At 45.7% G+C, this 71159-nt stretch overlaps 1 protein-coding gene across 2 annotated transcripts; it reads left to right on the forward strand.

Moving 5' to 3' along the window:
- Window positions 1–18702: 18702 nt before the first annotated feature.
- Window positions 18703–58035, forward strand: ELOVL5 (ELOVL fatty acid elongase 5). 2 transcript variants are annotated; one of them, XM_054195858.1, is made up of 8 exons: window positions 18703–18798; window positions 41533–41601; window positions 44096–44283; window positions 51629–51706; window positions 52348–52519; window positions 54044–54168; window positions 56138–56272; window positions 57743–58035. In XM_054195858.1, exons 2-8 carry the CDS (start codon window positions 41544–41546, stop codon window positions 57872–57874), a joined length of 888 nt encoding a protein of 295 aa, XP_054051833.1. In that variant the 5' UTR covers window positions 18703–18798; window positions 41533–41543; the 3' UTR covers window positions 57875–58035. The 2 variants fall into 2 exon arrangements, with proteins under 2 accessions (XP_054051833.1, XP_054051834.1); XM_054195859.1 differs by having other exon boundaries at window positions 18736–18798; window positions 41536–41601.
- Window positions 58036–71159: the final 13124 nt, after the last annotated feature.

Raw genomic sequence — 71159 nt, forward strand, 5'->3', positions numbered from 1 at the left:
TCACATGTGCTGTTTTCATAGCAAAACCAAAATCACCTCCTGCTGCAAGCTAAATTTCTTGTGGATCCTGGAAGAAAGAGTAAGAAATCACACAAAGGAGCACGCAGACATTAGAGCTCACCCTTGTGCTTTCCGTGAAGCCCTCTGTGGACCACGAAAACACGTTTGTAGCCGTTATCATACGCTTGGCTTCTGCAGTTGCTGCCTGGCAAGAAATAATTGCACTAGCATATCTTTGGTGGGATTGTAAAAAAAAATCACAAGATCAGCGTAGGGATATTTCAATGTGAATGACACCTTGTGCTTGTCTAACGGACTTATTCAGGGACCTTGGAGCAAACGCTGAACTGGGCAGCAGCTGGGAAGGGGAAAGGGGGAAACATGGCTTTTGGGAGAAAAGGCTTCAATAAACTGTTCGGTGACAAAGATGGGAAGTGCTGATGCCATTTTTCCCCAGCAAGGCATTGAAACTGTTTCTTCTTGCTATTGATGTCACCATTTTCGAACATGAATTGAAAACAAAGGGTATTTTCTTCTTATGGGTTTAAAAACATGTAGGTTGCTTTATATATAGCGGGTATAAGTCTATTTAATTTTTCTTCTTTGTCAGATATGGTTCTCTTTGGGCTTATGGCCATTCATGTTCAAACCCCAGTTGTTTTCCCTTGTGTATCCAGAAGTGTTTGTTGTTCGGTTTTTTTTTTTAAAGCAGTTGTTCCTCTCTAACTGGATGGCAGCAGAAGTAAATCTGCTTCCACATGTTCAGAAACAAAGGAACAATGAAACATTCAGCCAAGCTGGCCTCAACAGATTATTTTTTTTTTTATATATTTCCAGGGCAATTTGCAGCACGAAAACTGCCCGAGAGCTCAGAGGATTTGGGAGGAGCAGCTCCGAGTAGCAACTGTGACTCCCCTGGAAGATTAAGGGCCAGATCCTCCCCTCGCATAAGCTCCTGGAAGTCGTGCAACTGCCCGGACAGAGCCGGGAGAAGAATTTGATCCATTTTCTCGCAGTGGTATGCTGAGGGTAAATTACCATGATTAATCAGTTACTGTTTGTCAACTGAAGCGCGGTAACTGGGCGCGTGACAGACAGCTCCAGGTTTCTCAGCGGAGTAAGCAAAATCCAAGCGTGTGGCCACTCTGCTTACAGTCCTGGGAAGCAGTGAGAGAGCAAAGTGGGAGCAGGGGGGGCAGGTGCCAAGATTTTGGGAATGCGTGCAGCCGAGGCTGGCATCCCAGGGCTCCCCCGGCTCGATCCCGCAAGCGGCCGCCCGCCCTGCCTGGAGCATTGGCAAGTCCTGCCTTGTCTCCTCAACCTGTGGCAGTTGTGAGAGAAGACTTACTATTTAAAATCCCTGCAGCTGACAGCCTTCCTGCAATCACACAGCAGACGGTCAGGTAACGGAGGCCAACGGTTACCTGGGAAGCTGTCAAGGCACTTATGGAGGTATTTAAAAGACAGGTACGTATGCTTAGGGACATGGCTTAGTGGTGGTTTTGGCAGTGTTAGGTTGATGGTTGGACTCAATAATCTTAAAGTTCTCTTCCAACCTAGGCAATTCTATGATTCTATGTCCAATTGCCGGCACATACGCTTCCTTAAATACTAGGTGGCACTTAGATGCAGGGGTCTCTTCTGACAGGAAGCACACAGTCCCTAAAAAAGGCTGGGGGCCATATTTTGGACCTTAAGAGCAATTTCCAGTCATGTGACCCAAAACCACTGCAAAATTATTAACCGCCTTGCCCTAAGACACAAACCATTGCAAAATTATTAACCGCCTTGCCCTAAGACACGAAAGAAATGTCAGATGCAGAGGGAAGAGGCCTCTCCTACACCCCGTCAGTCAGGAGCTGCAGTCGCAACGTGGCACAAACACGTCTCCCGCCCTCTAGCAGTTTAGTCAGGGACACGCAAAAAGATACCAAATTCAGTTCAAACTAATGAAGGTAATTATTTCAGCAGGTGGAATGCAATCACGCGGGCTGGAAAACACCCAAGCTGCTGATTAGCACCCTACAAAAAAGCTGCTGGGGATCAGTAACGATGAGAGCTATTTGATAAGCTGCTGCTGGGCTCTGAGTGTAGGGTGTTGTGTTTCTTGCCGTGCTCAGGGGCTCTCCCACCATTTGCCCTTTGCACCCTGAGCAGCCGGAGAGCTGAGCAGAAGCGGTGACAGGCCCCGGCAGCTTTTGCTTCTGGTCTTTTCCCTTCCTTTGGCAGGAAGAGGATTCAGGTATTTAGTGAAGCCGGAGAGACCGTTTGCTTTCAGCTGGCTGGACTGCCGATGCTAGCAAATGTCTCCAAGAAAGCTAAGCTTACAGCTTCTATTGCTGTTTTAAAATATGTTTTAAAATAAAAGATGTTTATGGTTCTGGATTTTGCCACTGGTACTTTGAAAATAGAAATTTAAAACAGATTTGAAATGAATGGCTGTATTTTCTTTACAGTTTAGTTAGCCTGTATTCAAAATGTCACCTTGTTTTCCAGGCAGCGTTTCCTTGTTACCATCTCTTCAAAGGTTATCCGTCTGCTTTCTTTCTGCTCCTCAGCTTTGTCCTTTAGATAACTTAACTTACCTTTGTTTTCTTTCCAATGTTCTGCATCACTTCCACCAGCTTTCAGTTTCACACTCTGAGCTGCTTTTTTGATCCTTTTTCTCACCTAACTAAAGTGAACGGGCAAGACCATAAACATTTGTGATTTTAGTGGTACTATGTAATGTAAAAAGGAGGGAGGCACAGGAAGGAAGCACATATTTTTAGAAGAAAAAGAGGATGTTCTGAAAGTACCTGCAGAGAGAGGCGAGCAATGCCAGTAATGGTGTTGAAAAAATTGTGTATGCAATGGATGAATGCTTTTATGATCTGGACTTATCTGAGGGATGAACCTTGGTCTGATGGATGGTCCTAACCACAGGGATCAGTCTGTTATTAATTTAAGATGACAACATGACCACTCAAATTTAGTGTGAAGAAAGAGACTTCTGCGTTCCTCCAGTGAGCGAGGCCCAAACACCCCCGTGCTGGGCTGTAAGGTTGCTCTCAACAGCCATGGTTAGAAGAGTACAGACAGGCAATCTGGAAGAGACATTAGTCCGTGGGGCAGTTGGTGGGGGTTGAAAATCCTGCCCTGCAAATGGGCTAGACCAACAGATTAGATACTAGACAAGGATGGAGGCGATCTGGGTCCCAAACTTCTGGTTAGCTCATGCCCATTCAGCCTCAGCCTGCTACCCTTCCTGAGAGGTAACAGCAAGTCTCCGTAAAGACGTGGGCCGCGGTGCTGCGCCAGGGGACATCCTCAAGTGTGGCATCAGGACTGTCATGTCTGGCTCTGGCTGCTAGAATTTAAATAATTGAATATAATTTTTAATAAAAATCTGGACTGTTTAGACACAAGATGAGACTTGTAGCTCTCCCACCAACCAAAGCTTCTGCTAATGATGCTCACCAGAGGGGTGGGCTCTGAATAATGCCAATTGATTTCCTTCCTTGAGGTTGCATGGTTTGCACCAGAAGCCTCACAAGATACTTTCTTTCCAGTCCTTATTTTCCTTTGGAAAAGCTGTGGTCAGGTCCTCACCCCTCCCGTTGGTTACGGGAACCCTGCACTTCCTTCCCACACTCCGTCTCAGCTGTGCACCCCAGAGACACATCTGGTACCTGGGACCTCTTGCCCTGAGGCATGGCAGGGCACATTAGCCTCAGATAAGGCTAAAGCAACATAAAGAGGACATGACACAAATAATTAGTCCCTACAGATCTGCTCTAACCTCCATCTGGGATGTTATCAGCAAGTCCAGCTGCCCCTGAGGCACCTCCCTGGGCACTCCCAGGAGAGGAGAGAGCTTGAACCAAGCCAAGCCCAGCTTATCTCTGGATTTAACCAAAACCTCTTGGCCTCAAGGGCAAAAAACATGCCTTGAAGTACCTCAGGGAGTGGCCTGCAACAGCACATCCTGAGGCACGAGGCCAAGAGGCAACGCTGACTAAGGCCATGGAAAACAAAACATGAGCTTCCCGGCAAGGGCTGGGCGGAACGCCCACACCTGAGATGCCGTGGCCACCCTCCAAGCGGACACCGCCATGGGAACACCGCTCCCTCAGCCCACATCCAGCTGGTGGGCACTGGCCTACAAAGCCAGGCTGACCCTGCTCTCCAACCATCATTCCTGGTATCGGCTATTTCACTACTCTATGTACGGTTTTTACGGAATGCAGAAGTGTTGTCCAGTAGATAAAACTGAACTGAATACAGATTTTGGTTTTTTCCCTTCACAAGAGATGTTTTTCAGACAAAATGGCATTAAAAAGGGGAACATGATAAATATAGGGTTTTTTATAGCTTTTACCTGAAGTGGTGTAATTAGTCATGATCCAAGAACGGTTTGCCATGTGAAATCCAATTTTTAGTTGTTTAAATCAATGCGAGGCTCATTCCTTCTCCTGTTAGAATCAATGGAAATTTAAGTTAAAAGGAGTTGGGCCCTGGTTCTGTGAAAATGTAGACCAGATCTTTCCCTCTTGGCCTTGTTCTTTTTTAAAAAAGAAACCCAGCAAACCTACACCATGTTAAGTTTCCTTCTTTTCTAAATATATGTTTCTAAAGAGGATTCAAAAAACCATTTTGCTCTTCTGACTCAAATGCCTCCTTTATATCATGTTACCTATAGAGCTGGATCTGTGGCATTTTGGCAACTGTATGTGAATTTCCCGAAGTACGTAGGACTGGACAGCTTTCATGTAGGTGATGCTTCTTCGTAGCCGTGTGACTTTGGGGGCTCTTACCCTGCGCATCCTAACAAACCTCAGGGACATTCCTGAGGCCCTGGGAAGCGGAGCCATCACTCCCACCACCTGTGGACATGCTGCAATTTGCAGGGGCCAGTCAGGGCGCTAATTTGCTCTAAGGCTTCACTGACAAATAGAAAAAATGATTGAACTGAGAGAGATCCAGTGAATACACAGTATTGTAGAGCTGCTTTCTTTCAGTTCTAGTTGTATGAGATCTGACAGCATGGTTTTCTTCCTCCTTGCAAATTCATCCAAAGAAAGAGGAGGTAATGCAGGGAAAAGAGGAGGTAATGCAGGGAAATAAACATTTTTGGGTAAAGAAATAAATAATACAAAAGAATAAAATCAGAAAATGGATTAAGTGTCTGTTTTCAAGAAATTGCAAGCAGTTAAAGCAGAAAAAGAAGTCAATAATTTCAAAAAGTCTGCGTGAAACAAGAGGTGGAAATGAGAGGTCTGGTCCTAGGTACCTTCTAGAAAAGGAGACCATCAGCAGGGCAAATTACAGTAAGCATGTAGCACCCACAGCTGTGTCTGCAGTGACGACTGACACCATCATTCTGTGATCCCTTAATCCAGTGCAAGGGCTCACTCAGGCAGGAAGGGGTGGTCCTGTCTTCCCCGGCTCCCAGCTCTCATTCCCGTCCTCTCCCTTGCAGCCACACCAGTGCCCATGCAGGCTGCCCGAGCCTAATGCCCTCCGAAGAGGTTCTCTGACATCCCGTATGAGCCGGGTTTAATGTTTTAATACTAAATTACTTATTTGAAGATATTTGACATTATACAGGACTTTGATTTAGCAGACCGATACAGCAATATACGGAAATCACAACACAAGCATAGTACAGCAATTGCAATACACAGCTGAACAACAATACAAACACAAATCCCATTCCCATTCTCTGTACGCTCACCGTCACGATGCTGGGCATCTCCAGTCACCAGGAAGAAATAGTTGGGTTGAAGTCAGCTCAAGGCCATTGTCCTTTTCACAGTTAATTTTGCTGGTTCTTCGATTTTTATATTCCATGTTGGGCTGAGACATAGATACACTTCCCCCATGCTGGTCTGTCTCGCTCAGGAAGATCATTTTTGCTGATTATTTTAGAGCAGGCCAATTACACAAGCCATTGACCCACTCAACTGACACAGTGCTCTATCTACAACAAAGGTCACCCTCTGGTCCCCTTGGTGTTAAGTTCAGCTTCCTTTATGACAGCTGTGGTCACTTCCTGTCTTCTTTCCTGAGCTTCATGACCACACCATGCTTGCCTACCTCTTCTGAGCTTTCTTCCACAGCAGGGCTTTGTTTGTTGGTCACACAGGCATATGGACCACACCTATTTATTTAATGAAGCATGCCAGGAAATGTTACCAGGCGTTGCAGCTCAGGCATCCATGCTTAAAGAAGAGGAGCAATGCCTTCTGGCCACCTCCCAGCCATGCTTCCGGGCATGATCCAGAGGTTAGTGCAAGGAGGCATCCCTCTCAACCGGGAGGCTGCACGTGGACACCCTGCTGTGGGTCATCACTCTACAGTGAGTCTGACAGCGTGGGCACAGGCATCCTCGGTGCCAGAGAACAGTCTGGGACAAGTTTGATTCCCTCATGTTGGTGTAGCTTTCTGCAAATCTTCCTTGCTTGTGCTGGGTTAGATTCCAGCCAGGGTTTAACCCCAAGATCAGGTGAACGGCAACAAGGGACACCTGGAACAAGCAGTTGCAGAAAGTGATGGGTGAAGTAGTGGGCCAGGCCTTTGATGGCAGCCAGACTAAGCCAACCATGGCACTACAGCCTGAAAAAAGATGTCACAGGCACTGTTGAGGGGCATAAGTGCAAGGCTCTCCAAAGAAGACCTCATCTTCTTGGGGAGAAAGGGCTCAGTGGAAAGTGGAAGAGAAATGCAGAGATAGGACAGGCCAAGGTATTGCAGGGAGCTACTCCACAGCTATAAGCCTACACTCACTTAATCCAGCCCCTCCTTAGTCTTTTGGTTACCAGGACATCCATGTTGTTAGTTTGTTAGTCCAAAGTTGTTAGTTTTCAAGAGAATGGATCCATCTTACTGACCTGTGGTCCGCTTGATGCATTATGGGCTTACTAGGAATAAAAATTGTACACATACAGTCCACCAGGGGAAAACTGAGTTTAAATAGCCAAGCTTCATTTTCCCAGAAGCCTTTACCCCCCGTTTAAGCTAAAACGGGATCTGGACTATGAAGGTCTTTACTGTGCCCTACCCAGGCAGGTTGCTGGCACAGTTCTGCATGGGTGCTATCAGGCGCGGGATGCCAGACTGCCATCATGAGCTAGGGATGCATATTTTATAAAGTTAACATTATGCACATAATTCATTTGGGGAGAGTAAGCTTGCCCTGCTGATTCATGGCAAAATACACACTATGGATTGTGGAGTATAATGGTGACTTAAGAAAACACTGGTTAATGTACGTATTTAACCCAGGAACTAGTTTGTGGTGCTAATACACACAGAGCAGAGTTCAAAGCCTTTCAGTGCCCGTGTGGCCCATCCTGCCACCCCTGGGGACAGTCATCCATTAAAGCCCGGGCGCTGGGAACGCTAAGTCTCCTCGTCAGAGCGATGCTCCAGATGAAACCAGATGACTGTGGCTTTTGAGCCGGTCTGGCAGAAGCTAGGGTTGAGGAAAGGGCAGGGGAAAGGCAAGTACCGTATCTTGAAATAAAATGTGGGATCCAAGCGTACCAAAGCTATGGGCTGGAAGCAGGAGGGGCAGTGAATAATCCTGCCCCCAGGTCACAGCCCGTGGGAGCTCCTGGCCGATGGGACAGGACCTGGCTGCAGCAGGCACAGTGTAAACACGGCTGAGGAGGAGACATCATCCCGCCTTGGCGTTCCGGCACTCGCAGGGCCAACACACATTCCCGCTTCCATGTCAGAAACTGTCCAGCTATTATTAACTGAAACCCACTTCCCCGCTTTCCTTTCAAGATGATGACTCTCCACTATCAGAAGGGGGAGTCAGGCTCAGTGAGTCTGCAGTTCTGATCTTAATGGGCTTCACGCTGCTGCCGTTATTAGACAAGCCTTTACCATGTGGGTGGAAGCAGAAAGCCTGCCAAGAGCGAGGAGACCAATAAGAAACTATGTGAAGAACGGGGATTTCTGCTGAGAGCCTCTGATGATGAATCCCCTGCTACTACACTCGTGAGAACGGGGCCAGAAGTCTCTGTTCCGAGCTGCCTTTCCTCTGCCGTCGGCGCTCGCGCTGCAGGGCTGGAGCAAAAAATGCGATGCTTATAAAAAGCGACACGATCAAATGATCCATACAAGGGATGTAACAAGGCAACTACCTTGTCAAAATGGTATAAGGAGGAGCAGTTAGAGCAAAAAGAAAATAGGCCCCAGCGACACTTCCCCCCACCCACCCCCATAAAAGTAGGTTGAAGAAACCAAGAGACATCGAAGATGAAGGTTTATTGACTCTGGCAGCAGTTCAAAGCTGGAACCTCTTGTCCGTGCTGTGCAGAGCTCGCACCTGCTATCTGCAAGAGGTAAGGGACGAGGAGCACAGATGCCTCCCACGGAATAACAGAGTGAATAGATTATTCCTCCCGGATTTCAAAGGATGCCCTACACAGCCCCCAATACAGAAAATAAACATTTTCAGTGAGAAACTGCCGTAATAAAATTACAAACCCCTGACACTTAAGGCTGGTGGGTGGCACAAAGGAATTATTTTAAAAAATGCACTCCATTGAACCTCTAATGCTTCTTCTGGTGTATAACAAAAATGCAAGCAGAGCTGTTTACAAAGACCATCCGTGCGTGTTAAGTCCACACAAAAGGCTCCGTTGAAGTGAAAGGTGAGGAGGGTGTGAGGATACCACCTATGCCGGAGCTGAAGCTTCAAAGCAGTTTTTCTCAGTGACAACTGCATCCGGAATTTAGCGCATTTCAGCAAGAAGGTGGAGCTCAGACAATTTTTAACTTCTCTAATTATAGCATGTTGGTAGCGATACTATCATTATGAGAACAGAGGCACTCTTATACGTATGCCTAGAAGAGCTTCTGGTGCCAAGGAGAGCCGTTAGCAACACGAAGTGCCCCTGGTATACACTGAGCTAATTTAGTTCTTGTTAAAATATATGTAAGGGCTCAGACACCTAAGCGGTCCCTGCAGCTGAAGAAGTCCCTGTGCAGGAGCAGTAGCTAAAAGCTCTCAGTCCCCACCAAAAGCAGAGCGTACCAGCTTTGATCTGCAAAGATTTAGGCTGATGCACTTCGTTTCTCATTTCCAACAGGCAGTAAGAGCACAAACAACTTCATTCCGTGGCTGAAGTGATGTGGTAACCCATTAAAGAGAAGCAACTTGGCATCTCTGAGTTCCAGCTGTTTCGTCCTGACGCAGAGAAGCCATCCCGGAGATGAAAGGGTCTGGGGACATCCCACAGCAGCTGTTCCCACACGGAGGCTGGAGGCAGCAGTGAAGGAACCACAGCGACTGCTCAGAATTTTTTGGTCCTTACTGTGTTTCAACGAAATATGTGATGCCAAGGGGGCCTTAAGACAGGAGCTTTACAGGCTGGCATGAGCCGAAGGTTCAGAAAGTCTGGGATCACCCAGCTGAAGTGCAGTAGACCTCGAGATACTTAATATCCTTCTTATTTTAATAGACAACCTGAAAGGGGAGAGAAAGAAACTCCTGCGAGCCTTCAGCTTTGTCACATTGCAGGAGACAGTGACACTAAATACAAGCTATTTGCCTTGCACTGCTGCAAAATTCAAATAAATTGCCCATTTTTATATATATTCAGGGTTCTCTGGTCAATTTTTCTGAGCACAAAAACCACACTTCTGGTTTCTGTTTGAAAACACAAGAAAAACCTGAGGTTGGATATATGTTGCTACTGCTTTCCATTTTAGAAAAATTCAATGCATAAAACTACTCCAACAATAAAATAAAAACAGGCACTAGTCCAACCATACTAAGTCTCTTTCTTTGAAATGAGAGAAGGACAGTTACATAAAAACTTGGTATTTAAAATTATAAAAGAAATAACACTACAGCTATTAGACATTGATACAACCAAACCAGAAAATGAGATCAAGTTCAGAAACAGAATCTTTTATCACAGAAATCACTGAAAAGATTAACTTAAATCCAAGAGATAAAACTGTAAGAGGACTCAAAAAGAGGAACTTGCCTCATTCAAAATGGAGTTACATGAGAGAAATTAGGACAGACAAAAAACCAAGGACTGAGGCTCAGAATTCTGATATTTTCATAAAAGTGGCTACTCACAGGTGTAGATGTACTAGCCTTCTACTCAGGAAAGCAGCCAGCACAACCCACATCATGTCATCAGCCCACTGCAGCTATGTCGGAAGGCAATCGATGTGGGAGACTAGTACATAGTTTCTGATGATAGTGTGATCATGCCAGCCTCCTACAGCCTTTTAAATAAACCGATCAATGCAAGAAACCCTAATAATTGTTAGTGAGACTGTTCAAGTACCAAAGTGAAAATTTGTGTCAAAGGACTGGAAACAAAGAGCGCCGCACATTTTAGCAGACTACAGCTTGGAAATGATATAAATGCAAAAGAATTATGTAAGCAGGAAGTTGGAATGAAGATTATAGACCAAATTCTGTACCAGAGGCACAGGAGAAATGTTAGGTATCATCAAAGTAAGTGTAAGGCTTAATGAAAAAATGTAAAGCTAAAAGACAGGACTGTAAACTCAAATGCATTTGTTCATAAAAGAAGAGTCTTTGGAGAAATGTCACCTCAGCAGCATGAAAAAAAATACTTTTGGAAGCGAACCCAAGTATATTAAAATATTGCTTTGATGACGAAGTCATAAGTAGTCACTTGTTATTTTAATTGTTGATATTATTGGTATTTCTTTGGTTAAAACACTTCTGAGGGAGGCAATAGGTTCAAGAAGAAATTAATGAGACAGACCAGGGCATTGTTTTTAATATAATTTATTTTCAAAAGTGTACATCAGGCTTGCTTCTTTGAACAACAGCAGCACCGTGTCCCCAGAGACAGCAGCCTCCGCTCCAAGCGAGAACTCTTCTTCTTTCCCAGGACCCCACCACGACCTCCTGTGAACTTTAACAGAAGATCTTGGTTGGCAATTGCAACCTATACACTTGGGACATGGTCATCTATGTGGCTGGGGATGTTCATTTTGGCTGCTAACCCTCCCCAGCAGGAATAGTTTAGCATCTTTGGCTATGCTTAGGAAAATCTCACTGTGCCTAAGGGTGAAGGAATGGATTCAATCACCTTTAAGACTTTTGCTTACTTATGACATCATGATGAGACTGTGGGGCCTCTTTGGAGAGCTACCAGGACTCCACTCACTCTTCCCTTAGAGCTCCTTGGGTTATTACGAAAATTACTCCAGTGAGGTGCAACATTTCTGTGTGGTGTATGAAGGCACGGACGCTGGCTGTGATGAGCACAAAATCGTTTATTGCTTCTCAAGCCCCAGCTTTTATACCCAAGCTCTAAAATTTTCCATGCACCTGCTAGGCAAGTAAACATATATTTCAGATCACTAACCCAGTCGCCTTATTCAGCTCCCACCAAGATAAGCACGCGAAGCTGTTTTCTTGTTCCATGTTTATATTGAACCAGTTCCTCTTCGTTCCATCCATATCGATATCTGCGTTCCTGTTTCTGTGTGCTCTGCTCACTGTGTCCTTGGCCGTACGCAGGCCTCTGCTCGTAGGTCTGCCACATTTCTATACCCGTCTCTCTACCCGTCTGTGCCTGTGATTTCTACACCCTTCTCCTGTCTCCTAAATATTTGGGGTCCATCTGCGCACACAGAGTAGGAAAGAGTCCCTGCCCTGAGGAGTTTACAGTGTAAGTGGTCAAAACAAGCAGAGAGTGACGGAGAAAAAGATGAATATCCACCATTATTTATCTCAATGTCAACCCGTATCACAGCTGGGGGGAAAAAAAATGCATTCCTAAGAGAGTAAAAGCCAAACCAGCTTTCCTTCCCACAGAAATCCAAACTACATTTCATCTAACAAGAAGCAAGCTTATGCTAAAATATCTCCCACACAAAAACTGACCTGGATTGATGGCTGTGTCCCTCACCAGAGAGTATTCCCAATAGCTGGCAGGGTGCTGGTGGTAGGCTGCAGGCAGGGAACCCACCCAGGGTCCTCTCGCGGTCCTCCTGAGGTCAGCAGCAGGGCTGGAACCACCAACAGCAGCCGCTGGTTTGGGTGGCTCACTTTTCAGCTGCACATCTTCAGAGGGTCCTCTGAAGATGGTCAGTGAGAAGGCAAAAAACCCTAAAACCCTGTTATTTTGAATGTTTAATCTTTAACTTGGCATTTTTTCCCAATTGCCAGTAAAATACATTGCCAGCCTTCCTTCTTCCCAGGCTGTACAAGCAGAGGTCCCAAGAAGGCTGCAGAGACCACGGGGCAGGTTCTGCCTTCCCAGGTGAGAGCTGGGACAATCCTTAGAAGTGGGACAGGATATCTGAACACTTTATATGTGCACAAAAAGGTAACGCTTACCTTGAGACGTGGGCTGAGCAAGCAACAGAGACAGCACACTGGATTTTCAGTGAACTGATCTCCCGGGAAGAAGACATACAGGAGATAACAGACAGCGATCCCACAATAAAACAGACTATTAAAATCGTATGCAATAGTTTTAACTCAGGACAAATGTCCAGGTATAATGGTTTTCTCAAAATGCAGAAAAGATCTTCTGTGAACACTGAAGACTGAAAGAGGAAGGGAGCTATGGCAGGATCTGAGTGCTCCGTAGGGAAACAGCCTCCTCAAAAACATGACTGCAGTAATGACCTGATAACCGTACTGACTATTCAGGTAAGGGCTGGTGCCACAATCAGCAACGTGGCAACTTGAATGTATTCAATACTTGAAAAACTCCAATGAGGAATGACAACCATTCAGATTCATGTACATCTTCTCAGATCAATCAGAGCACTTACAAAAATATTTTCCCCATCTCTTCTTTGTATTAAGACAGAACGATTTACTGCAGTGCTCTAAGCAGTGAGACATTGTTTTCTTTCAACAACGGGATTTTCTTTCAACAACGGGATTATCTCAAGCAGTTTACGCTGGCTGTGATTAAAGAGAAAGGGATAGGGAGCGTGGCATATGAAGAGGGATCGCAAATGCTGCCATTAACTGCTCCTCCAAACCAGAACATCTAATACTCTTAATGGAAATACAGTGTTGTACTCCCACCAGCTCCATTACACTGAGTAAAGTGCCAGGTCCGAATCCCAGCCCCACTAGTTTTGAAATAAAGCAGTAAATTGGTGACAGGCTGCAGTGGATAATGATGGGTTTATGATGCTGTTTTGGAAGATCGAACGTTGTTTTGAAGGATTAGATGTTGTAATCCGTACAGTAAGTCAACAAAAAGGCACCATAAAAGGAACAGGCAAGGAGCAGGCAGTTAATTAATAATGCAAAATAATACAGTTTGTACTTTATTCACCCTACCGTGATTGCCATTAGCTCTTATAAAATCACTCTACGGCAGCAGAGGCTGCTTGCTAGATGAAGTGACAGTACACTTTCCCCCTTGAAGTGCTTCTAATCTTCACTGCAGATGTGCCCAAATCGTGCAGGGAATACCCAAAGGCAGGCAGGGAAAGAGAGCGGGGCCGGGCTCCCGGGGCTCTCTGGGGTCGCAGCAGAGCCAGCGGGACAGAGGAGCACCAGGGTGAGATCCAGACGAGGTCCTCGCCTCTGGGTGAGACGATCCTTACCTCCTGCTGCCTCCCTTGCACCCTGCAACCATCACCAAAACCCCCGCGTGAGCTAAGGTGAGCCCTGCCTTACCAGAGGCTGGGTTTGCCCCAGAGAGCGAGGCACGGTGTGAGCACAGGGCTGTGGACGAGATGCTCCTGATCACCACTTCTGCTGTAGACGCTGACAGAGAGGAGACAGACAGAGGAGGACCCACAGGCACCACCCACGTGGGTTAGCTGAGTGTCTGTGCCTCTGGGTTAAGCCACCACTTTCTTCATGCCCATTTTGAAACTACCTGCGCCTTTATCACTTGCTCATCAGGAAGACCTTTTAATTCTCCACGTGTGTCCTATTAGCAGCCCCAGCAGCTGCCAGTGACAGCTGTCTAGCACTGCCACAGGGGCAAACCAGCTAGGATATAGCGGCAAGATTCCTGGGGCTTGTTATTTTCTCAGCTCGGGGCAATCAAAGCTTTAGCAGCCAATTGACGACACCAAATAAAAATGCACATATCCCGAGTAACGAAGGTAAGCAGCACCCATAAGAGTTGATTTCAATCAAATTTTCTCTCTGAGATGACAAGCGGCATGGTGAGAGAGAAAAACATACCGATGCCACTGGCAGAGAAAACTTACTAATTATTTCACCTGGATTCTATTTGGCAAGAAACAAAATATTTTGCTGTCGTGGGACACCATCTGTTCTGCCTTTGGGGTGAACCTGGCTCTCAAAGTACACTGCAAGTTTGGGAAGTCAGTGCAGGTCTTCGGTCTCAGAAAGGAATCATTTGCTTAGAACACTGCACGCTGCAGGGAGATGTAAGAAGAGGAAGAGGAAATGCAGAAAAGTAACTGCTGTTAATGTAAAACGCGTGAAATTGGATTAGAAATGTAGTCAGGGCCAAAAAACTGCCTCCACGCCAGCTTGTGAGGATTTTACCCTCGATGGCAGAGAGCAAAAAGCACCCTCAAAAGCTAACGAGTTTGTAACGTGATCATGCCTCCAAACAGAGAGGCAGTGTGTGCACACCAGCTTTGTGCTGGAATCTCAAAATAGCAGCTTCATCCAGGCACTCGCTCATGAGACCTGCCAAGTATGAAATTGGGAAGAAAACCCCAGTTGGAAGCTTTTTCTACAAAGATCAAGTACTTACAAGTTAGACAGAGTTGTACAAACAGCACGAAGCATTTGTGGTTTGCACAACAGAAGAAAATGCCGTATTCAGAAGAGGCAGATGCTGAAAATTCAAGGCTGGTACTTCTGTCCAGTGTTTGATTTAAAGGGGACAGTAATCGCATCCCACTTATCTCGCTGATAAAAGAACACGGAGCTGCTGCAGTCAGCCTGGAGGGAAGCCAAGGCAAACCCGGGCAGAACTGAAAATTCCCGTTAAGATGACTGAGTGGCAAACGATGGTTATTTATTCTAATCAATTTGTTAATTTATTTCTGGAAAAACTGGATTAATTTGTTTCTAATCAAAACAAGGACCTATTCATTACAGTGTGTATGATGAGCCACTATTAAATAGGCACAGCTAGGATTTCTAAATAGATTTTTAAAAAGAAGACAGATTTCTTAGCTGACACCCCCCCTCCCCCCAAAAAAAGGAGACCATTCAGGCTCATTTCCCTGCAATGCACACTCCATCACTTTATCCCGCTAATTTCAAACACCACATTGATGGACCTTCTACTCCAAACTCCTTTGTCTCCCCAGTGCTGCAGCTCCCGCCGACTCCTCACTCTACTTTCCATTGTTCCAGCTGTTCTCCTCCAACATGTACTCTCAAACGCTGGCATCTATTTAACCTCTTCCCTTTGCTTAATTGATTTAGTGAGGATAACTGTATCTGCTGAGGCCTCTTGTCACCTCTGCTGCTGCTGCTGAGGCTGGGTCACTTCGGACTTGGCTTTCCGCAGCGCTCAGATTCTGCCACTTTTCTCTCAAAAAGCGGGAATTACAATAATCACGAGTAATGGGTGAAAATTAAATGCAAGGTATAACTTATTTTAAGCCTGTCCTAGCAATCTTTCCATCTAACCCCCTAATAATGTTTAATTGGCCCTTCTCTGAACTCCAGCCTCATCGATCCCACTCTGATAACGAGGTCTCTGAAGCCCATCCTGAGCAAATATACCAGCGGCAATTTCATCAGTGCTCAGTGGAGAGGTCAATGGCAATGTCTTCACTCCTGACAAACTTGCAGACGCTCCAAGAGGACAGGTACAACACCGGGACTCGGTACATCTGAGAGGCGGCTGGCAGAACGACACTGGCCAGCCCCTACCCCTCATGAAAGGCAAATGTTTAGCGCCAAAACGTTTAGCATTGTTTGCTTAGTTGTCCCAAATGGGTATTTCTGAAATTACATTTCCCACACCGTGACCTTGCTCTTGTTCCCTGACTGATAACAGCAGGAGCACTTCGGAGAGGCCAGGAGAGGGAAGAAACGTCAGCTCAGCAGGCGGGCAGGGAGTCCCACGCTGCAGCCAGGCTGGCAAAGCCAAAGTCCCTGCCCCCAGCTTCATCCTTCCCCCCATCACCAGCTGTGTCCCCCCTCTCCAGTGCCAACTACCCGACACCCCGGGGACACAGAGCCTCATTAAAACCCCACCATCAAGAGAGAAGAGCAAGCTCGGGGGCAGAGGGAGCCAGCGCAGGTGCATGCCAGGCTCTGGTGGGCTTGTGGCACGGTCATAGAATCATCAAATGGTTTGGGTTGGAAGGGACCTTAAAGATCATCTAGTTCCCAACCCCCTGACATAGGCAGGGACACCTCCCACTAGACCAGGCTGCTCAAAGCCCCATCCAGCCTAGTCTTGAGCGCTTTCGGGGATGGGGCATCCATAACTTCCCTGGGACACCTCCCAGGTCCCCTGTCTGTGGGCACGGCACAGGTGGGGGGACACAGCCCGGGTACAGGCAGCATCCCTCTCCTGCACGGGGTGTTACTCGCTTCCCAGCCACCACCCTCTGCCTACACTCCCTACTCCCCCCTCCCTCCTTTTTTGCATCTGAAGTTGCAAACGGTCCTTACTTTTTATTTTTAAACCGCCAGATTGAGTCTTAGTTATTTAAGCACCTTCCAGATTTAGAAAGCTGTTTTGGCTGTGAAAAGTAACACTCGGCGCAATCATCTCTCATCAATAAACCATGGAAACAAATGTGTACACCCGTTGGGAAGCAACTTTATTTAAAGCACGTTGAAAAGCCAAGTTCAGATTTACAGATGTGAAAATACATAATGCTGGTCACGTTTCAATGAGCTCAGGACATTTTAGCTTAAGTGAGAAAAAAACGGGACTTGTGCCTTACTCCATTAATTTTGCTAGGAGCAAAATTAAGCTTGACTCCCCTCAAATGAGAAGGGATGCCTCGGAAACATCCCAAACACAAACTTGGGCTAAGGGCCTTCAGAAGGGCCTGCTCGCTGGAGACTTGTGCTGGCTTTTGGGATTTTTTCCAAAGGCAAGGAGAGTTCCACATAGGCAAGGAGAGTTGTTGAGTGCTCATGCCTTATTGCAAAGTGCCACAAAGCCTCAAATCACACACGCAAAAATCATACAGGGGTTTGGACCTCCAAAGAGAAAGGGAAATGGAGACTTGGGCTTCAAAACAAAAAGAAAAGAAGAAAAAAAACCCAACCCAACCCAAACCAAACCAAAAAGCATTCCTATTAACTCTTACTCTAATAAAGAAATAAGATTAAATAAAAAACTATGGTATAGCCTCAATGTTAACTTTGGAGAGGGATTTTTTTCTTGTCCCAGCAGAATCACAGAATGGTTTTGGTTGGAAGGGACCTTAAAGATCACCTAGTTCCAACCCCCTGCCATGGGCAGGGACACCTCCCAATAGACCACGTTGCTCAAAGCCCCATCCAGCCTGGCCTTGAAGCTTCAGGAAGATGGTTCCTGACCCGACTGGGCAAACACACCCTGTTATCGCATTGCCCGTTTACAACCCAGCATCACCTCTGGGGACTGTTTGCCCGCTGAGCTTCCACCAGGGTAGGGGAGGTTGCAACACACTGCTCCAGCTGAATGACCATGGACATGGGACTAGGGTGGCACCACCCAGGAGAAGCTACTGGAGGTTGGGTTGGCATGGTTGGCCTTGATGGCTTCACCTGAACGCTGCCTTCTACAGCCACCGAGGAAGCTCCAGGAGACCCTTTTTCCCTCCAGCTTTCCAAAACTGCTTCTCGTTGAGTACATATACCCGATCTTGAATAAAACCCATGCAAATTACTGCTCGAGTCCCCTCCTTTGCAAAACAAAGCTGATCTTTATTTATGTAACATTTAAATTTAATTAGCAAAGAGATGGAACAAACTCTTGGGGGGGAGGGGGGGAAGGAAATTAAAAGGTCATCTTCCAGCACAAGAAAGTACTTGAGAGAGGGAAAGAAGCAAAGTGCTTTCTTCCCGTTGGCCATACAAACGCCAAGGCTCCCTCGCTGCTGCCTCGTGAGGACCTCGTGGAGGTAACGAAGCGGCTGGAGCGGACAGAGGGGACTTCTCTTCCTCTGCTGGGCGTCTCGGCCGCTGGAGAGGAGCCCAGAAGGATGCTTTGAGAGTCCTTCCTCGGACATCCGACACCGCGAGGATGGGCTCGGTATGTGCATCTGAATTACACCCCAAAACCAGGGGTTTTGTTGTATGGCCGAGTTAAAATACTACGTATTTACTGCCCCCAGAGCTTATCTTCAGAAACACTGTGACATCACAAAGCCCATTAATCCAAACACAGCAAACGGACCAACTTCGTCTGCCCGTGACCTTTAATGTGGGCCTGCGGCTCAGCTCATTATCGTACGTCTTTAATTACACGATCCCATATTGTTTTTCGCTGGGGCCGCCCCCGCCCGCGCCGCGCACCCCTCCCTCCACGGAGCCCTTAACCCTCCACCCGTGGGACGGGGCCCAGACCCCCCCCCCCCCCCTCCCCGCGCTCCCGAACCTTCCCCCGCCGCCGGATTGGCCCTCGCCGGCCGTGACATCATAACGCCCCCCCCCCCCGCGCCACCCGTGAGCCCCCCGCACCACTCTTACGTCACGGTCAGCCCACGGCCGCCCGCGGAAGGAGCGGGGGGGGGGGGGCGGGACAGGCCCCCCCCCCCCCCCCCCCCCCAACGCCCCGCGCCCGCCCACGGCCCCGCCCCCGCGGCGCCGCCGCAGCGTGACAGAGCCGGCCGGTGCCCGCCCGCTGCCGCCGCCGACCTCAGCGCTGCCACCGCCAGGTAGGGCCGCGTCCCCCGGGCGGGAGAGAGGGCAGCGCCGGGGCTCCCCGCCCGGCGACGGGATGCGGCGCGGGGGCCCGGCGGCGGAAGGGCGGGGGGCGGCGGGTACCGGTACTGGATGGGGGCCGCCGCTCCGCCGGGCGCGCAACAAGTGCGACGTTGGGGCGGTCGGGCGGGCCGGGGGAAAGAGGGTAGGGAAGGGGATGGGTCGGGACGGGACGGGACGGGACGGGACGAGGCGGCGGAAGGGCCGGGGTTGTCGCCGGGAGCGTCTTTTCCCCGGTGCGGTTGGTCGGGAGCATGATGCAATCTCGCATTGCCATGGCTACTGCATCCCCCCGCCGCGGCGGCGGCGCCTTCCGCCGTGGCGGGAGAAATAACACGGCAGGAAGGGAGGGACCCCCCCCGCGCCGCCCCCCCCGCCCCCCCCCCAGTCCTCCCCCCATCCCCCGGCTGCGTTTAGCGGCGCCGCCTCGCCGGGGAGTTCGGGAGGGCTGAGCGCTGCTGCTACGGCTCCAAATACACAAAAAACACCCCCGACCCGTTGTTTTGCCCCCCGCCCCGCGGTGTGGATGAGCCGAGCCCCCGCCGCCGCCGGGGATGCGGGGCCCGGAGAGCGGGGCCGGGACCAGCGAGAGGCTCGGTCGGGCCGGGAAGGGAAGACTTCTCTCTTCTTCTTCTTCTTCTTTCTTCTTCCCGGAGCCCGTAATCTCGCTCACCGCCCCCGGCCGCCCTACTGGCTCCGAAATGGAGCCGCTGGGAGGGTGATTCCCGGGTCCGTCTGCGGGACGGGGCGGGCGCCCCATGAAAGGAGCGCCGTGGAGATGCGCGGTGGCTTCTAAAACATGCCTGCCCGCCGTAAAACCCAAGTGTTTGTGGAGTACAAGCATTAGGAAATACGTAGGAATCTGCCGCGCGATGGAAATGTGTCAGTATGTCAGTTGCGTGTGCAGGGGCTTTCTGAAAAACTTTATGGCTTTGCTTTTATCTCCTCCATCTCCTGGAAGCCCTCGGGCATCAGCAGCATTAGAAGCTGGCAGCGCTCCGGGTTATGCGGAGTATGGTCCTGGGCGATTTAAGTGTTTTCTCCTTCCCTGCCAGCGCTGGCTGCTTCTCTGCCCTCATCCCCCCCCCTCCCCTCCCCCCCCATTTCCCAGGGATGCAGCAGGTGAGGATCCGACTCCGGAGAGCTTTCCGTGCTCCGGACCTGGCAGACAAAGGGCCAGTTTTGCAGACCTGGGCAGGAAGAGGAGCACCTTGGCTTGTTAAGCAAGAAGGGCTCCTGGCAGATGACAAGAGGCGTTTCTCCCTCAGGCAGCTGGCTCTTCTGCCTGCTCGGCAGTGCCCCGTACGGCTAATTTGTATTCCCGGTGCTTTGGGGTGACCTCTGGTGCTGTGGGATTCAGCAAAAAACACCAGCAAAGGGCTCGGTCGGCCGCTAGCGATGGCGAGGGGAAAACAAGGCAGGGGCATGGCTGCAGTTCGGATGCTTCCGATCAGGAAGTCTCCAAAACCGCTCTGTGTAAATGGAAACACGCCCTGCAGCTGACAACGGAGGAAGACAAGCGTGCTGGCGGCTCCGGCAGCGGCACGGCCTCTTGCTGGAGTTTTGATCGCTTCCAGGGAGAGGTTGTCTCTGCAAGAGCAGCTCTCCGCCGGGACCTGGCTGCTGCCGGCCTGACATTAGCGTTCGGCTTAAATTATGGCTGGTGGCCCCAGCTGGATGGAGGGATTTGCAGCTGTGAGGTTTTTGTAGATGCGCGGGCTCATGGTGTTGCTGCGTCAGAATTAAGCTGCCAGCGTAGAGGGCGGTGGTTTACTTATTTTTAATGTGAACTTGTGAATAGCGCTGAAGAGTTTGGCGACGTAACCCTGGTATTTCAGTCTAAGCCCTCCTCGTTCTTTCGGTGCAGTCGCAGCCTGAGGTTTTTCCCTGCTGTTAGAAAACTCCGTAGCTAGAGATGAATCCTGGTGTATCCTCACCGGGAGTGGAAGCTGCATTGGGGAGAGTAAGTCTGTGGCACAGATTATCATCTGATGCTGTTTAGCAACGAAAGCTGGAGTTTCTTATAAAAGTATTCATGTATTTGGGGTGCACTAGACATCTTCTGTTTTCAGAGCAGCCAAGATATGTGGTCTGCCCGGGGGGGAGCTATAGTGGCACACACAGGGTGAGGATTTCCCTGGAAAACTTGTGGTGCTGGGGTCAGCTGGGTGGAGATCCCTTTCCAGCTTTGCATCGACTAAGGAGCAGATGAAAGGCACCGCCGTGCTGAGTTTGCTGAAGTTAAGGGTGGGTTTGCCCTTGAAGACGCTGTTGCCAGCTGACGTGGGTCAAGGACGCTAAAAGGCGTGCCAGACTTTTACTGGATTTCACTGAATTTCTTACCAAGGTACACGTTACATATGTAATGCGTGCTGGAAGCCCTTAGGGACTTCTTTGTGTTTTTTATCCATAAGTAGCTAAGTGAATTTATCGTAAGTGATCTAAAACTTAAGTCTCCTGTACTTCAGCGTTCAAATGCAACCAGAGAGAGCAGCAGTGAAATTAATACGCCACGGAGCTTTGTCTTCCAAGCTGGAGAAGAGTCTGGCTGCCGGTCTGTTTGCCTCACTCTGCTTTTTAAAAAGCAGTTGCACTTTGTGTGGTTTAGTATCTCTTACGTCCCAGCAGCTGATCAAATGAAGTGTCTTTGACTAGAACTCGTGCATGTTTGGTACATAAATACAGCATCGTTAAGGATACTTAGTTTATGTGCTGACGGACCAGTCTCTAATTGCAGTATTTTTAGTAAGTTGATGTTGTCTTTACATTTCTCAGCAAGAATTCCTCTTGTTGCATTCCTTGCTTTTAGAACAGCCGGAGTTGAAATAAAATATTTTGAATTCTCTGGTCTAATCTCTTCTTTCCATGCTGACCTTAATTTTGTGTTGTTTTACAAGAGGAATTAACTTAGAGAAGATGAACAGAACAAAAAAAATATGTAAATTGGAAATAATACTGTAAATCCATCGGGCCTCTGGGCAGCACCTGTAATTGCTCATTCTTTTGCGACTTGCTAGGAGCAGATTTTTGGAAATACGTTTGATGATTCTGATTTTCGGACCGACAGTGGAACTGACAATGTTGCAGGATTTCAGGCTGACCTGGTGCTCGGGTCTGGCAGCTGCAGGTGGAAAGCCCGGCGCTGAGAGCCATCCAGAGCTGCCCCTTGGGAAGCATATTCCTTGGAAGTGAAAGTTTGTAATTGGTTAAATACTCTTAAGTACTGAGCTGACCTCATTCGTTTACCTTCCTCATTTTTGGGGCAGCAAACATTGCGACATCAAAAGCTCAGTATGAGCTCAGAAAAAACCCCACCCATATGGAGCAAGCTGGTGGTGCTTACAAGGCTAAAATCCTCGTCTTCTGCCTGTCTTCTAGTGGTCTCAGCAATCCTTGCCCCGTGGTGATGAAGCGAGTCTCCTAGTTAACACCATCTGCATCCCACCTGAGACAAATTTTGGGGAAAGAAACAGCAATTGCATATGGTCTCATGTTAAAATAGCATCAAGCCTGCGTGTCCTGCTGTCCCCTCCGTCCCTCTCGGAGCTAGAGCTAAAAGGAGGTCACTGATGGAGTGTTCATCCTTGCTCCTGCTGCCTGTGGGGCAGCGGTGTGGTGGTGCGGGGCAGTGATCGGGCAGGAGAGTGGGCTCAGTGGCATTTTGGGTGTCACCTTCCTGCTGGCACAGGAGACGGCTTAGGCAGCGCTTGGCTTACTGCCTGGCCAGGGCTCCTACCAGGGGGGCAAGAAGTCAGAGCTCCCATCCCAGGAGGCTCCATCACCGGGGGGACCCTGTAGCAGCATTCCAGTATCTGAAGGGGGCCTACAAGAAAACTGGAGATGGGCTTTTTACAAAGGCATGTAGTGATAGGATGAGGGGTAATGGCTTCAAACTGGAGGAGGGTAGATTTAGATTAGGTATCGGGAAGAAATTTTTCACCGTGAGGGTGGTGAGGCACTGGAACAGGTTGCCCAGGGAAGTTGTGGATGCCCCATCCCTGGAAGTGTTCAAGGCCAGGCTGGATGGGGCTTTGAGCAGCCTGGTCTAGTGGGAGGTGTCCCTGCCCATGGCAAGGGGGTTGGAACTAGATGATCTTTAAGGTCCCTTCCAACCCAAACCATTCTGTGATTCTATGACCCCTGCGCAGAGTTGTCTCCCGGGACAGGTTGTGCTGGAGAGGCTCCTTTGGACTGGGAAAGCCTTTTGGATCAAACGGGCTCTTGGTGGCGTGTTGTTTTTTTTTATTCCAGAGATTGAGGGTTTGTTCTCTAACTTTGAACAAACAGAGGCAGGGATGCTCTTTCACTGCTGAGGAGCAGAGCCACAAGTACCTCTACCTATTATTTCTTGGTGTTTTTTTTTTTTACTTCCGTGAGTGGCCTGCTGTCTTGAGATGGGTCACCAGCAAACCCTGTTGGTGTTCAAAGCTACTAAAGCTCCACTTAGATTTGGCAGCTCATCATATAAGTCACGAAGGCATGTATAGGTGATGGTGCTGTTTCCTATAACCTCCCCTGCATAACTGAACAACTTGCTCATTTTATCCTTTTAATCTCAATCCTCTTTCTTTACCTTCTTTCATTGCCATGTCTGAAATTAGTCGTAGAGGAGTGAGATCTATAAAACTGTTTAAACACAGGAGTGCTTTTGGGGCTCAGCTCTTTGCCATTATGCTTTTGTTTTCCCCTTTTTACAGTTTACAAAATGATGTTCTTCCAGGGTGCAACATATGCTTTTGAAAGCCATTTGACTATGTAATAGACTTAAGAAATTGATGCTCGCTGCATGCCAGTCAGAGCACACTGCTCTGTGTGCATCCAAACGCCTCACGAAACTGACAATAATCCTTGTAATATCTAGCTGTTTTGTCATATGCAATATAGTCGCTGATTTGTTTTGTGATTCTTAAATGTGTTAAAAATGCCGAAGATTCCTGCAATGCAGACGGTTTATGCACGCTAGCACTGGAAACGCTTTTTCCCTTAGATCACGCACAAGGAGAAATGAAAAGGATAATCAGTGAATTACATAGAAATTAGTTTGTTTAAAAACTTATTTCCAGTTCAGATTGCTTTGCTATGGCCTTTCCTAAGGCTGTTTAAATTCGGTATTGCAGCAATACAGTTAAGAGGGCACTGCTCAGGCTGACATCCCTGGAGTCCCTAAGCGCTGATTTGGTAAAAGCGGTTTATATCTGGGTTCCTGAGGGCACCAAAGGCTGTTGCCTGCATCCAACAGAACAGCAGTTATATCTCTGTTTGATAAAGGTACTGCAAACAGTGACCTGGATTGATTTTTTTTTTTTTTTTTTTTTTTTTTGGTTGACAAGTCAAATAAGTGCTGCCTCCAGTCTTACTATGGAGATAACTCAGAGTTGCTGTGGACTGTGTACGCAGTGGCTCTCCCTAGATCTGTTTAATCACGGAATCACGGAATCTTCAGAGTTGGAAGGGACCTCTAGAGATCATCTAGTCCAACTCCCCTGCTAGAGCAGGGTTGCCTAAAGCACATCCCTCAGGGCTGCATCCAGGCGGGTCTTGAAAATCTCCAGAGAAGGGGACTCCACAACCTCCCTGGGCAGCCTGTTCCAGTGCTCTGTCACCCTCACCGTGAAGAAGTTTTTCCGTGTATTTGAACGGAACTTCCTATGTTCTAGCTTGTGCCCATTGCCCCTTGTCCTGTCGCTGGGAACCATTGAAAAGAGCCTGGCTCCGTCCTCCTTAAACCCACCCTTTAGGTACTTGTAAACATTAATCAGGTCCCCCCTCAACCTTCTCTTCTCCAGGCTAAAGAGCCCCAGCTCTTTCAGCCTTTCCTCATAAGGGAGGTGCTCCAGTCCCATAATCATCTTGGTTGCCCTACGCTGGACTCGCTCCAGTAGTTCCCTGTCCCTCTTGAACTGGGGAGCCCAAAACTGGACACAGTACTCCAGTTGTGGCCTCACCAGTGCAGAGTAGAGGGGGAGAATGACCTCCCTCGACCTACTGGCCACAGTCTTCCCTATGCAGCCCAGGATGCCATTGGCCTTCTTGGCGACAAGGGCACACTGCTGGCTCATGGATAATTTGCTGTCTACCAGGACCCCCAGGTCCTTCTCCTCAGAGCTGCTTCCCAGCATGTCCGCCCCTAACCTATAATTATGAATTAATGAAATTAATCTCCTAAAATGTATTGCCTCGGTTTCTCTATTTGTATTTTGGCATTTAGGACACATTATCTTAAAGGGTAAATAAGAGCACAAGAGCAAACTTGTCCAGAGTATGTGGTCGGTAAATGCTTTCCCGCTGTGTTCGATGCGTTGGAGAATTATTTAATTTCCTTGATGAAATGATTGACTCATATGAAACACAAAGCATCAAGCATTTAGAAAGCAGAATGGCAGTCTAATAAATTCCCTTACCAGGTGTAGAGATTTTACAGATGCGTGCTGCTAAGTGTAATTGTCACTTCTCTTGGCACAAATGAATCATGCTACTTATGCTGAACTCAGTGCCGTGAATTAAGAGTTGGTCTCAGCATCCCATTGCATCTGGGCATTTTGCATGCCTTTATTAAAGCATTATTAGCTGTAGAGGTTGTGCTTCATTTACCGTAGGTTTGGTGATGACCAACAGCGTACCGAGCAGGTAGGAATATAAAAACCTTCCATGAACTTGTATTTATGTTGACGTTGTCTGGATTTAATTGACCTCCATGTCAAAGCTTCGTAACAAACGTTTCCCTGCCAAGTGAGATGCTTTGAGCGATGACTAAATACGCTGAGTTGCACTAACGTTTACAGGAGGCAGAGCTTGCTTGTGCAAAGCTACAACGAATGTGGAATAAACCTTTTTTTCGTGCATTTTCAAATTCTGCCCTGCTCTTTGATGCCTACATAACCCTACCGTCTGTGAGACATCGGGTCAGCGATTCGGACAAAGTGACTGTTCCTCTTCTGCTATCACTTGGAAGCGCTCCTCTCCCGCTATGACCTTGAGAAAACCGCTGCTGTGACTGGAGGGTAATTGCTTTCTTCCAATGCGCAGGTTCGGGCTCCCTGCTGTAAAATGTAGACTTGATTTCAAAAAGGACGTAGTCTTGATTTCAGGTAACACTCCAGCTTTTAAGGCACGTGCGTGCTGATGGACCTTTCTGTTGGTGTCACAGTTCTGAAGGATGTTACCAGTGTTAGATGAAAACTAACAAGTATTAATTTGCAGAATAATGTGGTTTAGCTTGTTAAACTGAATACACCTCAAAGTATCTTACGGTTTTAGGCCATATGTTTACTAATTAATTCATAAGCATGCAGCATTTGCATTGCTGCCTGGTTTTCTCTTTTTTTTCTTTTTTTTTCTTCCCTTACTTGATGCTGTTACAAACTTGCTGGGAAGTGTTTTGGATTAAGGCAGTGTTTCAGCTGTGTGCTTGTTGGTTAAGGAGTCCCTAGCAAGTGCTAACTACAGGAAAATGCCTTCTTCCCTTAGATGCTGTATGGTTGCGGGTTTGGAGCAAACTGCAGCTTGGTGGAGGAGCTCCTTTGCCCCTGCTAAGTTAAAACCATAGTATCTGTATGCAGATAGACGTCTTGAAGCTCAAATAGGGTCTTGAAGCTCTTAGACATCAGCAAAAGAAATCTACTTGTACGTTTGCCACTACTTTATCAATTGTCAACAAAGAGGTCTAGTTCTTCAGCTGGTCCTGTGTCCTCAGGTTGGGTTTCACTCAAGATGATGAAGACTTGGGAACCTATAGACCTTTATACCTTAATCTTTATTAAGGTGCTCTTAGATTTGCTCTGTCTATGCACGTAATTTAATCAGAAAGCTTCTGTTAACCTTTTCCTGAAGGATTATCTCCTGCTTCCAGGTGGCCTTTAAAAATGCTGATGTTTTGAATCATCATTTTGAGAATCATCTCCTAGCCAAACAGTAGGGAGAACCTTTGACTTAAATAACAATAATTAAACCTTTAATCAGGTAAGAGGATGACATTCTCTAATGTTTAACATCGCCCTGCCCTTTAGAAAAAGAAATTTGAGAAACCCTTTTGCGTGCTGAAGTTCAAGTGGCATGCTAGTTTGGGTGCCCGGCACGTGCGCTTACCGAAAAGCATCTGTGTGTGCAGTTCATTCCCACGGCTGCTCGCCTGCTTTTGAGCAGGACCTCACATGGCAGCTGCAGGACGATGTTGGTAGAGGCACAGGAATCTGGATGCGGCTTGGAAGGACACAGTGATTGTTAGTTGTGCTTGCGTTTTTACGTGTGTGCCTGTGTGGACTGCAAGGTGGCAGGTTCTTATGGTGAATGTCTGATTCCGGGTTGGTGGTTCTTCTGCAGTACTGGCATGGCAAGTACTGCAAATACTCGATGACACCTAGCTGAGTGGTGCAATCGATGTGCCAGAGGGACAGGATGTCATCCAGAGGGACCTAGACGAGCTAGAGAGGTGGGCCCCAAGCAAACCTCGTGAAGTTCAACAAGGCCAAGTGCAAGCACTTGGGTCGGGACAGTCCTCATTATCAATACAGGCTGGGAGATGATGTGATAGAGAGCAGCCCTGTGGAAAAGGACTTGGGGGTACTGGTGGATGAAAAGCTGGACATGAGCCGACGATGTGTGCTTGCAGCCCAGAAGGCCAATCGCATCCTGGGCTGCATCAAAAGAAGCATGGCCAGCAGATCCAGAGAGGTGATTCTGCCCCTCTGCTCTGCTCTGGTGAGACCCCACCTGGAGTACTGCATCAGCTCTGGAGCCCTCAGCACAAGAAGGACATGGACCTGTTGGAGCAGATCCAGAGGAGGGCCACGAAGATGATCAGAGGGCTGGAGCACCTCTCCTATGAAGACAGGCTGAGAGAGTTGGGGTTGTTCAGCCTGGAGAAGAGAAGGTTCTGGGGAGACCTTATAGCGGCCTTCCAGTACCTGAAGGGGGCCTATAAGAAAGCTGGGGAGGGGCTGTTTGCAAGGGCATGTAGTGATAGGGTGAGGGGCAATGGTTTTAAACTAGAGCAGGGTAGGTTTAGATTAGACATTAGGGAGAAGTTCTTTACAATGAGGGTGGTGAGACACTGGAACAGGTTGCCCGGAGAGGTGGTGGAGGCCCCATCCCTGGAGACATTCAAGGCCAGGCTTGATGAGGCTCTGAGCAACCTGATCTAGTTGAAGATGTCCCTGCTTACTGCAGGGAGTTGGACTAGATGGTCTTTAAAGGTCCCTTCCAACCCAACACATTCTACGATTCTATGGCAAAGTGGCTCTTCGCTGGTCACAGCCCCTGTGAACTGGTGCAAGCTCCCAGCTGTTTGTCCTAAATTGGGGTCATGCATTTACCCATTGCATCATATGTTTGTCCCTCAGTTCACTTGTGTACAGTAGCCTTTTGGCATGTTGTTAAGCTTTACATTAGTCTTGTGAGCTTGATTTACTGCGTGCGTGAAAACTCATTCAAGGGAAAAATACCTGTGCTTGTAACGCAGTTCAGAATTTTTTTTTTTATTAACGCACCTGATACAGTGACAGAAAATAAGCTGCTAGTCCAGCAGGCCTGCAGATTTTTTCTCTGTCCCCTTAACAGGCCTACACAGAAAAGCCTCTTGCAAAAGATTTGAGCAATTTTTGTCATATTTTATTGAATTCTGACTTGTGTGCCACGCAGAAGGCGCAGCTTACACCACGGTCGCCTCTGCAGCCTCTCGTTTGCTCTGGCTACCCCAGAGGTGGCTGGGCTTGCCTGGCCCCAGGCACCGTACTTGACCATAGGCTGCGAAATTTTGGGTGGGTGTCCCCATCACCTTCTGCAAGAGGTTAAAAGGCAGTGTAAGGGTTAGAGGAAAACACAAATGCGAGAGAACCCCAGCAATATATCGGGTTGCGGACCCATTACGTAGAGATGGAGAGAGTCGGCGCTGAGCAAGTCAGTAAGGAGTACTGCATTTGGCAAGCCTTGTCTGCTCAGTTCAAAATGAGGAGAAAAAATAATAATAATGACAGGTAGTCACAGAAGGGCCACCATGTTTCGGTGTAGATCATTGCCCTGCTGATGTGTGAGCTGCTGCTGCTGTCTCTGCTTGCTTATAGGTAAAACCCATGCATGGCATAAGCCATTTTTAGAGCCAACGGTGGTGTCAGACCACTTGTCATGAGAGCTTAAATGGTGTAGCTCCATCCCCTTGTTTTGCAGCCTTTATCAGGTTTCCGGGTAATTCTGAAACCTCTGGAGGTCTTTGAGGCCATGCTCGGTTCTCCGTTCTTCCTTGGCAGGTTCCTGAAACCTCTAACTTCCCTGCCTTTCCTTCTGCCCTGTCAAAATCGTCGTCATCTGCCTTTGAAGCAAGCAGAAGCAGGCTGTGAGTCTGGCCATGCCTTGCAGAACAAAAATAACATCCTTTGGTACTTCTTTATATTGATTTCTTGTTCTATCTGCTAAGTGGTTGCATTAAGGTACAGGAAGGGACCGCTAATGTTGTTTTCAAAGGTTTTTCTCATTTTTTTCAAGTCTACTGCTTAATTGCCTCGTTCCTTCTGAATTCAGTACAGAGCTCATTTAGATAAGATACTCAGATCTTAAACTCTAGTCGAGCAATTGCAGAGCTATCACGAATTTCTAGTTGTGCAGGCTGAACGCTTCTTGGTTTCACAAAACTCATCAGGCTCAAACGATGCACCAACGCGGGGATCAGTTCAGTTTTCGAAGCATTTGGGGGGATTGACTTTGTGCCTTAAAATATACATTTAAGAAGCTGTTAAAACACAGATCTGAGTCCCGAAGGACGCACTTAGTGAGAACACGGGGATGTCGCCAGGTTTTAGCCACTGTGTACAGTGTATGAAAAATGATAGTCTTGGAGCGAGTGCTTTGCATCCTTTAGTACTGTGCTGCCTCCGAAGGACAGAGGTATGGCCTTGGGAGGAGCTCACCGTCTTTGAACCTACAGTGAGAGGGGCAGTAAGTGATTTCCAATTGCAGGTGTGAAGGAGCTTAGCAATGAAGTTAAGGGGTTTTCCACCCCTCTCCCCCCTTCTTTTTTCCTTGCTGCTCCTTCTCTCACTTTCTTATTTCTCTCTGAATTCTATTTTTCAGGCTTTGCCTATTAAAAGCTTATCCACCCGATGCCCTGGGGGGGTTATTTTGCGGAACAGAGGAGCAGGGCTGGGTTTTGGGCTGAGCTGATGAAGGAGTCCTAATCAGCCATTGGCGGCTCCGAAATGTCCCTCCTTACAGCAGCATCGCTCTGCCGAGACCCCTGCCAAATTCCCACCTAAGCTGTCAGGCATTAATGTGAGAGCAGGACGTTAACCAAATCTGGTTTATTTATTTTTTTTCCCCTTCCTCTGTTCCTCCACCACCTACCAGTTCCCGCGTGAGGCCATGAACTCCAGCATTAGGTTCCCTGGCCCAGAGTAACAGGTCTATTTAAATGAAGAGCCCCTTTGCTGCTGTTTACTTTAGAGACGACACATCTGTGTGGAGGACTTGCATTCCAGGGAGATAAAAACATTGTGGAAAAATAGCCTCCAACCACTGCAATTGTCTTTTGATATTTAAAAAACTGGTTCACGAAAGAGTTCTTTGCACAAAAGCGTGTTTTGCTTTTAGCATGCAGTAAAAATAGAGCTGTGGTGGTGGTGGCGAGATTCCGGAGGGGGAAACTTTCAGAGAGCTGCCAACATGAATAAGCAATTTCCTTGCCTGAAGCGTCATTCTGTATCCTACACGGTCTGTACAAAACATATATGAAATAGGTACACTCGGAATGTAAAGGTTTGGGTTTACGTGCTGAGCAACTTTTAATATATTGCCATCCGTATAATAGATACGCACAGAGTTTTACGATCGAGGCTAAAGAGCTTGTCTTTTGCCCAGAGTTTAAAGAGTTGCTTTACAAGTGGGACTGATGAAACGCAGCTTAATTCTTTCCTTCTTTCACTTCTGGCAAAACATGAGCACTTAGAAAATACACTGTAAGTTAGGTTTTCACTTTGCTGCAAGCCGCATAGTAAAGGAGAAAGTTTTCTTTTCCATGTGTAAGTCACCTTCTAATTATCTAGCAATGTGCTTTTCTCATATAATGAATTTAATTATAAGCTTTGGGCATCAGGTAAAAAAATGTTTGGTATTGTCAGAAAATCAAACTTCCCGTTGAAATTCTGTCTTAGGCTGCTGCACTCAAGGTGTGTCCCAAATCACTACAAAGGTTGTTGATTGTCATTTCTTAGAGTATAACATGCCTTAAGGCGGAGAATTAGAAGGGATACTTCCCCTCTGTCTTCAAGATCCTCAGCTGCAGGCTGAGCGGTGTGTAGTGAGTGGTTTTGGTCATATTCACCGTCTATTTAGCTTTTCCTATGTATTTCTTTTCATTAGCTCTATTTCTATTGGAATACTTTTGCTGTGTTTAGATTGAGTAAAGCATTCAAGTTGCCTTTTTTTTTTTTTTTTTTTGATAAATCTGTCGTTTGTCTCCCTCTCTTGGGTCTCTCGATGGTTCATGTTCTCCCCTTCCCCTTTGAGTCCTGCTCTCTCACATCTGACCTGCCTTGAGACCATCCTTAGCCCTGCAGTTCTCAAGACACAAACATAGCAATGCATCTTAAAATCTGTCTCTCTTGTATTTCAGGTGGCTTTTTGTTGTTTGCTTTTAACTGTGCAATTATCTGTCAGTTCATGCTGTTAGGATTATATTTAAGAATATATTTAAGTTAAATCTGCATGACATTAACATATCTTGTATGACCTTTTTCCTGCAATTCTTGCACTTTTCACTAGAACCATTCCTGTATGTAAAATGATGCCTGTGCAATGCCTTTTATTTTGGCCTTCTCTTACTAGCGTCTTAGAATTCCTCTTTAAAAACTCTGCATCTTTCTTTTTGCCTATCTGTTTTATTTACCTTTCTTTTTGCTATGGCCTTGATTTCTTGCCAGGTGCAATACGATGGCTTTGCTCAGCTTCAGTCAGGTTAGACCTCTTGGTCACCCCCACGTACCTACCTCATGCTGGTTCTTCTCCTGTAGTAAATCTGGTGCTGGTGTGGACCTGGCTGAAAGCTGATCTTCTTGCTTTGGTGCTTTTTGGGGACTACCTCAATCTCCTCCTGCTTCCTTCACCCAGGCAGGACGGAGGGTAGGGAAGGAATGAAAGCACTCCTTGCAGCAGCATCAAAAGCTGTTCTTGGTTGCTTCTGGTCACCCCACCCACCCTGGTATTGTCTTATAGCTATGGACCTGGCTGGATGGAGAAGCTGGAGTGAGGGTAAGGCGATGCGGTGGCTGTCAGCCTGAGGGTTACCGGTGGGCGCGAGCTGTAACAGGCGTGAGCAGGAAAAATGCCTGCGTGGAGGGAGCTTCTCATCTTTAGGAACAAGTAAGTTGCTGAAGGTGTTGTTTGAGGGAGACTTTGCACAAGCGGCGAGGCAGAGGAGGCGTATCTGGTACCCTCTTCTCCAGGGGACCGCCGTCCTGAGGAGGACAGGGTGGCTGCAGGGCAGGGAGGACACTTCTGCTGCTGCCTAAGCGGGTATTGGTTTGTCCCTGTATCTGAAACAGGTATATTATACCGAATTAACAGTACTGACCCTGCCTTTACTCTGATGCTTTTGAAAGTATGAAGCAAATGCAGTAAAACCTTCTGCACCGCGGCACTGAAGCTGAGGATTCAATCTAGCTATGTTCTTTGCTGGAACAGGTTTTAAAGGCGGTGGGATTTCCATGGCATCAGGAATTTGTTGCCTTTTATTGAAAGAAAAGAGCGGACTGACTTTGCTGGAATTCCCTACCTGGCTTCTGCAAGTGCCTGTATTTTTTTATATTATGAGTTTGTAGAAAACATCTCAGCAGTTGCCAGATGTGTGGAGAGTGTGGGGTTTTCTTCCTCCAGTAGTCTATTTAAAGCTCACAGAAAGAGTCAGTGATAAGATCGCACCAGGCTTTATCACTACAGTATTTCCTTTTAATTGGTTGGTTTGTTTGTCGTTCTTTCTGCTCTTAAAACAAAGAATAAAATACAAGAATCTGCAGTACTTGCATCCTGGAGCGGGGTCTTCTGATGAAGTGATATTTAGGAAAGCACTGACAACATCAAACCAAGGAAGTGTACAGGTAGAAATGCTTTCTTTTCTAACTACTCCAGGAGTCGGTCATCTTTTTTTTTGGTGGCCCTTGTTACACCAATGATTTGGTGCTTTGGAAACCTGCTGATTCTCGGCAGCAGTTGGGTGGGCACAGGTCTGGTGCAGGCAAGGACCTTCAGCTCCTCGGGACCCACCAGACTTTTCAGCCCCTGAGCTTCTGTAACAGAAATGCCATCAGCTGGCTGCGTGGGTATGGCAGCGCTTCGTTCACAGATGTGCTAAGCGTTGTACAAGAAGGGAAATGGCGGGGAACGATCCGACTGATGCGTCTGTAAAAAAAAATCTCCTGTCTCAGCATCTTCTGCCCTGTTACGAGGACACGTAGTCCTTGCTCCCAGTACTGCTTGCCAGTCCTGGGCAGGAAGAAAACAAGGTCAAAATCTTGCCTTACGTAGCGTTAACTCCTTTATCCTTTGGAAAGGAGATTAGATCTTCAAAGGCGGTTGCTTTTCTGAATGATGATCCTATTATTTTTGTACTGTTCGGAAGGCGGGGGGTGTAACAGAGCACCGAGCAGCAGGGTTTCGTCCTGAGCAGCACGATGCCACGGCATAACAGTTGTACCCGGGGTTACGTTTTTTTCTTCTTTTCTCTTAATTCTCAGAATGGTGGGAAAAGGAACATTTTTGTTACTTTCTTCTATTTAACGCTAGCTGTCATTGTAGTTGCCTGACTTTTTTTTGTTAGTGCTGTTCACTACGTGTGGCTGTACTGTCTGGCGTGATGTTTAGCATCTCAAAACGGAGGCACCAAGTATCGGTTCAGCTGCAGCCCTACAGGTTTAACTCCTGTCTCATGGGGGTACAGCAGGAAAATAGAAAAGTTTTAAGATTGACTTCTTGTAGCATGGCTGGCTGCATGAAGAAACAGCAGCAAGGCAAGCTGTGGTGTGCATTTACGGCATCAGTATGCGTCTTTTTTTCCTTTAGGTAAAAAGTATAGAAATTCACTTCATTTTTATTGAGGAATATAACTAATTCAGTGTATTAAATGTAATTTTTTTATGTGTCGGGGCCCACCAGGGAACTTTGCTGCTCCCGTAGCACTTCAGGTAGTGCCCTGTGCTCACTGGAAATAGAAGTAAGCACACAAATAAATACTTAACATACTGTAACTTACCTAAGGGTGACTTGTTTGTGTGCATTTTCAGTGCGATCTGTTTTCCCAAACACAAGTGGTCCTCCAAAAGGTATCGTTTACCCATCTCAGCACAGGGGTTGCAGCTATGCATCTTAGCAGGGCATCTCAGTCCAGGTTTTGTGTGCGCTCTTATCCCTCTTCTAGCCAGTGTTGCACGGCATAGCATTACCTTCGTGACTCTCACCCTCAGCTTTCTTCCTCTAATTTCTCAGCTTTTTATTGGAGCGCTGTATCTAGTCAGCATGTGAACCCCAGATAACCTTTTTACAGCTAAACCTTGTTTACTGGATGAGTGCGCACAGCGATTTCTTGCTTTGTACGGGGTTTCACACGGGCAGGAGAATTGCAGGTGCTTTTATGGGTCAGATAGCAAGCTTTCGTATGTCAAGCTAATAAATGCAAAGAAGATAACCAAGAATTAATGGGCCTGTCCTGCACTTTCGGCTTTATTCTTGAGATGTGCCCTGGGTTCGGACCTGGGTGCAGCAGCATTTTGGCTGGTGTGGGATGCTCTCTCGGTGCTCGGACTTGGTGCCACTGCTGCGGGGTGTTGGAGGAAACCAGGGTTCACGTGGGAGGATGGCCCTGCTTGTAACTTTTTTTTTTTTACTATTTCTTGCTTTTTAAATTTTAATATGCAATTAGGAGATGTGGGCATTAAAAAAAAATAATAAAAAAAGTAAATTGAAGCTTACTGTCTTGAAGCTACACAGTTCTTTTGAACTCTGCTGCTGGTAGTGGTCACGCAAGACTGGGCTTCAGCCCTTTGGACCTGTTGGCTGTGGTCTTATCGGTTCTATTGTTAGAAAATGCAGCCTTTGACCAAGAAGGCTCATTAAAATAGGCTTTGGGGACCGTACCTTTGTTTTTCTCTCGTGGAGGTAAAAAGTTGGTTTGAGTGAAGTGCACAGAGATTGGAGGAGTCCCTTTGTTAAAGGGGAGGAGTTTTTCAGACTTTCTTGCAGGTGGTACTTGAATGAGAGAAGGGAGACTCGCAATGAAAACTGAAGTCCTTATGGCCTTCTGCACTTAGCTTTTGACTTCTTCATGTCCTCAGGGTTCTCTCTTTAATTTCCCAGGCTTCTTCTGGCTAGTTTGCCATTGTGAGGTACAGCTAGCAGCACTTTCCCAATTGCAATACCGGCGCAGCTTTTGGAAAAAAAAAGGGAGCTTCAGTTTAAAACAGTAGTTGTAATAAACACTCACACATCGCTTGAGGAGGAGGGCTTTGGAGCAAAGCAGTATGGCAAATGCTGTGCTTTGGCTTTCCTAACTGAAAAAGTCAACTTGTAGCTCTTGTGCCTGGTACATATTCTCCCTGTTTCCATCTAACCTAGTTTGCTACAGATCCTCTCTTCTGTTTCTTTCCCATTAAAAAAAAAAAAAAAAAAAACAAACAAAAAAACCAAAACACAAACCCAGTTCTTTAACCCCTAGCCAGGAGTTGTCTGTGCAGTGTCCTTGCATGTTTTATAGTTGTGTGCTATTACAAACACAGCAGTCGAATAAACCTGCGTGCTTTGCCTTCTCTTCCTCCCCGTTTTATTTCCATGAATACTTTTGCAATTTGCACTTTATAACTCTTAACAGCACTGCGCTATAAGCTGGCAGGGGCCAGGAGGTTTCCAGTATCACGCTGCTGGGGCATGGGCGCAATCGCTGGGCACAGGGTACCCCCTCCAACATTTTGTTCCAGGAAAATGTATCCTATTGCAAAAAAGCATTTTATTGTAGCACTGAGGGATGCCAGATCTGCTCCTAAGGGGGGCTTTGCAGCACGAGAGATCCTTATTTGTAGCTGGATGCATCCTTCTGGGATGGAGAGGCGGTGGTGTACCATTTTCCTGCGATTCTTAGTGTTTCCAGGGGTGCGTTTGTGTGGTTGCTCCCAACTTGGTCTTCCTGCTTGGCTGCCGCTCTTGGTGTTTTCCCTCTGGCTGAAGTTACCCTGTGGTGCAGCAAAAGCTGTTGCCTGTGAGGGGATGAAACACATGTGAATGTTCTCATCCTAGGATGCTCAGATCCTAATTCAAGCTGGTTTAGATCCGCTGAAAATGCGACTCAAACTGCGAGGACCTACGATTTGTCTTAAGTCACCTATCTGAAGATGATTAGATCCTGGTTTAATGAGGAATTGGGTATTGAGCACAATTAGTTATTCCATTTTGCAGCATCCTTTCTTGTACTGGTTCTGTAAAACACTTTAAATACCACGATTGTGTTTGTGTATGAAGGCAGTCATTACTCAAGGATTTGAGGGGGTAGAATGATGGGAAAAGTAAGGACATGAAATCGTCCCTCTAGTTAACTGGCCAAAGTCTTCCTTAACCCCCTGCGTTTTCAAGTGTTTTGAAATACTGCTGAGGTTAAACTGTTTGAGACTAGTTCCTCTCCTTCGTCCTGCATTTTTCACTCTTCCCCGAGTTTTATACAAATCATTTATTTCTAAACTTCCTTATGCTGGTGCTGGTGGTGAGGGTGAAAGCTGAGCCCTGTGGGTCCCGGGGAGCCAGCAGCAGGTCGGAGGGTCTGCCACTGACTCAAGGTGGGCCAAATAGCTGCATCGCTTTGCTAGAGATAGAGTTGCAAAATAAAGTTTAAAAATGGTTTCTTGCATTTTGACAAAACTAAAGTGCAAAATCCACAGCGCTCACACTTCAGCTGGTTTCCCATGAAATAAATGTAGTTGCGCTTTCAGATCAATAATGGATTATAATTTATTCTAAATTCCTTTTTATAGCTAATGTTAAACATGCTTGGGACCTAAGAGGCTCTTCAAAAAGGGAAAAAAAAAAAAAAGGGAATCTGGGGTTGGCAGCAAGCTGAAAGGCAAAGGGAATACAGGCAAGGGGCAGTTAAGGCTTTGGGAATAGAAAGGAGAAACTGGGCAGCTTTGGAAAATGGACAGAAAATGGTTGACAGCTTTGATTATCGGTGCCGTCTTCCAGTTCTCAGCAGCTGAACATTTTCAATTCCAGGACATTTACGAAAGCAAGCACAGCGTGATCGCTGTGGTTTTGGAGGAGGGGTAGTTTGTACTTCTGGAGGGGGGAAAAGAGGAGTCACCTCTGCAGTGGCAGGGACTGGGAAACATCACTTTAACGAGAAAACACAATTCAAGATTTCCAAAATTGAGTGCCTAAAATTAGGCTTTGAAGTCCTAATTTAAGAATGGGCAAAGTGGCTGTTTTCCAAGAAGGCTGAGCAGCCAGGCCTGACAGCGTGTTGCTCTCAGAAGCCAGCACGATTATTTAGATGCCTATTTTGGGGATTTTTTTGGAACTCAAGTTCAGCAACTCAAATGTGAAAACTGGGATCAGGGAGTTCTCAAGCTGGGGGATCCTGCAGTGAGGGAGTAGGCTCCCAGTGCTTTGAGCTTTCAGCCCGAAATGTTTTGTTGCTGCTGTTTGGTTTGCTTAAAAAGGGTGGCATGGGACAGGGGGCAAATCTTTATATTTTCTTACCTTATCCTTGTGCCTGGAACCTGAAGTTACTCCAAGAAGAAACTTAAAAACAACATTAAAATCAGTGATAAAGACAGTGGGATTGAGTGCACCCTCAGCAAATTTGTGGAAGACACCAAGCTGAGTGGCGTGGTTGACACGCCTGAGGGATGGGATGCCATCCAGAGGGACCTGGACAGGGTCAAGAAGTGGGCCTCTGTCAACCTTATGAGGTTCAAGAAGGCCAAGTGCAGGGTCCTGGGTCAGTCGGACCCTCCTGGGTTGGGGCAACCCCTGATCTCAATACAAGCTGGGGGGTGAAGGCACTGAGAGCAGCCCTGCTGAGAAGGACTTGGGGGTACTGGTGGATGAAAAGCTGGACATGAGCCAACGATGTGTGCTCATAGCCCAGAAGGCCAACTGCATCCTGGGCTGCATCAAAAGAAGCGTGGCCAGCAGATCCAGAGAGGGGATTCTGCCCCTCTACTCTGCTCTGGTGAGACCCCACCTGGAGTACTGTGTCCAGCTCTGGAGCCCTCAGCACAGGAAAGACATGGACCTGATGGAGTGGGTCCAGAAGAGGTCCAAAAATGATCAGAGGGCTGGAGCACCTCTGCTACGAAGACAGGCTGAGAAAGCTGGGGTTGTTCAGCCTGGAGGAGACCTTATTGTGGCCTTCCAAGGGCCAAGATTAAAAGGGGGCATACAGGAAAGATGGAAACAAACATTTTAGCAGGGCCTGTTGTAAAAAGACAAGGGGCAATGGTTTTAAACTAAAAGAGCGTAGATTTAGACAAGATATAAGGAAGAAATGTTTTATAGTGAGAGTGGTGAAACACTGGAAGAGCTTGCCTGGAGAGGTGGGAGATGCCCCATCCCTGGAAACATTGAAGGTCAGGTTGGACGGGGCTCTGAGCAACCTGATCTAGTTGAAGATGTCCCTGTTCACTGCAGGGGGGTTGCACTAGATGACCTTTAAAGGTCCCTTCCAACCCAAACCATTCTATGATTCCATGAATAGTGTGCCTTGCTGTGGGATATCTTCTAGGTAAAGGAGCGTTGCTAGTGGTCTGCTCGTGTATGTGGTCAGCTGCAGAATTTGCTTACTTTCAGTATTAGGAAACATGCCCATTGCAGTGTTTCAAATGGCCACTGGTTTAATTTTTCTGGGAGTCGATGTTCCTCTGAATTGGGAAACTATTCAAATTAAAAAAGAACCCTTGTAGTTGCTGCCGTTGAAGCAGTATTTAATGTTGTGTGGCTGTTGGCAGGGGACTTGATGCGTTTTCACATGACCCCCTCTGGAACAAAAGCAGATTGTTTCCCTCTGTTTTTCTGTTACACAAATGAGTTCCTTTTGAAACAATTTCTTTTTCTGACGATTCTGGAAATCGACACCGGGAGTAGTTCTTCCTTCGCTGTGCTTTTTACAATCTGCTGTCTGATAACACTGGCACAAAAAGCTGCTTTGGGGTAGCAACCCAAAAAAGCTGAGACCTCTGCAGAAAGCCTCCTCCTCCTGGGGAATGAGGTTTTTCTTCCAGTTTTATGGAAGGGTTGAACATGGCGTTTCATTTCTTGCTGTCTTTGCTGTAGCAAAGTTTGTTTCTACTTTCTTAGTTGTTTCATTTACATATCTGCATTTTCAGTGTCCAGCAAACAGCAGTATATAGCAAGTCAGTTATGAATTGAGCTTTTTTGGTAGATTTTTTTGTATACAAACCTTTGTTTTTGAAACAAACTCTCCCATCTGAAGCCTTCCTCTGCAAAAAGGGGAGTCGAGGTCAGGCGCAGATGCTGGGTTGTTGGATGATGCAGTGCTGCGTAACTAAATCAATCGGTGCTGGATCAAAGGAGCGACAGACAAATTGAGTAAGTGGGGATTTCAAGCAACAAAATGAATTATCCACTGGGGAGTGCTTTTCCTGGAAATATTTAATAGCTGACAGATTAAAAAAAAAAAGAAGAGCTTGCTCCGGATAACTAACTTTCTTCTCCTTGGAAATTATCTACTCGTTTCTCACAGTCTTCCTGATTGATGTTGATGGTTCTGGTAGCACGGCATAGGCTTCTCGGTTAGATTTCCTTATTCCTAGGACACCAGTGTGCCAGTGCTGTGGCTGTTCACGCGAGCACTCAACGGTTTTATGTGTCATAGCTGGTGGGGTGACTTAATCCCCAAAATGCACCTTCTTGTGAAGTGTGTACTTATTGGGCTGGGCTTCTTCAGTCGGAAAATAAAACCCGTATGAATCAGGACTGCGAAAGACTTTTAACACTCCTAGTTATTTTAGACAAGCTCTTTTTTTTTGTGCCTAGTGACCAGATTCCAGGGAAGTTTCTGTGCCTTTGTGTAGTTCAAAGCGGTACAAAGGCTTGATGCAGGCGGAGGGTAAAGCTGTCTTCTGCCCGTGTCCCCGAGAGCCCTGTGGGAAACGATGGGTTGGGGATGCAGCCAGGAATCCTCGGGGAGGGCATCAGTCTCTGGCCTGGAGCCCCAGGGTGGAAGAGATATGGACTTCTATAGAAGCCCTCAACATGGAAATGCACGTATCCAAGCCCGTTGTATTTTCTTGGTCCCATGGGAAGTCGAAGCCCCTGCAGGGGCCAGGCAGCTCCTGGTCCCGCTTTGGACCAGGGAGAGGACGTCGCTTGTATCCTGCTTGGCTTTTCTTGGTGGACTCGAAAGAAATGGAGGTGTCAGTCCCAGCTGACTAAAACCAGAGGTCCCACTATTCGTGTTACTTGCGTAAATCAGAAATCCCCTCAAGGGAGGGTTTTCACAGGTGGAAGAGAGATGTTTCTTTAGCTACCACTGAAAAAAACAGAGATGAACTTTTTTGTTGTTAGCAACTATATGTAAACTTGTGTGATTGTTCGGGTTTGTGGTGTGGGTATGTTGACAGCTTATGTGTTGCTTACGTTATTTCCCCATAACTAAAAATGGCTGTTAACATTAGTGCTTCGGGGGAGAGGAGTAACACCAAGAAGTAAAAACTATGCTATTAAAAATGGATATAATTATTTTAGTGAAAGTTCAGTGCAGTTTTGGATAGAAAAGAGGAAACTGGAAGGATTTTTTTTTTTTTTGGTTGGTCGGTTGGTTGTTTTTTTCTTAATCAAGAAGAAAATGACTTCCTCTTCTCTTGAGAACAGCTTCGTGTACGGTTGTCCCTGCTCATGCAAAGTGTTGCTACTTCTTTCCTGCTTCAACCTTAGGGAGGTACGGCAACTTACGTACCGCAGTGTATATACCAGGTGCTACCAATAGATACTGGCCGTGTGCGGAGCTGACAGATATTTGAATCACTCTACTGAGGTTGGATGAGTTTTATCTGGTCCCCTGTCTTACCAGTAAGCAGTTTCCGGAGCTGGAGATACTCATGCCACAAGCGTCAGTGTTTCCTCTCTTGTGTCTGCAGCCCTCTCTGTCATTTGGTGGCTGTTGATCTCTTGGGTTTATGGGCTTTTAATCAGAGCTGTAATCAGTCACCTACCTGCGAAAGTGACAGCAGAGCCAGTTTTCGCTTTTTTGTCCCTCCCTCCTCCTCCCCAGCTAGTGTTGCCAGCTGTTTGTTAAAAGAGCTTCGTAGTATTTCTTTGAGAATTTCAATGTTGATGGCTTTCTCAAGGTCCAGTCTTCCTCTTCCTCCTCCGCCTCCTTGCAGAGGGATCTTGCAAGATGTCATCCTCTGTTTGCACTTACAAAATGCAGAATTAGAAGAACCTCAGGTTAACCTGAACTCATTATTTTAAGCTTCTGTGTATCTAGATCTATGATTAAATACTTCAGTGGGAAATCCTGCTCTTATACCAGTGGCTCTCTGAGACTAGAATAAGCTTTACGTACTTTATATATGCTGGTAATTTCCAGTATGTCTGCTGCAATTTTTGCATATTAATATTTTCTTCGTTAACCCTAACAGATGTATTCAGATCACTAAACTATTTTCGTGAGCTAAATAATTAACTTTCTCCTCTTCTTTCCATTTCAGTAGGCTGTAGAATGGAACTTCTGGATAAAACAATCAATAGCTACCTTGATGTTTGGCTTGGACCCAGAGGTAAGATTTGTAAAAAGTTAAATACATAAATAAAACTGATATTAAAGTACCGATACTAGAGCATAAGAAACAGCTTCCTTCTAACATCCTGATGTTGACAGGTGTCTACTTTCTTTAGTATCTGCAAAATACCACCATATACGATTGGGCAATAAACAAAAAAGTCTGTTCAATGCTTCTGATCTTCTGACCTGAAGAGATGCTAATTTTTCAGCTCTGACAGTCATACGTGCTATTCTTCTTGCCATCAGTTAACCTCGTGTTGCTAGTCTTAGTGAACAACTTATCTCACTCAGATCTTTGCTGCTTTTTTTTTTAATAGCTTTTATTTTAAAATATCTTTTTTAAATTTGCATTTGATTTCATAAAAATACTCTTGCCCTTATAACTAGAGCTGCTAAGGAATTTTTCACTGAAATATTTGTAGTTTTTGGGAAGCATTGCTTCTTTGAAACCATTCTTTTTGAAGAAACAATGGTTTTGGTAGGTTTTTCACTGGGAAAAAGTCTACAGGTGGAGAACAGCAATCCTGGTCAGCGTGAGGAAGGGAGAGGCAGTGGGACTGGGACAGGCGGTGGCCTCCTGGTGAGGACTTCCAGCTAGGGTAGGGATGGCCCTGTTCCACCTGATCCTGACCAGGGGGGATTAAATCATAGAATGGTTTGGGTTTGAAGGGACCTTAAAGATCATCTAGTTCTAGCCCCCTGCCATGGGCAGGGACACGTCCCACTAGACCAGGCTGCTCAAAGCCCCATCCAGCCTGGCCTTGAACACTTCCAGGGATGGGGCATCCACAGCTTCTCTGGGCAACCTGTTCCAGTGTCTCACCACCCTCACAGTAAAGAATTTCTTCCTAATATCTAATCTAAATCTTCCCTCTTTCAGTTTAAAACTGTTACCCCTTGTCCTATTGCTCCACTTCCTGATAAAGAGTCCATCCCCATCCTTCCTGTAGGCCCCCTTTAGGTACTGGAAGGCTGCTATAAGGTCTCCTCAGAGCCTTCTCCAGGCTGAACAACCCCAGCTCTGTCAGCCTGTCCTCATAGCAGAGGTGCTCCAGCCTTTTGATCATCTTTGTGGCTCTCCTCTGGACCCGCTGCAACAGGTCCATGTCCTTCTTGTGCTGAGGGCTCCAGAGCTGGACACAGTACTCCAGGTGGGGTCTCACCAGAGCAGAGTAGAGGGGCAGAATCACCTCTCTGGATCTGCTGGCCATGCTTCTTTTGATGCAGCCCAGGATGCAGTTGGCTTTCTGGGCAGCAAGCGCACATTGCCAGCTCTTGGTCAGCATCCCACATGGAGCGTGCGTAGCAATGCTGCTCAGTGGCATGCGCTTTCTTCCTCTGGTGGCTTCTGTAGCGTCTTTTCTACTGCTTTTTTTTTTGTCCCAGTGAAACTCCACTGGTGGTGCTGCGTCCTCTCAGGACAAAGTCCGCAGGAGGTGGAAGAAGCTGCTGATACTTCAAAGTGTGCTTTCTGTTGGCTTTTAGGAGCTCAGTGCCCTTGTTGCCTGGCTCTTGGTACTAAGCCCATTTAAATGAGCCTGGATGTTCTGATACAACATATTACATCTGCTGGCATATGGTCTGTATTTGACATGTCTCAAAAATAATGAAGCATATAGGTGGCAAATCCAAACAATTCCCCAGCTTTCTTAACTGCTTCCCAACCTACGTTTTAAGGCCTCATTTCTTACACTCAGGATCCACATATGGCTCCTTTGAAATTAAGTCAGGGCTGTGAATGCCAGCAATAGTCCAGGTGAAGTACCGTGCTGTTGCTGGGGATGGACAACACAGTTGTGGTTCAGAAGGATCGTGCACTTGTCCCAAGTGTTCCCCTGAAATCCTCTTATTCGGGGTGGTTTATGTGTTTTTTGACGTGTTACGAACCGGACTGGTTAGTCAGACTGACCTGACCACGCTGTGTCTCATTGCCCATACAAGGACTCCAAAATTCAATCCTTTTGAGTAGCACATAATGTAAGCCTAATTGGGTTACTATTGATTAGGAAATAATTACCAGGATCATCCACCGATAAGCACAGTGGTATCTGCTTCGCTCTTAGCTTTGCTGTCTGCATGAGGAGATAAGGTGTGTACTATCCGGAAAGGTTGGTTTGAGACAATAAGGGGGAGATGGTCGTTAAAGATTTTCTTTATAATTTAAGCTCATATGTGGTATTCAAGATAGATGATGATTCTGAATGGTAGTTAAGTATTAAAAAAATATGGCCATAATGATTTAAGAATATTTTTGCCTTAGGAAGAGAATTATTTCTGCTCTCTTTAACGACTGTATAAGTAAAACCTTGGGTTTTGCAAAGGTTGTTTGTAATTAGCAGTGTGGCCTTTAATAGAAGGGCTTGCTGTTCTTCCTTCGTCTTTCTCCGGTATTCTGGCACTAGAAGCATTTTGGGTACAGCTTTTTCTGGATGCATTGAACTCTTCCCCTTACAAAAATCTAAGTGTTTGTATGTTTTTGTTTGTTTCAGATCCCAGAGTAAAAGGATGGCTTCTTCTGGAGAACTATACACCTACCTTTATCTTCTCAGTCTTCTACTTGCTAATCGTATGGCTAGGACCAAAGTACATGCAGAACAAGCAGCCGTTCTCGTGCAGGGGTATTCTAGTGGTCTACAACCTTGGACTTACGCTGCTTTCTCTCTATATGTTCTATGAGGTAGGAGAAGAGGGGTTGGGTCGGGGTTATTTTGCAGTATCTCTTTTAATCATATTGGCTTATGTTGAAAATGGTCTCTGAGGAGAGTCCCTCCCAAACCTGGGGAAACATCTGCAGAAATGCTGCAGCCGTTTCTTCAATGTCGCTTCTCAGGGGAGAAAACCATAGTTGTCATGTTACCTCTAAGGATGGTACAAGCGAAACCTTGCCTTAAATGCCTGTGCTGACCTTGGTTAGGGATGCTTCAAACGCTCTTCCCTCGATCAGGGCAAGGGAAGACCTGATCTTTCAGCGTGAACCTTGTTACTCTTCCGGTGACTCCGCCTTGCCTAGAAGTCACGCTCAATGTGATTCTGCTGGTGGATTGTACAAAGATTGTACGGCTTGATTTTGGAGTGCAAAACATGTTTTATTTAAATGTGTTTAATCATGCACTCACTCTTCACATCTGTTTCTGTAAGCGTGCAATAGCTTCTCTTATGTCCTCTTGCTGAAACAATTGAATCAACGCTGCTGTGATTCATCTGTTTCTTGGAAGTTAAGATCTGATCATACAAATATATTTCAAACTGTATTGGACTTTTCTGTGGACTTATTTTCTTTCCTAACAAAACAAAGATTTAGACAGTACAAAGTTTTCCGCTTCCCAGAGAGTACTTTAGCTGCTTTTACTCAGAATTCTATGGTTTTTTTCTTAAAGTTAAAATGAAGGACTGCGGAAGTGTAAATAAGAATGTGGTCAGAAAATGATGAAGTGTGTGTCTTTAATGTACAGAATAGTCTGGCTTACTTTTAAAAAGTGTTTCTCCTTTCAGTAAAGAGAGATTTAATTTTCAACTTGTGATTACAAGCTAGAGCTACAACTATTAATCTCTTCTCTTTTCTTTTTTTTTTTTGGCATTTGCTTAGAAGTCTATGCAAGCCATAAATTTCCTTTAATTTTGTAGTTAATTCTATAGCGTTTTACAAGGTGAGTGTTTAGATAGGAAGTGATTTAAATTTAAAGTTATTTCTCTTGTGTAGTGAATTGTCCAGTCAAAAATGAGTTGGTTTATTAAGAACTTCGACGCTTAATTTTTTGGGGGGAGCAGTTTTGGTTTCAGTACATACTTGGAACAACGTGTATTCTTGATGTGCTTACATTTCTAACCTCCCTGTCAGGATGTTATAATCCAGAAAAATTTGTGTGTTGATCTGTTTAATTTATCTAAAAGTAGTGTTGCTGTGGACTTCATGTGCAACATCTGCATTATTTTATGCAGAAATTATTTATAATTATATAATAGTCTATTGTTTTAACCTGCAGTTATGTTACTGAGGGTTTACAAGTGCAGACTTTTCTTCAGTTGTACTATGTGTGGAATAAAACTCTCAGGATAGCAGTCTTTTTTCCTTGAATACTTGGAATAATATTCATAGTTTCCAAAAGAAAATTATGGGAACATTCTGCCATGTTACAAAACCTGCTGATATATTTAAACAACAGAAAAGATCTGAACTGTTGGTCTTATAAATGTCTTTTTCTTGCTAAAAATGAAGTGGTTACCAAGAAAGGACTATTTACTGTATCCTGAAGAAGTCCTCATACTTGTAACCAGCTGAATAACTTCTATGTTGTGAAGGAATGAGACAACTAAAATACAGTGAATATTAGGGCTCCTCCTTCCTATATAGTGAAACACTTTACGTCAAAGTGAATATTGCTGTTAACGTTGAGTTACCTGTGTGGAAGTGTTCATTGGTACTGCTGTAAATATACCTTCTCTTTATAAATGGGAATACACGAAGCTACAGCGTTATGAAGACTCTTAAACTCACGATAGCTGCGACGCAATGTGTTTGACAGCACTTACAAGCTAGACGTGAGGGCAAGCGATGCTGCAGCAACAACGCTGCAAAAATCCCATAAAATGCTCCAAAAATCCCATAAAAAATGCAGCAAAAATCCCATAAAAATGCTGCCAGGCAGAGAGCTGGGCTGACATGACGCCGTGCTGCTCCGTGTTTGCAGGAAGAGAGAGACGAAGGGACGGGGGGAAAAATCAGCTTCCCGCACCTCCAGGTACGTCCTCCTCTAGCTGTAGTGCTAAAAAGCAGGCTCGGATCCATGTCAGCTGTGGAAATTTGGCTTTGAAGGATTAGCCATACATCAGTAGCACTTCATAGTACACGTACTCGCTTTTCAGATAAAATGCTGCACAGCAGCCTTCAAAAAAGAGATGTAACTCCCTGTTTTCGTCCTTGTTGTCACTTTGGGTTTCAGCTGGATTGAACTTTTTCTCAGTCCTAGTTTGAGGAAAGTCATAAAACATCGTCACTTACAAGCTTGTTTAGTAACTGTCTAAAAATAAGCTGCTTTAATAGCTTGTGTACAATACACCTGAAACCCTGCTTTGGAGTTTTTCCCGTGTAATAGCTGTGGTGGTTCAGGTCATGATTCATAGCACCACAACTCAGTTTAAATAGTACTTAAATGACCAAAACAAGATGTTTAAGTGAGGCATCCTCCCAGCTAGGATGAGAAAGGTGACCTGCTTGGTTTTCTGACCTTTACATCTGAATGTTTGTATGCAATAACACGGGGAAAAAAATTTTGCATTGTAGGATTTGTATAATTCTAATTATTGTGTACTTGCACCATTTGGTCTACTGATGTAATACATAATTGATTTTAAAATTGCTAGATATCTTACACCTCTTATTTGGAATTCCTAAGATAGTAGTTTCTCTGTGTACTTGCTGTAAATTATTTATTGGGGCATTTAATGACTGCACTGGGTTCTGGTACTTGCAGAAGAGAGTAGCAGACTGTGCTTGTCACAAACAATATAAAAGGCAAGGCAGACCTAGGGGAGCGGGAGAGGTTTCTCCAGGCTGACCTGTCACTCCCATACTTCAGGAAGAGAGGATGCTCATTAGGGGCAAACAGCAAGGCTTTGCTCCTGTTTATCCCTGGAAGTGTTCAAGGCCAGGCTGGATGGGGCTTTGAGCAGCCTGGTCTAGTGGGAGGTGTCCCTGCCCAGGGCAGGGGGGCTGGAACTAGACGATCTTTAAGGTCCTTGCCAACCTAAACCATTCTGTGATCCTCTATAAATCTACAGTGTTTGGACTTTGAGGGGAAATAGCACTCCTGTCTTGGGCAGGGGCAGCAAGGGGTGGCTTCTCCCTGCTTCTCGGGCTTGGTGCCACTGCTCGGTGCTGGCATCACGAGTCAAGTTGTCGTGCGACGCTGTGATGGGGCCCGTGCCACTCTGCTCCGGTCTCAGCTGGGTAATTTGGCAAAGCAGGGAGAGCGCCAGGTACCCAGCTATACGGCACGCAGACCTATTTTATTTTGGGGGTGTTTGTTAGCAAAACTAGCCAAGCGATCTGGACCATGCAGACTTATATTTGAGAAAACCAGTCAGTGATGAAGGCTCACTTTTAAGTGATCTCTTTACTGTCTTTTTTCTTCATCTGAAAAATTCATTCCCTACTGAATTGGCCTTAGGGAAGTCTCAGATATTCCAGATAAGGGAGGTGGTGTGTATGCTGCAGGAGATGCATCCCAAGAGCCATGCCTTGTTTGGGGAAGGAGGGGACTCGGTGGGGAGGTGCCACGGCAGGTGGCAGCTCACTGACAGGCTGCCCTGTCCTCTCCCCTTGCTTTCTCTACAGGCCCGAAGCCCTTATCGCTCTCCTGAGGTGACTGCATTCATGTAAAGATAAAATTTCGTATCTCTGCAGGCATTTGCTTTCTTTGATCAGACAAGTGAACCTCTGCTTCTTTTCACTCTGATCTGTCTCTGTTTTGAAGCGCGTAAACCCCTCGCTCCTTGACAGCTGCGTCCCTTATCTGCCCCTCTCCAGCAAGTCTCAGACTTTGGTTTTATCAATGAGAAACCCAAATCCTCCCCGTAAACACCTCTCCTACAGCCCAGTCAGACTGGTGTTAGCGTGCTGGTTTATTTTCGTAGCAGAGTTTATAAAAGAAGCGCATGCTACGGCATTTCAAAGAATTACAAAATGAAAGTGACGTAAGAAAAGAAAGTTTCAGTGCAGGGGATGGAAGTTAAGAGTTGCTTGACGCAAAGGCAACTTTGAGCCGCAAGGGTTTTCCCCAGAGCTGAAGGACTTAACATTGACTTTGAGTACCATTTTAATTGGCTTATGAAGAAGCTGTCTGTCTTTGTGTCATTTAAAAATTGCGTACTCTGGTGAAAATGATTCTAGTCAGCCTTTTGGAGACAGGCTCATTTCTTGAGAGAAGATTAGCCATTAGCCAGCCTGGGCTCCTGCCAACCTGAAGATGAAGGACTTCCCGGGGGCGGCGGGCAGGGAGAGGTTGTCCCAAGGCTGGGGTGGCTGAGTACCCACCAGCCCATCGCTGGGAGGATGAGGAGTGCCGGGCGAGGCGAGACCTGCCGTAATGAGGGGTTAGAAACTCTGGCCATCCTGGAAGCGGACCACAACAGGCATGAGCATTGACTTAAATGCGCGAGATGGCAATTCATGACATCTCCGTTTATTGCTTTCTAGGTGGCATGTCGGCAGCTCCCCGCTGCTGTGCGCCCGGCCCCTGCAGAACAGAGCCTTTGGGAACCACTCGTGGTCAGCTCTCAGAGTGGCCCAGGGGTTTTGTTTTCTGAAGCCTTCCAGCACATGCTGAAAGTATTGTGTGTGTAAGAAATAGCGGTGTCGGGCAAAGGAGCAGCTGGCTAACTTGGGAAAAGGATTACCTGTGCGTGTTGTGTGTTGCACCAAGCAAGGTTTGTGGGCAGCAGCAGCAGTTCGTGGGCAGCGACAGCCGCTTTTCACCATTTGGTTCCTCCTGGAAAGGGAGGCTTTTTTCTTTTTGTTTATTTTTTTATTTTTATGCATTTTTTATTTTTGTAACTACACTAACTATTTATGCAATAAAATATGTTAACACTTCCTACAAGTGTTGCTTTGCTTTTTTTAAACCCCTGTGGCTGTGCGAGTATTACAGCTCCTAGCATATTATTATGTGCTCTTCAAGAAAGAAGGGAGTACTCGGGTTTAGCTGAAGCTCCCTATAGCCACACGGATGCCTTTGCCCTTCAGAGAGGTGGGACCCATCCAGACACCTTTGGTTGTGTTACGCTTTAGGTAGTGAACCTGTATCTCTTGCAGGGAAGGCTCTTTGGGGGGTTTCGTTACGCCAGCCTTTACTTGCGAGAAGTTTATGGACCACAGCCTTAGTGATGGATGCTATTTGGATTAATCACAATATAAGCATTGTGATTATCCCTCAAATTCCTAATGCTTCCTTGAACTTTGAGAACTGCCTGAAAACATCTGTAAGCTCTTAACGACAAAACGATGGCAGCACAATGTGGTCTTCTGTCTGAGGGACTGGCGAGCACTCGCCAAGCCGTGCAGGCTTTCCTTCCGTGCCCTGAGGGCGGTTTGATTTATCTCTAATACACAAGATAATTCCAGGTCTATATGTTGTGATATAACTACATGTCTTCCCCCCCCCCCCCAAAATAGTAGCAATAATTCTATCTCAGAAGGTCAAAAATAATGACCTAGGCTGACTAGGTGTTTTAAAAGCTAATTTAGGAGGAAAATGAGGCATGAAAGAAATAACATTAGGAAAAGGTAGATCATTTAAGTGATAATCTTCGTTGCACCTTTTAGAACTAGCTTCCTGTTCACAGTTCTGAGCAGCATTTAATCGTACCAGTTATTGTAGTCTTTTAATCAAGCAATCATTTAAAATGACTTATGGTCCAAAGAGCTTTCCACCATGGCTTTGCAAAGCTTTTTTTTTTTTTCATCCTGCACGAGCGTAGATAAGGCCAAAACCGGACAACTTTTACTGTATCCAGTTCTGGGCTCCCCGGTTCAAGAAGGACAGGGAACTGCTGGAGAGGGTGCAGCAGAGAGCTACCAAGATGATTAGGGGACTGGAACACCTCTCTTATGAAGAAAGGCTGAGGGATTTGGGTCTCTTCAGTCTGGAAAAAAGAAGAGTGAGGGGGGACCTTATCAACACTTATAAATACTTAAAGGGTGGCTGTCAGGAGGATGGGACCAGGCTCTTTTCAGTGGTGCCTGGGGACAGGACAAGAGGTAATGGGCACAAACTTGAGCATAGGAAGTTCCACCTAAACATGAGGAGGGACTTCTTTACTTTGAGGGTGGCAGAGCCCTGGCACAGGCTGCCCAGAGAGGTGGTGGAGTCTCCAACTCTGGGGACATTCAAAACCTGCCTGGACACGTTCCTGTGCAACCTGCTGTAGGTGACCCTGCTCTGGCAGGGGGGGTTGGACTAGATGATCTCCAGAGGTCCCTTCCAACCCTATGATTCTATGAACTTTCTTGTGCACGGTATCTGTTTCTGCCTTTAAAATGTTTTTTTGGGGTACCTAACAATTCTTTGTTTCACTTGGGAATTGTCTAAATTTGTTACTCCTCTCCTCATGCTATTCCCAAGAGGAAAAACATCTTTATAAACAACATGCAGTGATCCCTCCTGTGGGGATATTGAAGAGGGCCTTGCTCCTGTCCTTGCACCCGCTCCCTCCTCCCATCCCACCCTCAACCTGCCCCTCCATCTCCCACCCGTGAAAGGGTGGGATGTGGACATCCAGCTTGCCTCTTGCTTCTCCACAGGTTTCAGCCAGCCCCCCTCCATCATCCTCTCGTGACTAATAGCTGGTCATTACTCTTAAGGGGAATTCCGTCGTGTTGGAGGTGTTATTTGTTATGCCAGGAAGTCAGGCAGGCAACGGCGTATCCTGCAGAGGAAGTCACTTGTACTGGGAAGGATGTAATGTACTCAGGAGGAGTGAATTATTTAAAAAGGTCTTGAAAAAATCACAATGTGGTAAAACATCAGTTGCTAGCTGTTAAGGATAACAAAACTGAAGATTTGCTCTGTTAGGTGGTTGAAAAAATTGTAGTCATATCTCTGTGTATAAAATTTCTTGAAAAATATAATTTTTTCTTTCCAAAAATAATCAGAAGAAAAATATATTTATTTTACTTTGGTTGTTCACTTTCTCCAACAATGAGATCATCAGCCAAGAAGGAAAGACATTTCTTAAGAACCTGTCTGCAATATGACTGTGCAAAATGCACAGGCTGTGTGGGATAAGTGGGGATAAGGTGCTCCCTCCTGTTTTTATCCTGGTACACCCCAATTGGAAGAATTTGTTAGTTCTCCCTCCGCTATGATTCAATCCCTGCTTGGAGCTTGAATTGAACCTCATGCCAGATTCGGGTGCCCGTGAATCCCTGGAGACCAGCTGTCTCAGCAGAGCCGTCACTGAGGTTGGCATGTGCCACAGGGTGCTGCCGTCTCCCCAAATGACACCTTGTTCTTTGATCTTCTCAGCTGGTGACGGGAGTATGGGAAGGAGGATACAATTTCTTCTGTCAGGATACGCACAGTGGAGGAGAAGCTGATATGAAGGTAACGTAATCAAGACTTAACGGCTAATAATGTTTCAAGTTGTCTGCGTGTATGTAAGAGGAGAGCAGAATGGTATTGATTATGTGGATTTTGTTCAAAACTATATGCTTTTTTCCTCCTTTTACAATACAACAGACAAGGCATTGTCAAACATAATAGTTAATCTACGATATATTCGTGGTTGGTATTATGGTGAGTGATTATCTGTAAATTTTCAAGTGTTCCCATGTCAAAAAACAAGGACTTGGTCTTCAGTGTCCAACCAGTGTGTGTGGTGACTCCCCTTCTCTTTCTGAGGCGTGGTGATGATTTCTTCTGGTCACTGTTCAGACATCTCTTTTCCAGAGAGCACTGCAGGACCAGCTCTGGTCAGATATTTTCTTGTTTCTCCCAGGACACCCTAGGTGCACAGCAAGAGCCTCATAAAACAGTCTTTGTCATCCTGTTTTCAGCTGTAGCTGTGGGTTCGTGCCTTGATCTCCTACAGAGACACCTGAGGCTGAAGCATTAGAAAAGATCTCAGCAGTGTCTTCAACCCAAGTAGTGCAGGACAGAATCTGGATTTTAATTACATAGCTAGTGAAAGGGTTGAAAGCCCCCACAACGTGCAATGCTTCTGAAACTTGTTTCCTCCTTTCTAGATCATACGTGTCCTCTGGTGGTACTATTTCTCCAAACTCATTGAGTTCATGGATACCTTCTTTTTCATTTTGCGGAAAAATAATCATCAGATCACTGTTCTGCACGTCTACCACCATGCAACGATGCTGAACATTTGGTGGTTTGTTATGAACTGGGTGCCTTGTGGTCACTGTAAGTACTGGGTTACGGTGGGGAACGCTTGCAACAAGGGCCTTGTTTTGGTTTTCTTTTGGTTAAACCAAATGTCTCTGGTACCTTCGGTGGCAGGATTTGTTGTGTCCCACAGTAAGCTGAACTGCAACTATTGCAGATAGTTGTGGGTATTAGGCTGCCTGCAGAGTCTCTAGAAAAGGCATGCTGATGTAGTTTGCAGAATTTGCCTGGCAGTGTGACATTTATCAGCTTCACTAGTCCAGGTCTGAGGAACCTTGTTTTCTCATTTTTGTGGTGGTTGCAGGCCCTCTAACGAAACAATACTCTTTTCCAAGTCAGGACCAGAAGCTTGCTTCAGCTGCAAGAGGGCTAACAGTGACTCTTGTCCTTGTATCTGTCAAGTTCACTTGAGATGTTACTTTCTTAATCTAATCTCATTATACCAGTAGCTGTAACAAATTATTTCAATTAAAATCTTGTCCCCTGAGCACTGATGAACTTGACAGAATACATCTTAAGTGAAAGATTTCCGCATCTCTCTTGTCTAAATCCTGCTAACCTCTGGCTGTCTTGCTTTGATGCTTTAATTTCACTGCTGTTAGCCGGTATCTAGTTTCCTAACTGCATTAGCGTGGCTTAGCTGTGGTTCAGATGTCCACCTTATAGATACTGGCTTTGTGGAACACTCATCCAAGAGAAACCTTCTCAGATCCAGTGGATGTGAACCACTGGCAGCGCAGACCGAGAGGCTGGGTTGCTCAGGAGTTTGCCTTCTGAGCCAAACAACATAGAAACTCATGTATTTGTTTTGTGTTGTCAGCACAACAGTGAGTAATGCTGAACTTCTAAAAAGTGTGCATCTGGAACCACATTCTCCTCCGGGGAAATCAATCCCTGTTTATACAGCAGTCAAAAGTGCAGATACTTGGACTCTAGCTTGTGTTTGTGTGGTCTTGAAAATACTTTTGTGCTATTTCTAGTAATGTGTTTTTTCTTCTTCCTTTCCAAGCTTTATGTTCTGCTTGGTCATCACAGTACTATGCAGTTTGGTGTTAAGCTAAAAGTTTCTTTAGTGACTAAAGGTGCTGTAAACAAGGACAAATAAAACAGCTAACTTGCAGTTTCTGAAGGTATCTGTTGCTTTTGGTTATAAATGACAAAATAGGCTCCTGCCTGGAAGGAATTGAAATAAGCTTAAAATTAGATGGGTGAAGCTATCGACTGCTGGGCATGTTTATGTGCCTCCTTTCTATCAGCTCCCTCAGTTCCCTTGAGAAGCCGGAATGTAGATGTGAAAAAGAATAAATCGAGGAAACAAAACCAGAATGCTGGTATAAACTGCACAGCTGCACACCAGCTCAGCCACTCTGTTGGGTGAGCAGGAAAAAAATCAGGGGGTAGGGGTAAAATCTTCTGCCTTTCTTCTAAGAAAAATCATATTTTAAATAGTAACATTTTGAACTTGTTGTTTTTGTAGATTCCATGAAACGGCATGTTCCTGGTAATGCAGTGTATTTTCTTCTTCCTTTGCCCTTTTTTTAGCTTACTTTGGTGCCACACTGAACAGCTTTATCCACGTCCTCATGTACTCCTACTACGGACTGTCTGCTGTTCCAGCGATGCGTCCTTATCTGTGGTGGAAGAAGTACATCACTCAGGGGCAGCTGGTGAGTGATCAGCTCTTCAGCGCTTCAGCAGGCTCTTCTGTTAGCGATGGGGTCCTCTTGTCTTTACTGAGTTAGAAAATTTTGGTGGGGGTAAAAGAAGGGAGAGTGAAGGCTAGTGCCTAAATCACCTTAGAAATCCAGCTCCCGCGCCTCCGTTTGCTCTGTTTTCGGGGCGATGGGGAGCTGGGGGCTGATGGTGTACACGGATCGGTGCTGAGATCAGTGGGATCTCTCTCTGCCTCCCCGTGTTTTGTGGCCAGATGTATTTGGGAGTCGCAGCACTGGGTCTTCTTGGACTCACTAGTCAGGGAGCAGGGAGAAGCTTGTCTCCCAAGCCTGCTTGAGCTAACGCATTCTTCTCTGTACTCGGTTGCTCAGGCCGATGTTGAGATGACAGACCAGAAACCAAGTGCAACCCAGTCCACAGCTAACAAGGCCCTTCATTCTAGTCCTGCAGGACAATGGCTTTTCTGTCTCACTTTTGCATGCAGTTGCAAATGGTTTATTAAAAACTGTTCAATATTTCTGGTCTCCTTCTGCACTTTAAATGGGCATATTTTTTTTCTCTTGTAATTCTGTGTTGGACTCCTTGCATCCCATTTGTATTGTTTCCTGTGTGTACAGCGATGAAGCCAGAACGCCGTGTACTGGAGGTGAAAAGAGCAACAAAATTAAGCAATGTGGCACATGCTGTAGTGATACTGCACGAGAACCAGGTTTTAATCTGACCTAGTGAAAGATGTCCCTGCTTACTGCAGGGGGGTTGGACTAGGTGACCTTTAAAGGTCCCTTCCAACCCAGCACATTCTATGATTCTATGATTTAATGTGTATAACATGTCAGGGTGCCACAAGGAAATGTGCATGGATTTTCTGCCTTCCCCAGTTTGTAGGTGGGGAAACTGAAGCCTAGAGATAGACTTTTTTGTTACCTTCCCCCCACCCCCCTTAGCACTCTCTCAGAGCTGTGGATATATTTAATAACATCTGCTGGTGATGATTAATAACATTTGCTGCCAGCAATTCAGACTGTTGATTCTCAAAATCTCTTATTTTTTTAGCACTCTTCCTTCCTGAAGGAAGGCTAAGTATTGTAGCAGTGGGGATCATTGGGGTTTTTTGGGGGGGAGGTTACTTTGTGGTTTGGGTGTTTTTTTTTTTCCTTCCAGATTTAGGCTCTGTTCTTCGTCCTGGTTGTTTGAGTGCTACGGGGTGCAAGTGTCTCGGTGTTTCGGCTGCTCCCCTGGCTATTGTCACAGCTGCTTTTCCCATCCCTGCCTGCTCTGCACGCATAGCTGTTAGGGCAGCAAAATAGCAGAGCAGAACACAACAGTCTTTCCCTTTTTAAATAAACATTCCCTAATCTGGTAGCCTTCATGTAAGGATGAATTTTGCCTAAGGCCCTCTGCAGCACTTAAGCCCAAACTCTGTTTTTTCCAGAAGAAGTAATTGAAGATAATTAAGCCCCGGTCCTCCTCCCTGTCTCCCCGGCTTCCCTGCAGCCTTTACCCCAAAAAAACCTTACACTGGAGCCAAATGTCAGGCAGTCCCCATCTGGGAGAGGATCACAGGATCTGCGTGTAGACCCAGTGGCCCCAAATCTTTTGCAGTGAGATTCAGATCTACTCTGTTGGGATGGTAGAGTCAAACCCCAATGAGCTCTCACTGGGGAGAAGGTGGTCTTTGTTCCTTACTGTATTTACGAATCAAGCCTACATAAGTTACTCTAGCACGCTAAAATGGAACAATACTAATCAAATAAAAACACCTAAACAACAGAATGCCACAACCCGAATGAATGCATGCTAACTCCGGTTTATGCTGTTAGTAAGACAGAGAAGATAAACTTGTCAAATGCATAGGGTATTTTTGACTTGTTTTGGAAATAACTACTGAGATTTTGGTCAATAATGGCTTTTTTCCCTCCTTGCATTAATGTGCTCCGTTTGTCTCTTTCTCTCTCTCCCCAGACTCAGTTTGTCCTGACAATCTTCCAGACCAGCTGTGGTGTTGTTTGGCCATGTGCGTTTCCTCAGGGGTGGCTGTATTTCCAGATTTCTTATATGATTTCTTTGATTATCCTCTTCACAAATTTCTATATTCAGGTAAAAGTAATATTCATCGACTCTTTGTAGCCTTCTGCTGGCTGTACCTCATTGGAAAGCTGTTTACAGAAAGATATCCTTTTGCCGTCTTCCAGTAACGTGCGTACGTTCTTAAAGTACTATACTTGCTGGTCTGCCCTCCAATTTCGAATCTTCTGATGCTTTGTGTCCGTAATTCAGAACGATTAGTAATTTCAGTAAGCAGGGTGGCGCAAGAAGGCGTATCGCTAATGCAGTTTTAACTGCAGATAAGGGAGAGGAAGAGCTTTATGTAAGAAACAGCTTTCCAGCCTGAAATAAACCATCGGCCTGTGAAGCTGTGAAGCACCCGAAGGAATTGTTCGTTATTGCTTTTTAAGGGGAAATGCTTGTTCTATATCCAGGGAAACTTCCCAAACTCACAACATACAGAAATCTGGTGTTGGCTCACCTTTGCAGGCAGTTGTTTGTATTTCCGAATGGAAAATCAACGTTTTGAGTTGTGTTTCTACAAAATTGATGTCATGCCTGAACAGATCCAGGCTTGGTATGTGTTGTTGTGAGTAGTTCATAATCAGGATGTATGTGAAGATGGACCCATCTCCAGAAAATCAAACCAACACAGCCTGCTGCCCCCAAACATGCAAACTCCATTATATATTTTAAACGTTTCTTGAAAAACTTGATCATTTTGGGTCTGGTAAGAGTGGTTCATGGAGGGCAACATAGCAGGCTTCCCTGTCTGATCTTCCGGTACTTCTTAAAATCAGTCCCGTGGTTCGTGTCGCTTGCTGGATATGAACATGCTAATTAAACATGATAGTATATTCCAAAGATTACTTCACTTTCTTCATCAATTTGACTCATATTTTAGCTTTTAAATGTTTAACTTTCTTTCACACACACATATTTTGGGAAACATACCCTTGTCAGGCAACCGAGCCCTTTTGACAAAGACCAATATGTATATTTTTTCACTGTCTGATTTTTTTTGGTGTCGCGAGCCTCCCTGATCCTCTTAGTTTTCATTTCCCTCGTTGGCCAGTGCAAATTCATCTCACATTTGTCTCTGACCTTCCCTCACTGTTCTTGGTTACCCACTTCTTCTTTTGGTTTTGTTCGAGACGGTCACCTGCAGCGCATCAAACCTGCTTCCTCACTTGTCATTTTGAGTATATTCTTCTGCCGTAGTCTGCTCAAAAAATCACTTCCCGTGTTTCTAATTGACTGTTAACGTAACACTACCGATGCTACCGGCATACTACCAAGTCTTTGTCTTTGCCCGTGAACTAATTCTCTTGCTGTGGTGAATGAAAGGCATATTATATCCTCATACGCAAAAAAACGGTGGAGCTTGTTAGACTCTGCCACCAGCACGAGGTCTTTAAAAGTGATGGATGCAAATTTACTTTTGAGTTTCTCAAGTTACTGTGAGGAAGCGGTTATTTGTATCTAGTTAAGCAAAACCGTGTGTCTTCCCTTATATTCTAGACTTACAACAAGAAGGCATCCTCGAGGAGGAAAGAGTATCAGAACGGCTCCACGGCCACTGTGAACGGGTACACAAACAGCTTTTCTTCCCTTGAGAACAATGTGAAACAAAGGAAACAAAGGAAGGATTGAAGACCAAACTGAAAAGCCGTTTTGATAACCCCAACAACAAAATCATCTGATTGTAAGCACAATAAGAGTTGTGCACTAATACTCTAACAGCTACTGTAACTATTCCTGCCTAGAATAGTGTGACTTATGTAGGACTTAACCAGTGCAAACACCCTAGAAACTGTATACAGAACATAAAAGTAGGTTAAAGTTTAAAAATAATTCTGGGCTGTCACTGACCCCGCTATAGACTGTGGAAGGGAGTATTATCGTAGTATCCGACACTGCTGTTGCCTTACTAGCCAATATATGATAGGTGCTGAATTATGATTCACAATTTGAAAACACTGTAATCTAAACCTCCATTTTTTTTACTGTAGTTCATGCATGTGATTGTAGAGGAAATTTGTACGATGCTGGTTTCAGTAGATAAACACACATGCCTTAAATTAAAAAGCAGGGCCCAAAGCTTATTACTGGTTTAAAAATTAGGGTATGATTCAACTTTTCAGTTGGCTGACTTTTTATTAAAAAGTCATTTAAAAGAATCCATTGATTATTTTACTGTTCTGTATGTGATACACGATGTTAGGTATCTCTTACGCGATGCAGTGAAATTGGAAATGGCGCATTTAGTTTTGTATATTTGGCTTTAACTGACTAAACGGTCACGAACCAGATGGAAAAGTTATTTTACCTTTTTAATAGATCTTATTTTTTTATTTGAAGTATGTCACTAATGTAAAATTAATTGGCGCTTACACAGTCCAGTAAGACTTAAGTATTGTCTTTAAGGTTTAGAGTATATACAGGGTGGACCCATCTTTTCTTTTCTCTTTTTTTTTTCTTTTTTTTTTCTTATTTCTGAGAATTCTTAAATGCTAAGTGAAGAGTGGTTTCTAATATGGAAACTGGCAGAATTTCAAGTGTTATTACCATAGCCATATCCACATTTTAGGACCTACTGTTCAAGTCTGTGACATGTCCGAAAATGTATTTAAAAATGAAGACAGAAAGATGCTTTTCTGATGGAATTGTCTGTATTTAAGTTGGTATCTGTACTGTTCTTCATGTACCATATGTTCATTTTTAAAATGTGCCTAACACAAACGTGGTTTTTTTTTTTTCCCAAACAAGCAAAATTAAACAGTCTAAGTCATACCTAAAGTTTTTTAAATGTTAATGATATGTGCTGGAAATGTCTGTTTCTGTAACGCAAGTTGTGTGTATCACTGGTAATGTTTTGGCTTGTTACCTGAGGATTTGGTTTGAGTGCTTGTTAAAGTTACTCCTTCTTGTAAAATCTTGCCTTGCACATACGAGGAGTCGGTTGCCAAGCCAGTATCTGTTGCTGGTATTCTGGTATCTGCCGTGGTGGAGTTTGGCTTATGAATATTTTATTCATTAAGCTCTGAAAAATCGAATTGTGCAAGACATTCTGCTGGCCATTGCTCAAGTTGAACTATTTGGGGTTTTGATATTTATATAAATGCCAGTTTTAACATGTTTGTTTTCTTTTTTTTTTTAATTAAATCTTTTTAAAAATTTTTGCACATCTCTTAGGGAATTAATAAGTTCTCCTACTAGCCTTGTGGGTTTTCATTCTGTGTTTTGAAGGAGACCGTGTCTGTTATGTTTACATTATCAAAGCCTGTGCGTGTGTCTTCATTTCTAGGTACTGGTTTGCAGAGTCTTTACATAGCTCAGTACAGCAGCTTTAAAGTTCAAAATAGGCTGTCGAAATGTGCTAGAAATAAACCCTTGGCTCATCTGAATATACCTACATTGTTAATGTTTGACATAGTTTAATCATTAAAACACTTTTGATGATCTCTGCCTGAATTCCGGTGGGTTTGTACAGGTTTAATGCGTTGTCCCATCCTGCGTCGGGCCAAGGAGGAGCCGTCGTGGTGGAAGGGCAGCTGCAGGTAGTCAGAGAGATTTCGCCTACCAGGGATTTGGTAACAAATTCCTTACAGAAACCTTTGGCTGTTCCCTTGCCTGGCTGTAGAAATGCTTGTTTGTGTGATGGATTAAGCCTCGCGCTGGGATTACTGACTCACTGAAGGCAGAGCAGCCCCAATGGCTCCGAGACGATGAGTGCCAGGAGCAAAACTTCACGTGGCCGAGAGGGACTTTCTGCCTCAGATATCCTGTCTATAAAATGGGAGTAATACCTCTCTCCAGAATGGAAGCATTTTTGCAATTTCCTTATAGCTCCCCTTGCCCTTCAGTGATCATTTCTGAGCCCTCTCTGATTTGTGTGTTTAATCAGCGTGTTGCAACAAGCCCAGATCACCTGGTGATGGACTTAGTTAAAACAGAACCACTTGCGTAGCTGTCTGTCTTCACACTTGCAGGCTCTTAAAGCGAGAAACGTAGTCCAGGGAAACGGGTTTTGCACTTTTTGTGAAAGGCTCAGAGGTTTCGTGCTATGCTGGTCTCTGGGAGGGAGCTCCAAATGCCTGAGATGGTGGCTGAGGCAGTTTCGTCTCCCGCACTTGCAAATTCAGCTTTGAAATTAAGTGTTTTTCTAAGCGGTGCCCAGTAAGGTGCAGTTCTTCAGACAATAAGACAAATCTACAGGGACTACCTGGAAGGCAGAAGCCACAGCACCAACCTGGCCTTCCCTAGTGAGCCAGTGGAGACTGGTCTGCTGTGCTCCACACCTAGCCTTCAAGGTCAGGGGCACATGGTGACAAAATGTGATGGCTTTATCATCGTTTGCCACCATGTAGACGCAGTGGCTGTCTAAAACTGGCAGGAGATGTCATTTTGGGAAGATGTGTAGCATGTAGGATAGGCAAGCAAGGAGAGGCGGGGGTGTGGCCCTGTATGTTAAGGAGTGTTATGAATGCTTTGAACTAAATGATGGTGATAACGAGACTGAATGTTTATGGGTAAGAATCAGGGGCAGGGCTAACATGGCGGATATCGTAGTAGGAGTCTGTTATAGACCGCCCAACCAGGATGAGGAGGCAGATGAAATATTCTATAAACGGCTGGGAGAAGTCTCAAGATCGCGAGCTCTTGTCCTTGTGGGGGACTTCAATTTGCCGGACATCTGCTGGGAATACAATACAGCAGGGAGGGAACAGTCTAGAAGGTTCCTGGAATGTACTGGGGATAACTTCCTGACACAGCTGGTGAGAGAGCCAACAAGGGAAGGTGCCCTGCTGGATCTGTTGTTTGTGAACAGGGAAGGTCTTGTGGGGGATGTGAAGGTTGGAGGCTGTCTCGGGAACAGTGACCATGAAATGATAGAGTTTTCGATTCTACAAGAAGCAAGGAGAGGGGTCAGCAGAACTGCTACCTTGGACTTCCGGAGGGCGGACTTTGGGCTTTTCAGGAGCCTGGTTGACAAAGTCCCCTGGGAGGCACTCCTCCAGGGCAAAGGAGCCCAGGAAGCCTGGATGTCTTTCAAGAAGGAAGTCTTAAAAGGCACAGGAGCAGGCTGTCCCCATGTGGCAGAAGACAAGCCGTCGGGGAAAAAGACCGGCCTGGCTAAACAGGGAGCTAGTGTTGCAACTTAGGGAAAAAAAGAGGATTTATGGCCTTTGGAAGGAAGGGCAGGCCACTCAAGAGGACTACAAAGAGGTAGTGAAGCTATGTAGGGAAAAAATCAGGAGGGCCAAAGCCCAGCTAGAACTAAACCTGGCTTCTGTTGTCAAGGACAACAAAAAAAGTTTCTATAAATATATTAGCAATAAAAAGAGGACTAAGGATAATCTCTGTCCTCTAGTAGATGGGGCCGGTAACATAGTGACCAAGGATGAGGAAAAGGCTGAGGTACTTAATGAAGTCTTTGCCTCAGTCTTCAGCAGTAGGACCAGCTGTTCCCTGAGTACCCAGACCCCTGAGCTAGAAGACAGGGATGGGGAGCAGAACGAAGCCCCTGTAATCCAAAGGGAAACGGTGAGGGACCTGCTTCAGCACCTGGAGGTGCACAAATCTATGGGGCCGGATGGGATCCACCCAAGGGTGTTGAAAGAGCTGGCAGAAGCGCTCACCTGGCCACTTTGCATCATTTATGAGCAGTCCTGGACAACCGGGGAGGTCCCAGCTGACTGGAGGTTAGCAAATGTGACACCCATCCACAAGAAGGGCCAGAAGGAGGATCCGGGGAACTACAGGCCTGTCAGTCTGACCTCGGTGCCTGGGAAGGTCATGGAACAGATCCTCCTCAGTGCCATTACACGGCACATGCAGGAGAACAGGGTGATCAGGCCCAGTCCGCATGGGTTTGCGAAGGGCAGGTCATGCCTATCAAACCTAATATCCTTCTATGATAAGGTGACCCACTTAGTGGATGAGGGAAAAGCTGTGGATGTTATCTACCTGGATTTTTGCAAAGCTTTTGACACTGTTTCCCACAGCGTTCTCCTGGAGAAACTGGCTGCTCATGGCCTGGACAGGTGTACTCTTCGCTGGGTAAAAAACTGGCTGGACGGCCGTGCCCAGAGTGTGGTGGTAAATGGAGTTAAATCCAGTTGGTGTCCGGTCACAAGTGGTGTCCCCCAGGGCTCGGTGTGCTGGGGCCGGTTCTCTTTAATATCTTTATCAATGATCTGGATGAAGGGATCGAATGCACCCTCAGTAAGTTCACAGATGACACTAAACTGGGCGGGCGTGTTGATCTCCTTGAGGGTAGGTTGGCTCTTGCAGAGGGATCTGGACAGGCTGGACCGATGGGCTGAGACCAATGGTATGAGGTTCAACAAGGCCAAGTGCCGGGTCCTGCACTTGGGTCACAACAACCCCATGCAGCGCTACAGGATTGGGGCGGAGTGGCTCAAAAGCAGCCCAGCAGAAAAGGACCTGGGGGTGTTGGTGGACAGCTGGCTGAATATGAGCCAGCAGTGTGCCCAGGTGGCCAAGAAGGCCAACAGCATCCTAGCCTGCATCAGGAATAGTGTGGTGAGCCGGACTAGGGAAGTGATCATCCCCCTGTACTGGGCACTGGTGAGGCCCCACCTCGAGTACTGCGTTCAGTTTTGGGCCCCTCGCTACAAGAGGACATTGAGGTGTTGGAGCGTGTCCAGAGAAGGGCTACAAAGCTGGTGAGGGGTCTGGAGGACAAACCTTATGAGGAACAACTGAGGGAGCTGGGGTTGTTTAGCCTGGAGAAGAGGAGGCTGAGGGGAGACCTTATCACCCTCTACAACTACCTGAAAGGAGGTTGCAGAGAGATGGGGGCTGACCTCTTCTCCCTGGTGACAAGTGATAGGACAAGAGGAAACGGGTTCAAGTTACGTCAGGGGAGGTTTAGATTGGATATTAGGAAACATTTTTTCACTGAAAGGGTTATTAAACATTGGAATAGGCTGCCCAGGGAGGTGGTGGATTCACCATCCCTGGAGGTGTTTAAAAAAAGGGTAGATGGGGCCCTTAGGGACATGGTTTAGAAGTGGTTTTTGTCAGGGTAGGTTAAAGGTTGGACTCGATGATCTTAAAGGTCCCTTCCAACCTCAGCAATTCTATGATTCTATGATTCTATCAATCAGTAGTGTTCACACCTGCAGGTAGGAGATTGTGGCTCCTGGATGCTCCCCTACAGTCTCGGCAGCAACTGAGAAGTATCTGAGAACTGTCGGGGTTAGATCAGACATCATTCTACCACAAGTGACAACCAGACCGATGGACTGAGACAGGAGCCTTGGCTCTGCCTACCTGCTCAGCTTCCAACGCATTACCGACCTGGGGCAAGTAGCAACCTTTGGGTTGCCTCAATTCCCCGATCACTTGCAGTTTTCCTAATAGATATAACTGTGGCTGGTGCTTGGGATTATGAAAGAGTCCTCTGAAAGGGGAGTCCTCTGCCAACGGGATGGAGAGGTTTCATGTAAAGTTGGCTGAGGAGAATGGAACATTTCAGTACCTGTTTGCAGAGAGCGGGTGGCCGAGCTCCGGACTGTTGGGTTAAAATGTCACTCAGCTCATGAGCTGATCAAATCCCTTCCCATGGATTGATGGAGAGGGAAGTGAGTACTTTCATTAAACTGTGAATGGGATAGGTGAGCTCTAATACCCAGAACGTAGCCTTTCCTGCGGTCATCCTGGTGTGAAGAGCCCGAGTGCTGTGTCATGGATGCACAAGCCACCCCTGGGGCTGGGGTCACTCAGGCACTGGGATTCCTGAGGTGGCAGAAGGTAGTGGAAAAGCACAGAACAATTCTGGAAACCCTGGAATTCTTTGTGGTGGATTGTGTATTTTACTTAATGCAAGACAGATATTTAGTAAGTGCTGGAGCTTCTGATAGGACTTCTGCCACCAAAACTGGGGCAAAGAAACCCCCAAAGCCCCAAACCTGATGGAGAGCTGTTCTGGGGGTTGCTTCTACCTTTGATATTTGGTAGCTCCCTTGAGGCATAAGTTGATAGAAACATGCGTGTGTGATGTATGAGACTGGAATATTTGTGCGTGTGATGTATGAGACTGGAATATTTGTTCTAAAAAGGTATGCCTTATTCAAAAAAGAGATGTAAAAGTAAGCTAGATGCTGAAGAAAAGTATAAATACAATCAGAGGCCAAATTGACAGTGTGGGTTCTGCTGGGAATCCCCTGGAAGCAGTGCAGGGAGTGACTAAAATATGGCTAGAGATCTCACGTTAGAGCAACGCTGCTGAGAGTCGCGTTGGTCCAGAAGGTTAACTTGCATTGCCACTGCCATCCTCTTGCCAAGAATTACCGAACCAAAAAAGGTGATTAGTTGTAATCATCAGGATGTTGCAAGAACTGGTTTAAAAAGCAAACTTGAATTAAATTTTCAACTTTTGATCCATTTGGTCCAAATAGAGGCATATACAAAATAAGATCCAGATGTTTCTCCATTTCAGTAGAGCAAATCTGGATGAGCAGGGGAAGCTAGAGTTCCCAGGGGCTCCCCTGACATGGCAGTAGCAGAGGTAGCAGAGGCATTATATTTGAAGTCAAGGGTGCTAAAATCATCTCAAACAGAAGGGGGAAATGAAAAACAAAGGTCCATTAAAAAAAAAAAAGGAAAGTAAGTGTGTTTTGTTTTAAGTCAGTCAATCTGGGATGTGGAGAAGGAGGAAAGTTGTGTTTCAAGGATATATAATGTAGATACTGTATTTTCTATAGGAAGAATGTAAAAAGTGGTATCTGGTAACCTGATAGTCTGATTTCAGTATGATGAAAGGTTTCAGAATAAATGGGAAGAATCGTTAAGTACAAGGCAGTAAACAGAAAACGGGAGAAAATGTAACAGCTTTTCTGGAAGTGATCCCACCTCACTTACCCATATTGTTGTTTCATAAAAAAATACTGTGTAGACAAATGAAATACATCTTCCGTCCATCTGGAATAGGTACTTCTTTTAATCTCAGAAAGGATTATCTGAACTGGAGGGTGTGGTGACCAGCAACAGGATCTATGGAGAAGCAGGGGTCAAACTGATGGGAAGATGGCTTGTCTCAGTGCTTTCAGCTTGAACAGAGCCCATTAATAATGTTTTAGTAATGACCTTGGTATAAAAAGTAGGAATATGTGCAGTGATGTTTGCAGATGACAATATTAGGAAGCACTGTCTGTGCCAAGGAAGATTACATATCCTACAGCAACAGCCAGACGACCTTGATGGTTGGAGTAAGCGAGACAGGATTAGTGTAAATCGCCCTTGGGGACCAGTAACAGAATTTCAGCTGTTTCCATGGAAGTTTTAGTTGGAAATGACTGAAGAGGAGAGAAGGAGAGATATCTGAGAATCATCTGTTCAACAACTTAGAGCTGCTACAATATAAAAAGAGGGGAAAAAAAAATCTTATTTGCTAATCGGTCTGTTTTTAGTAGAAAGAGGAACCTGCTAGAGCGGGAGGGTGAGGCTGAGGCTCTGGTGGGACTCCCTTTTGATGAATACATGTTTGTTTCCCCCCACTGTGGTCACCTGCTCTCAAGAAAACTGATTATAAAAGATCGGCCGTGCAGAAGAGTTACTGGGATGGTCAGAGAAATGGAGAAGTCTTGCAAAATCGGAGTGCAGCACGACCAAGGTTGAGAAGGAATGTAATCGCAGCCTACACAGACATCATGACAGTAGACAGCATGAAGGAAAATGAGCTATTTTAATTGTGTTGACACAAAACAGATGGGTATAAGCTAGCCAAGAGTAAACAGGCTACAAATCGGAAGAGTGCCTTTGTTAGTGGAATACAGCTCTGGAGCAGTTTTCCCACAAGAGCAGCGTGGCGGTCTGGGGGATTGCTTGAAGACGGGGCACTGGCCACTACTAAAGCTTGTAGGACATGGGGATCGGGCTTCTTGGTGTCCCGCTCTGTGTTCTGGAAAAACGCAGCTGTTGGTTCCTCTGTGAAGGTATATTTAAGAAAGGGCAAAACACTGACCAGCAGAGAGAGGAGTGAGAACAAAAGTGTGAGAAACAACCCTGCAGACACCAAGGTGAGCGAAGAAGGAGGGGAGATGGTGCTCCAGGCGCCGGAGCAGATTCCCCTGCAGCCTGTGGAGAGGACCACACCAGAGCAGATGTCCGCACTGCAGCCTATGGAGGACCACATGGTGGAGCATGTGGACATGCCCTGAAGGAAATGCAGCTTGTGGAGACCCCACGCTGGAGCAAATTTATCCTGAGGGACTGCAGCCCACGGGAGGGATCCACGCTGGAGCATGCAGAGGAAGGAACGGCAGAGAGGAGCTGTTATGGACTGACCACAACCCTCCCCACACCACTTGGAGCAGGGAGGAGGTAGAGGGGTCAGGAATGAAGGAGTTAACTGAGTCTTGGAAGAAGAGGGTTAAGGGGAAGGTGGTTTAGTTTTTGTGTTTGTTTCTCATCATTCAACTCTATTTTAATTGGTAGAAAATTATTTTTCCCAAAATCTGTTTTGTCCGTGATGATTATTGGTGACTGAGCTCCCTGTCTTTATCTCAACCCACAAGATTTTCGTCTTATTTCGCCCCCCCAGTCCTGTTGAGGAGGGGGAGAGAGTGGCTAGGTGGCGTCTAGCAGCTGGCCAAGGTCACCCCACCCCACCCGGGCACTTTTTCTTCTCACAAATCCAACAGTTTGGGCAGAAAGCAGCTTCTCCTCAATTGTAAGGAAGATCTATCAAAGGCCACGAGATACCATGGCAGCAGAAAGCATAGCCTAAAGGGAATCGGCCATAGTGGTACAGCTGGAGCTCCTGTAGTCTGGGAGAACATGCTTCCTGGAGTGAAGAAATTGCTTTTATTTTAACCTTGTTTCTTCCAAGTCTAATTCATGTTACAGCAACACCTTTCCCAGGAATCTGGCCCATAATTCTTAGAAAGTTTTTTAAGGCAGTGGAGGAACCTCCTGTTTGTTGAAGGAGGGTAATACCACAGCGGCACTGCGTGTGGATGAAGCCTGTGGTCTGCAGAAAGATCCTAAATTTCCTCATGAGAGGAATTGCCTCAAACTTTTCAGAGGCAGCTGGAGCCCTGGCTTTTCAAACAGGAATGGTCCAGCTGTGTGATAGCCAGAAATGGAAAATCGTTCTGGTTGCATTTCATTCGGGAACAGGTAAAAATCTTCAAGGGAACTGAATCTGTTGACATAAAAATGCAATCCTATATGAGTTGTCTCCACCTGTGCATTTGCTGCTCCTGAGCTGGCGTAATGGGGAATGCACAACCCCTGTGGCACAACTGCACTTAGGCTTCTCTAAGTGGATATTCATAGCGTTCCCTCTAGGATTAGCAGCACCAGAGGTAATGCTATGTGATGATAAATTATCTGGTAAAAGTACTTCAAGTGAAACCAAGTGAAATTTCTTCCACGGATTCCAAAGCAAGGTATCGTGGTATTTGTGTGGTTGATTAGACATATGGTGTCTCATCCCATTTAGCCAGCGGGCGGCATGTTCTGTCTGCCACTAGAAGCCAAATGTTTACTAACTGCTACTAATTCAATTTTACCAGCTGTTGTAGGAAATCAGAATCTCAGCTCACATAGCAGAAATAGGAGCTTTTCCAAAAGAAAAAAAAAAAATCTGTAGCCCATGCGGTTACCTAAGTACCTTGCTTCCTTTAAAATCAATAGGATTTTGGTGCTTCAGGGCCTTTCTAGGTCTAAGTTCCTGACACGTTTCTGTACCTTTAGAAAGGACTGTCTCTCTGAATGGTCTTCTGTTAATTTATCAATTTGCTTTGCTCAGGGTTGGGAGAGAGAGTGAGAGCAGCTCTTGGTGTGCTGAGCTACTGGGGACTCGAGACATCTTTGCTGCAAATGCACTTTTGCTCAGTAGAATAGTGATGAGTTTGCCGAAAAGACCAGGAAATACCTCCCATGCATACAGATGGCATAACTATTATTGGCTAACTATTATCAGCTTTGTTTCCTTTTTAAATTGTTTGTACAGATTTTTGCAAATCATCATGAAAAAGACCCTTCTGTCCTCAGGAGTTTAAATAAAGAGCTAAGAAGTCGTCTTTATATCTGACTGGTTTCCACGCTCAGTAAATGGGAAGAATTCCTGACCGTCCCCGCTGTTATAAAGCTGTACAAGTCGATTTTGAAATGAGTGGGAGCTCCTGAAACCAGACCAGGCCATTGGATGGTAAATGCTCTGCATGGTTTGTCAACGCTTTTTCAATATGCAGTGTTTACCTAAAGGTCCTTTGCAACACAGGAAAATCAGACTAATTAATAACTAACTCTTGTTTGGTCAAAAAGGAGCGAGACACAAGGTTTTCTGAAATCCTCAAAAGTGTGGGGCCAACTACCTGTGGCTCCAGCTGGCCATGGCACTTAATAAAAATGATAGTCAATGTGAGATTTTACTTTATAAAGTAGAAGTAAAAAATCCAAACCCAACCAAACAACCCTTCCCCCAAACCTCTCCCAAGCAAAAGCCATCCATCCTTCCTTGCCAAAACAATGCCAAAAAACCCCAAACAATCAAAACCAAAAAAACCCCAAACCAAAACATAACTATGTTAAATTTTGCCTTCTGGCTTCAAAAGTGTAGAGAGCAGCTCTAAGCAGCATCTGTAGAGGTGTTTTGTCTCTTACACAGACGATTTTAAGGAGGTTGAAGAATGACGTGGCTGAGCACTGGGATTTCAAACCAAGTTCCTCCAAAAGTCAGGTCTGGTTAAACCCAGGACCAATGTCAGCTTTGCTGGTGTCACGCGCATGTAGTGATTACCTTCACTCATAAGAGAGTAGTGGTGAAATATTTATTAATATAAAACAGTGATTTAACAAAGTTAGTAGTGAATGCGACAGTGTTTTACGAGATTCAATGGCAAGGTACACGTGATTATTGACTGCATAGAGGCCAGGGTCAGACAAGCTCTCAGGGAGACCCTCCTGTTGGGTCATGAGGTTCGGAAAGGACCCCCCGGCTTTCTAAACTCCTTCTCAGAGAGGAGTCTACGTGCGGCTGGATCCAATCCTAGTCCCAGACCTGGTCAACGGTTTATGTCTAAAGGATTATATATGCACAATCAGCCCTTTCTATCACTTAGCCAAGATTTCAAAGTTTAGCGTGCTATTAGTCACTTACCGAGAAGCTGTTGCGGCAAGGAATCTCTCAACCTCGAGGAGCAGAACCTTACGCGAGCGTCCCCACTCAAGGGGAGATCCTGTCGTGCAGCCCGCTGCCGTGCAGGAGAGCTCAAAGGGCTCTCGGGCTGTCCACTATTTACAGAGCAAGATAATTGACCTATAGTCATATTCGCGTGGGAACAAGATACCTAGGTCCCCACTCCAGACAGTGTTTTGGTTATGTTGCCAGCCATCTCCCACAGTTCCAGTGCAACTCACCACAATTCCTGCTGATGGCCATGGCTTGAGCAGGAGCCGGGGGGGGGGAAAGGGGGAGAGCACACCGCCGCACTCCACCCCGTGACTATAGTCAATTCATCTTACCTTCACAGAGTGGTGGTGCGGTCATCTCTTGCCTCTGTGCCATAAATAGTATACTGATATTTTGTGCGCTTAGAGATCCACGGTAAGTAGACAGTAAAGCACTGCTATTTGTTAATTTGTATGTTTTGGGTGGTTGAAGTTGGGTTATTTGTTTGGTCAAGTACCAAACCTTTATATACAACATAACTATAAGCAACAAACACATTAAAATTAGAACCGGCAAGATCACAACTGGGTGAAGCATACGATTAAACACTCCTGTTGCTGGTGATGACCATCCAAGAATTTCCCACCAATGGTGTTCTCCATCTTTCTTCATTCTTTCAAAGACGCAGTGTATCTCTTCTGTACCATGCTGAAGAGTGATTAGAGTTTTGTGTCCATTGTTTCAGATTCGTTCTAGCAGCTGACGCAGGTCATCATGTTGTAGTTTCTTCACCAATGTAAGATTCATTCCGATAGGGGCAGGCAACAAATCTCGAATCAATGTATAATTAGACTGTAGCAATTGATAAGACATAACAGGAGCTGAATAGTTGAAGTCACATCCTATAACTTTAGTAAAGTTACAAACACAAACATTTGAGTGATTACTTGTATCTACAGTAATGTTATCTATGAATATAGTATTACAAAGGGTTCTCATACAAACACATCCTTTTCCTATATATATATATATATAAAAGTACAGTTTCAGGATTTTCATCGAGATGTATTTCAAATGGCAAACACTCTGTTCAGTGTCAAGACAAACATCTTGGGCTTTGACGGTGTTACTCTCACAGTTAAATTCTTGTTATTCTCGTACAACGCATGCATTAACATCAACGGTCTGTCATCTGTTCCCATTCCATTGGGCCCACACTCCATGTTCTAATGGATATAGTTCCATTGTGATTTAATCCTAATGCAATGATTGGGTATATGGTGTACACTGAAGCATTGCGTGTTGTTAGGACAAAAGCTGTAGCCTTATTGTTGATGGAGTCATAAGTAAAATTGACTAAATACCACCAGGATTGGAATTCCCTTTCAAATTCAGTTGCATTATCCCAGATTATTTTTCGAATTTCAGTGGGTCAGGTACCTTCTTCACCTTCTCGTACAATTGCTGCTACCATAGATTGCATCCACAGCTGAGCTTGGATACAACTAAGAGCTAGAGAAACATTGGTTTGGGCTACACCAAGTGCATCCACAGTCAATTGGTGATCCCTCTTATTAATTCTTTCCCACTGAGGCAATACATCAGATAAGAGCCATTGATTAGTTCCCAGTGCTAATAGGGAAGATCGCAATGGGTGTTCCAATTTGTTTAAATCACTGGTTGTTGTGCTCAGTTTATTTGCAAGTACTTCAGTGTCTATACTATTTAAGACTCCTAATCCTGTCCCTATGATACCAGTCACATCTCTCCTCGTTCATCTTGGAGAGC

Source organism: Rissa tridactyla, chromosome 3, assembly GCF_028500815.1.
Source record: "Rissa tridactyla isolate bRisTri1 chromosome 3, bRisTri1.patW.cur.20221130, whole genome shotgun sequence".
Taxonomy (NCBI): Eukaryota; Metazoa; Chordata; class Aves; order Charadriiformes; family Laridae; genus Rissa; species Rissa tridactyla.

Excerpts from the sequence above, each read along its gene's own strand:
- ELOVL5 (XM_054195858.1), top strand. The coding sequence starts at position 41,544 with ATGGAACTTCTGGATAAAACAATCAATAGCTACCTTGATGTTTGGCTT. Across the intron at positions 41,602-44,095 it reads TGTTTGGCTTGGACCCAGAG|ATCCCAGAGTAAAAGGATGG; the intron begins GTAAGATTTGTA and ends TGTTTGTTTCAG. Across the intron at positions 51,707-52,347 it reads GAGGAGAAGCTGATATGAAG|ATCATACGTGTCCTCTGGTG; the intron begins GTAACGTAATCA and ends CCTCCTTTCTAG.